General features: G+C 40.5%; 2 protein-coding genes across 3 annotated transcripts; one reads left to right on the top strand and one right to left on the bottom strand.

Annotated features, from left to right (window-relative positions):
• Positions 1–525: 525 nt before the first annotated feature.
• sppl3 (signal peptide peptidase 3) lies at positions 526–23,156 on the top strand. Of its 2 annotated transcripts, none has more exons than XM_068574687.1 (11): positions 526–985; positions 12,934–13,011; positions 13,936–14,021; positions 14,116–14,235; positions 14,458–14,536; positions 15,697–15,809; positions 17,275–17,381; positions 18,796–18,959; positions 19,225–19,403; positions 19,564–19,673; positions 20,163–23,156. In XM_068574687.1, the coding sequence occupies exons 1-11, from the start codon at positions 960–962 to the stop codon at positions 20,232–20,234; spliced, it is 1,134 nt and encodes a 377-aa protein (XP_068430788.1). In that variant the 5' UTR covers positions 526–959; the 3' UTR covers positions 20,235–23,156. The 2 variants fall into 2 exon arrangements, with proteins under 2 accessions (XP_068430788.1, XP_068430787.1); XM_068574686.1 differs by having other exon boundaries at positions 13,936–14,027.
• Positions 23,157–37,435: 14,279 nt separating this feature from the next.
• On the bottom strand, positions 37,436–44,022 carry nt5c2l1 (5'-nucleotidase, cytosolic II, like 1). Its single transcript, XM_068574691.1, has 19 exons — positions 43,631–44,022; positions 43,442–43,546; positions 42,428–42,501; positions 42,044–42,161; positions 41,379–41,474; positions 40,975–41,066; positions 40,789–40,846; positions 40,580–40,673; positions 40,435–40,488; positions 40,269–40,352; positions 40,137–40,172; positions 39,961–40,068; positions 39,806–39,872; positions 39,432–39,602; positions 39,295–39,346; positions 38,798–38,858; positions 37,767–37,943; positions 37,593–37,664; positions 37,436–37,506 (listed from the first exon to the last, which is right to left on the bottom strand). Exons 2-19 carry the CDS (start codon positions 43,501–43,503, stop codon positions 37,501–37,503), a joined length of 1,482 nt encoding a protein of 493 aa, XP_068430792.1. The 5' UTR covers positions 43,504–43,546; positions 43,631–44,022; the 3' UTR covers positions 37,436–37,500.
• Between the last annotated feature and the right edge of the window lie 10,165 nt (positions 44,023–54,187).

Below are 54,187 nucleotides of genomic sequence, written 5' to 3'. Positions count from 1 at the left end.
AATAAAACTGATGGAAATAATAATAATAATAATAATAATAATAATAATAATAAACAGATTCAGATAATTCTGTAAATAATTTATGTGACAGAAGCCAATGGGCGAGTTTTTCTTCCCAAAAAATAACATTAAAATGCCTAATGCACATTTGGGCTAATGCATACCAGATCTTCTTTGAATATACAAACACTTGTAATTTGTTCACAAAACGTGTTTTGTGTAACCTTTGTTTAGTCATTTATATGAGTCAAATACCGAGAGGCTGTCCGTCATGAGTAACCACGTTTATGATTATATTATATTATTCGTCAATAATTGAATTATGAATAACAAAATATGAAATGTTCTTCTCGATTTAATGCTCGCAGCTACAGTTGTAGGTGTATATAATAAACTGCAATGCTGCCACCTGAAAGGAAACCATTGCCAGCGTTTCCAGTGCACGAAAGCGTTTCAGTGCACGTCCTACTTGTGTAGCTCTACAGCAGGGCGATTTTGCGCGTTCCCGCGACTCGCCATAGAAAACAAAGCTGAGCGTCTCCCATAACAGCTAGGGGTGCAGACTTGAGGAATATCTGAATTTTATTCTGGATACATCATGCTGAATATGGATTTACACTGGGTGTAGCATCGTTGGAGACCGAGCCTTCGCGGCTGGGGTGACGGCAGGACATTAGCGAAACTGACGAAAATAACATCAGTGTTTTTTTTTCTCGGGGTGCTTTGTCTTGTCCACCTAACGATAGCAAACCATCATTCCCATTTCAATTTGCAAGAGATCCAGCTAGTGACTGCTAGCTGCCTGCCGGGATGTATCGTCATGTTGTCACCTAAAAGTAACTGCTAGGACGTTGGATTGTGAAAGGATCCGCAGAAAACCTCTCCGAGGTCCCATCGGGTTGTCACCGGGACCTGAATCTGTGTTAGCCACAGTCGCGGAACCCACTGTTTTCGGCGATATGGCGGAGCAGGGCTACTCATCCTGGTGAGTGCGCACAGGCACCGCGCTACCGATTAGTAGTAACGTTAGTAGCTACCGTGCGCTAGCCGCCGCCTCTACGTGATATAGGTCACTAAACCAATAAACTGTATTTATCACAATTCACGGAAATGCTCTTCACACAGACTCATTCTGGTGCATTTATCACCGTGTGGCGTGTAAAATGTCACTAATCCCATTTCCCCCTGCAGCTGTGATGTCGCTAACGGCTAACTGGTTAGCTAGCTGCGGCTAATCAGCTTCACCAGCTGACGCTAAGCTAGCTCCACTTCTATTGTGAGCTAGCTGCCCAGCTAACGGCTTGACAAGCTTTTTCACCAGTCGGTGAATGACCAGTTCACTGACATAGTCAGTGTAATGCCACCGCATGCCGGCGTCAAGCCTACTTTTAAACACTAGCTGTGCCAGCGGATTGGCGTTAGCCGCTTTAGATGGCTAGCATTCGTCGTCGATCCGCTGCACACAATAACAAAGGTTCCGCCGTGGAGCTAAGCTAGCTCACTCGCATCGCAGTCCTGTCCAACAAATGCCAGTTTTAAGCGTGAGGTTGACATTTGTGACACACGCCAGGGTAACACATGATTTGCCGAAATATCAGGTGCACTGACTTGAAACAAGGTGAACGTTGTAGTTGAATTGTACTGCTTGTTAAGGAATGGATGAAAGGAAGCCAGACAGAGATGATGGGATCACTGAAATGCGTTGCCCACATGAATGAATATGTCATGACTTTAGTGAGGCCTAGTTAATAAAATGGGATAAATTATACTTGTTTGATCCCAGCAACACGGGGTGAATGTTGGCACAACGCTTAGAGCAGCGCCGTCTTATGTATGAATAGTCCAAACCAATAGCAGACGAGCTCCATTGAATGGTGGAGGTCCACAGAAATGCTGTGTTTTGATCTTACGGTTTTACCGAAATCTCGTTTAATGTCACATTGTAACTATATCCTGGAAATGCCAGTGTTCTTCCTAGTCTTTAATTTACTATTAGTTTCATATCAAGTAACCAAAGCTTTTTTTGCTATTGAGGTGAACATCATCCCTTTATATTTAGGCTGGCTTTTATCATTATAGGTTTCATAAAAATCTTAAAGCTGCACCGTTGGGTGAATTGCTTACAGGAGAAAAAGACCAACCACTGCTGATTTTCACGCTAATAATATTAATATTACAAGTTCTAGTTAACACAGACTATTCACATTTTGTAAAGCCATAAAAATCCTGAACACATTTAAATTGAAACAGAAAAGCAATTTACAGGTCTGAAGAAGTTTTGGAAAAATAAACTAACCCGAAATGTCATGGTAATTAACTTTGGTAAAACCTGTGTAATGGAGTGTTTGTGCTTCAGTTAAGATCACCTGAGAAAAATCTATACTGGTTGAACTAATATGTAAATGTTTGGGCAGATTGTAAGATGTTACGTTGTTTTGTGTGGGCTAACATTTTATTCTTGTTTTTCCGCAGACGTTTCAGAGAATATATTGACATTAATTAGCCTTTAAGGCAATCGGAAATTCTTCGTAAAAGGTATTGGTAAAGATTAGTATGAACCTTGTACAATGAGTAAAAGTTGCATAACAGCTTAAGCTTCTATTCATGCTTCAATTTAGTTTTTGCTGTGCAACCAAACTGATAAGTCACACTTGCTTTCACCAATGCAGTGTGCAAAGCCTCAAGACAGTTAATGTGGTAAAATAGACTCCCAACTTTGTGCACTTTGACCAGATGCAATCTTTGAGCAGTGGCGCGTGATGGGTTGCATTAATTACTTAAGTCCTTCAATTTATTTCAAAGGTATTCGGATCTGAGCAAGTATGTGTATGTAAAGGAACAATATGCAACATTCAGAGCAATAATGTAAAACAACTATTGCTATGTGAATATAATGGAGTAATGTCCACCTGAGCAGAGAATGAAGTCACTCTGCGTGTTTTGTTATTTTAGCTTCTTTTGGCTCTGTTGACATGGCCGGGCCGGACGCACACACTTTGGGTGCACGTTCATGCATGTAAGCGTGCCCCTCTGGCTAGCTTCTCACTGCTCTCTTTCGGCAGTTACAGCTAATAATAACGCTGTCTAGTCGTTGTAAAAGTGTAGTACCCACCCTCCGGTTCCCCCTCAGGTAAACACTGGTAGCTCTGTCAGCACTTTTGTGGTAGTTAGCTACGCGCTGCCGGCTCATGCGTTGCGATGTTGGGAGCCGCTGATTGGCAATGGAAACGCTCCCAGTCTTGAATTATGTTCCTTCAAGACTGCAATGCTGCACATTTTCAAACGTTATCGTTCTGATATCTATCAGTATGCAGGAGTGTAAAAATCTTGAAACGCAGCATTTGGCAAGGTTATGATTGTGGTGGAAAAATGTTTCACCACTTTCATATTAGATGACTTGCTCAGTAGGTTATCTCTTTTTTTCATACCAACATCAGCAAGGTAAACTAACTTAAAGTTACTTGATGCTCTGCTTTACTTTTCCTATTTTTAAATGAACGGATGGCGGTTGTATATCCTCAGCAAACATAAGTTGTTTGAAAATGTCTCTGCCTGTTGTGTCTGTTTTTGTTCCACATATTGAGCCATTAAAAGCAACCCGATGCTCTCATCAATTTGGAAGCAGAATAGGTACAAACACCCAGGAAGTTGTGCCGTACCGCTCGCTTAAGTTCTGCTTTACAAGCATAAAAAACAATCAAGCATTTTGAAGACCAATACGTTAACTGATCATGGACATTAATAATATCATTTGTTTTACGAGTGATACTTTACTAAAGCAGGTTTTAGAAGACACAGACCTAATGACACTGCATGTGCAGATATTTGAATTGGATGCTGCTTGGCAGCGTTTTCATCTTCCCTTTGCAAGTTTTATATTTATCAATTACCCGCCTGGATGATAAGTGGTTTTGTAGGTGTCTTTTTGTAGAGATTGCAAGCTACAGTTTGATATGTTCAACAGCCTTCATGCTGCATGTGGCTTTATTGCAGCTTGCTTGAATCCCAACCATCAGTTGGTGGATTTATGTTATCATCACACTACTACAGCTATTTGTTAATTGAGTTGTTTTCTCCGAGTCTCGCTTCCTCATTTTCAGTTGTGTAGAACGTCGGGTACCTCGTCTAAGAGCAGACGTATGCAGTTTGATTATACTAATAAAAGTATTAGTGTGCCACTCTTCTTTGTATTTATATCTGGGAGACATTCTGCACTTGTTGGTGCCGTCACATGAAAGGAGAGCCTGTACATTTATTCAATCAACAACTTTTGCTGCAGCCATGGTTTTTGGCCAATTGTGCCTTCGCTTTCCTGATGCGACATGTTTGTTGGTAAAGTAGCAGACAACACTTCTTTGCGACACAAAGGCATCATCTTTTTTCATGACTGAGCTTTCACTCTTGATTTAAAAACTGAGACCAAAGGGGTTAAAAAAAAACCCATCACATAGTGAAACCACTCTGCCCACACTGCCAGCTAAAGTCTCCTGTATGAACAGCCACATCAATCAAACTGAAAGTTTGAATTTTTGACTTGAAATATGTGTTTCCCACACATCATGGAGCTTAATAATGGCTGAATATAGTTCTGATGTCAAAAATAAAGACAAATACTCACATGAAGACGGTTTAACAGGCATTGTTACTTTTACTTGATAAAGGGCATGCATGGCCGATTGTTTATCAGCAAATTGGTAAATTGATTGTGTTAGCACTCGTGTTTCACAGTTAATTTTGTGGATTGCACAGTGGAATGATTTTACAAGCACTGGTGTCCATGTGTGGAGAAACTTTTTTGAAGTACATTAACACGTGATCTTTTCTTTCTCGTATCACAAGCAGAAACCGAGCATGTTACCTGCCAAACTCATCCCTGCAGCTGGTTTTTACCGGCATGCAAATGTTTTATAAGCTAATCAGGGTTCTTGCAAGTGTCCTAGGTTATTAGCGGATATGTCAATATTTTTTCTTCATCTGCAATTCCACACAGTCCTGCATTCGAGATGGGGAGTTTAATAGAGAGATAGTTTGTGTTTTTTGCTGCCTGACATTAGTCATTACTGTTATTACCTCCGACTAGGTACAAACCAACAACTTGGTGTCGTCCCAATCTGTGGAGCCACTTCATTAATGTCAAGAATGTATTATCACACTGATTTGATAAATGTTTGTCAAAAAGATAATCTGAAATCATCTTGTTTATTATTGGTAAATAATAATATAAACATGCTATCACTCTGCATGGTACAATCTAGTTCAAGCTCTGCCTTTCTAGACAAAGGAGGTGATAATGAAGGTGAAAATATTGCCTTCAGCACATTTACTATAGACTAAAAAATATACATGTAATTAACAGAAATATCTAGTGTAAATGAATCTGCAGTCTTTTTCAATAAGAACGATTTGTACGCCAAAAGAAGACAAATGGCAGCAAGCGCTGTCACATCCTCACTTTTAGTTCTTCTTGACAGTATATTTTAACTATATTGACACAACTAATGCCGTTGTGTTCTGCTAAGAGCTCTTATGGCTTTGTTTGAATCTGACAGATTACTGAACACCTGTTGCCTGCATCTTGAACAGAAGATCCACTTAAGATTAGCTGCCAGAATTTCAAAGCCTAAATAGTTTTGATTTGGACATATATGGGTCTCATGCATATTGAGCCTTTCCCTCATAGTGTCCATGTGTTTCGAAAAAATAATGAGAAATAATAATGAGAATCTGAAATCTTTACATTTTGTCCTAATTTAAATATATATATTCTCCCTAAATTGTTGAGAGCCATCATTCTGCAGGGCGTAGTTATGCGCCTGAGATGATGTGGCCAACCCTTGCATGCCATTATGGTATTCTTTTATGTTCATTTCTGTCTTATCAACACTCTTTCAAACAAGGGAAAATGCCACAGTAGGGCGTAAACACACAGCAGAGCAGCAATGCGGGGGAGGTGTACTTATCTTTAGAAAGGCAAAATGGTAATTGTTGATCACAAATTTCATTCTTGTACCTGTAGGATGTAACCCATTACATCCATAATTGGATGAGAAAGTGGAGGCAGATAAATGTTAATTCCCTACAGGAGGTCCAGTGGCCACTTCAACCAGTGGCTACTGTAAACTGGAGTGACTAATAGTGCTTGTTAAGTCAATATAGATTCATGATCTTTCCCTTTTTTTCCTCCATGTGTATGATCTGGTGAGACCTGAGTAAGACATTGTTTTTTTTTAAATACACACAGGGCAGCATTTGTAAAAGTCTTCATTGCAGCCTGGTGACCTGGCCCTTAATGGTCAAGTCATGCATGCAACTGGCTTGATGGAGGACGGTATTGTAATTGTGTTATTGAAAACCTAGTCTGTCAGTGAACAAGGACGTCTTATGGCACTTTGGGCTGCCATCCAGCCCTCAACAGTCCGGGATTGTATTTTGTTTTTAAATGTTCCATTCATCTATCTCACCCATGTTCTACAGGCGGCTGTGCGCAGAATTCAGAGGAACCAGTTCGATGCTAGAATATGAATTAGGTCTGTGGTAGATTAAACTAGCTGTCTATCTGCTGGCTGTGTTGACAGTGAGGCAGTGACATCATTAGGGTCTGTGTAGACAGAACAAGGCCAGTTTCTTAATCACTGCCTTAATGCTTGAGGCCAAACTGTTGGCAAAACATTTAACCTGTGTAGTTTAGTAATTACAGAAAAGAAACGCACGCATGGTTTCGTGATTGGTCCGGCTTTATTTGGGGTATAACGACCTTGTTGTATGTATGTCGAATCTATTAAGTGTGCTGCTGAGTGTGTGTATTAGTCATTTCGTAGAGGCCTGTATTGGATAAAACAAGACCACGGCATGATGCAGTATTGTCCCAGTGTCCCTTTTCCATAGTGAACTAGAAGTTACCCCTCCCCTCTTAAAAACCCGGTAGTCATTCCTGTACTCCTGAATGAATGAAAGGAGACAGGAGATTTTTGTTTTTTCCCCCCTCAGCATCACAATGAAACCTGTGAATTCCTGCGTCACATGCGCACCAGAATGAAAAACGATTTAGAGCAGAGAGTCTTGTTATGCGAGGGCTGTTGTCTCTGTCAGTACTTGAATGAAAACTAGTATTGCAGCTCAGCGATACTTATTACTGAAATAGTTTTCATTGTATGCCAGCAGAAAATGGCAGGTCTTGGTATTCCTACACATGAGAAATAGTGCCCATTTATTACCCTGTTAAATAGTTTATTACCCAGCTTATATTATCCAAATGAAGAAACTTTTACTGACTAAAACAAAATACATGTACTCATGAGTCCTGTTCAGACCATGATGGTTTACCCCTGTTTCATAACCAGCGTTTTCTTCATGGATTTTATACTTTTCCTCGTAGGTATTTTGTGCATTTCCATCTTCCCTGCACCGATGATTAGGTAGACATTTATATCCGTTCTTATGAATGTAATGTAATCAACATTTCACCATGCTACATTCATTCGACTTTTGCTGGCAGTGCACAATATCGTATGTTGTGGATGAAAACCATTTATATTCACTGTGTGGTGCTGCACTTCAACCGAGTTGAGTAGTAGAGTGGGAGATTTTTTTGCCTTCAAAAATATGACCCAGTGCTCACTAAATCATACTTTAATAAAACAAAAATGGCAGTATTGTGGGGGAAAGTAGCAGGAACTCTTCAAAATGTCAATTCAACTCAATGTTTTTTTTTTTTGTATTTAAAAAAAAAACAAAAAAACTTTATCACAGAGTGTAGAAAATGTCCTGTTAAGCTCATTCAGTCATGAATGGCAGGGGTCAACTTGCGCCTGTTGTTCCTTTTTGCTAATGTGGTTTCCTGTGCGGTGCATCTGTCATGATGATTTGAAAGACTTTCCCTCTGCCACTTTGCACCCTCTGTAGCTTTAGCTCTCTTTGTTTCATTTATTATTCTCAATATAATAAATACTCAATTATTTATTATATAGTGAGCAGGAAATTTTGCAATCCAACATTCACTCATATAACCCAAACTGCAGCATTTATATGCGACTCACAGATGTAATGAGAGCTTCTAAAATCTGCTTAGGATCCCTAAAATTAGTATGGGGTTTGTAGGGAGCGTAACATTTTACAATTGAAAAATATCTTTTTCCTCTGTGAAGGACAAACTATTTAATTGTGACACTATTTAGGACCTCAAACATATATTAGGCTATACTATGCTTCGATTACTTGTACAAAGACATTTTGTTTAAAATGTAATGCATTGCATTTGGGGATTGTTAGAAAATGTTAAACTAACATCTCTTGGCCACAGTTGTATTTTCTATTATTATTATTATTATTATTATTATTATTATTACGCCATTGGGGGTTGTTTTACAATAAGCATGCTCCAACCATGATTTTTGGGGACAATCGTTTGAAGCTGTATCGGCTGATACCAAACAGCAATCATTGGATCCATTTGAAGCCTTCTACTGTATTTAATGTGAGGCTTTATTTATTTATTTATTTCTTCATCTACTCTTAAAAACATGGTACATGACATAGTACATTTAAATGATAAGAAAGTATCATGAGTTGACAACATTTCATTTATTGTCAGTCATATATTTTTCTTTCTCTCTCTCACATACACACACACACACACACACACACACACACAAATATATGTAAGCATTGTATGTATATAAAGAAGACCCCTCATTACATCTGTGTTGCTTTTTTACACTGACCCATACAAAGCCGGCATAACACTTTCGTAGTTGTGGTTTTAGATAGCACGCCGACATAATGGGTAACACAACAGCATGTAGTGTGTGTGCGTGGAGTCCCACCATGCCGGCTCTCCCTTTTACCCAGAAGGCGATTCAGCTCTGTGACTTCTTACGGTGCCGGCTTAGTGGCGGAGCAACAATGCCCTCTCCATTCCCCCCCATTCCTGCCTTGAACATGCCGTGTGAAAAATAAAAAAGAGGGAATTTTAGAAAACTTGTCTTGGTTGTATTTCATCATCCGATTCATTCTTTTGATCAGGCTTTCTAAAGACCACGGATCAAACTGATAACAGTTGGTGGCCGATCAATAGGAGCACCCCTTAATTTTTTGGACCAATGATTAATTAAGCTGTGATATCAAACAGCTTTTGCGGCTCCAGATAACGAGTCAGCCAATGATTACTTAGTCTAAAAAATAGACCGGTATCAATGCTTGAGCCAGCCATGTGGATCTGCTGATAGCTAATACATTTTAGCGTTTGATCTATTGGTGCTTTTTAAGTCCCTGATGAAATTTGGGGAAAGCTAAGATGGTGATAACATTATGAGGGGTCACTGGTTGTTTTCCTTAACTCCAGACTGCATTCCTCACCCATATCCAGAGAGTCTGACAGGAGACAGACGGGTCAGGATCGGGGTCAAATCTGCACCTCTCGCATGAAGCCACTTCACAATGCCAGCCTTGTCTTTGCCCCCAGAAAAGGCTGCATTATAAGGTTGCATGTCAAGTCTCCGCTATGTCAAGGCCCCAGATCATTGACACGGGAACAGTTTGGTGCTTAAATGCAGTATCAGTCTGCAAACTAGAAGCCTGATTACACTTGGAAATAATACCATATTGGGTCTAATTAGATGTGTAATCTTTACAACCTTTTATTTCGGAAAGCTCGGAAAATCTGTTTGTTTGACTGATTAACAGATGTGTGTGGAGATATAAGCTGTAGAAATAGGAAGTTTTAAAGCTGTATTCATCTAGAAAGTGCACTTTGTCTCTCCTGGACCAGAATGAAGATGCCACCTTCTTCGTTCTGAAGTGATACTTATTTGTAACAGCATCCCTTGGCTAAAGACTTGCATTATGATGTCCTTCATCAGCTCCTGTTTGTTTTGTCTAGTCTTTCTCACAACACACAATAACAGATTGCAAGGGGATGATGTAGGTCAAGAGGAATTTAGATTATGTTTGACTGGACCGCGGCAAGGCGAGGCCAGCTCAATAAACGCATAAGTCTGTCGCTGACTGGCTGAGTCACTCGGTGACAAAGTTCCACCATTGGTTAAGACGAGTGTGCCATTGCTCTTTCAGAATGAATGGCTTGAACTGCTATGAACTGGCAACGTCTTTACGTCAGCTTTTTTATCATAGAATAAACTTCTTTAATAAATACACGCTTGTCGTAGCTGTGCAACACTTTTGTTTCCAGGGTTTCCAACTCTCACGCACAGACTGTGGCACTCAGGCTATTTCCATTTTTGCACTCTGAATAAGTACGTACGTACGTATCAGTGTGCTGTAAAAAACTGGAACTGATTAGCCTACCGTTAGGTGTGTGGCAATTTCATGGCCAGGCTCGCTTAGCGCACCTGGAATCAGTAAGAGCACATGTTCAGCTGGTGCATTAGAGGCTGTTACAATCATGGCCAATCACATTCATTGCTTTTACTCCCGTTCATCACAGAGCTCTCCAGGAGATGACACACTGACAGTTGCAGGGAATCCTGTAGAGTTTTCCTGGGGGGAACTTATTGTTTTTTGGGACACCATTACCTTTAAAGTTTACTTTTGAACCTGAATGATCTCTGCCTTCAGATGGCTGTAAAGACAGACTGTGTAAAGGAAAAGCCTTCAGTGTAGTACAGGGGTCAGCAACCTTTCCTCTCTAAAGAGCCATTTTGCCCTTTTTTGTGAGTCCTATCTATATTTGTGGCTCATGTGGTAGGGTGTTCGTCCTGTAATCGCAAGGTAGCAGGTTTGATCTCTATCCTCACCTGAGGTTTCCATTTTAAACGCATATCTTTTGCTACGTTTACACTGAGTTTCCACGCTACGCCGGACTTTAGAGCACTTTAGAGCACTGCAAAAGAGGAGGAAGAGGAGAGGAGCAGCAGTAGTGGAGTTGGGAGATGTGATCCACTTCCTGAAAGTATATTTAATTTACTTTTGTAGCAGTTGAGAAATCACTCTTCGCTCTTGTGTAGCTGGATATTTTCAGCAAATGCTGTGTGCTTGTTCTGGAAGAGTCTTTCAACATTAAATCTTTTGTTCTTTGATAATTTCTCGCAACATATTAAGCGTACAACATTGTTGACAATAAAAGCAAATCAATACGTCCATGCAGAATTAAACCCCCTACTTTTCACTGGGATTTTTTCAATTTATCCGCTGATATTATTATATTAAAACAATAGTTTGACAAATAGTTTAATTTAGTGACACGTGTAAGCAGAATTCTTGGGTGTAGGCATGCAGGAGTTGGAAGAATGAAGCTGAATGAAAAGAGAATCCTGCACACTGTTGTTGTAAAAACTACTTTCAAATGAATGTAGCAAACATTTGGGTTCCAAGTGGACCATTACACATTAATCTCCACCATTATTAGGCGGAGACGACCCTGTCCTGAGCTGGATTTACCATTGTATTCAGAGGTAATTGAGCTTAAAGGGACAGTTCACTCCAAAATAATAATTTAAAAAATGCATATTTTTCCTCTTCCCTATAGCGCTATGTATCAATCTTAATTGTTTTGGTGTGAGTTGTCTAGTTTTGGTGGTTTCGGCGGTAGAGATGTCCGCTATCTCTCTGAGTCTGAGGAGCTGAACCAGTAGGAGCCGATTGGCCAGTCTGCGTTCAAGGGGGCGGGACTTTGCAATGGGTCAATGGATTATGTGTTACTTTCTATCTGTGTGATATTTTAGGACAGGGTCTTGTGTGTTTTTCATTAAATTCCATAAAAACCTAAACATACTGATGTATAATGTTTAATACTGATTCAAATTGAACTGTGAATAATGGCTACACTTTATGAAGTACCTTTTAAAAACCCAAGGTGCTGTACGATACCACACATACAACAATATTTGAATATAAGAATGTATTTCTTTTTGCAATATTAAGAAGTAGACTTCTTTTCTTCTATGCTGTTGTCAAACGATTTAAATTGCATGTTTTGCAATGTTCGTTTTTTACATTGTTGAAAACATACCGTACTTAGTCATTATCCACATGCACCAGTTGTAGTTGTTGGAAAGGCTATTTCTGGCTGCTTTGAAAGGGTTTATGTGGCTTGTGTACCTGCAGAGATTCAAAGTGGAGATTGTAAAATTGCTAAAGCTGACGTGAGATTGTCAAAGAAATGATTGAAAAAATTACCGTTGACATGCTGGTCTCCATTTTTCTTATTTTCCGCAGCATGATATAAAAAGAAAATATGGAGGGAACTGCAACCATGGTTTTGAACTAATGGTCTGAACTTATGATAAAGTATCTGGAAAACCCGCCTTATTCAACGAGAGAGGGGTACCTGTGTAATTTAGCCGCTCTATGCAATAACTTGACTTTGTTTAAGGCTCTATTTTTCTGGTGTGCCGCAGTTGAAATGTAGGTGCATTGTCACGATTGATGTTTATGCTAATGTTTATGTTAACGTATGCAACAGGAAGTCTGGTTGCATGAAATGGGGACTGAGCTCAAATAAGACATGCGTTTTCACTCACTTGAGCTTACAATAAATCATCAATATGGTCGACATTTAAAAGTGTCAAACTCTGATGATTATAATCATCAATATCAAGTCAGCTGTCAACTCAATGGTTGAATGCAACATGCAGTGTGTAAACAATTCCAGTTCAGACTAACAAAAAAGAGGAAGCAGCAGACTAAAGGACTTTAAGTCTTTCAGTCCTTTCACAATAACATTTGTGTATTTAAGGCTTCTTTAATTTAATTTTCTGTTCATCTGATGTTGAAGAAAATAAATTAATGTCTTTTCAGTTCATCAATGGAATGTCAATAAATATACTTACAAGAGGATAAATGATTTACTATACATTTTTTGTTTAAGGGTTTACCAGCAAAAACACAGTTTTTGTCTCCTGTATTGCATCAAAGGTGATGGTGATGTTTATTTGACCAGTTTCATAACATTAGTGTCGTTCTCTCTGTCCTCTGTAGGGCGTACTCCCTAGTTGACTCCAGCCAGGTGTCCACCTTCCTCATCTCCATCCTTCTCATCGTCTATGGCAGCTTCAGGTGAGTGTCTCTAAATAAACAATCACTTCAGCTGTCAACAATGATGTCTTGTTTGTCACACAGGCAAGGACCTATACTCTCAATTATCATTTTATCCTATGAGACATTTGTGTGATATTAAGTCATAATTCGCATTTAAAAGGTGTTTTGTGAGGTTACAGTGCCTTTGACCACCAAATTAAAATCAGATGTGAGTGAAACCCGAAAACATAAAGCCTTCAAGCACAGCTCATATCATCTCACTTGCATAATATGTGTGGACGAAAAGTTGCTTTAGTTTGCTTTTGTTGCGCTGCATTTGAATAGAAATGTGACCAAAGGGATGTTTAAGGAGTCTACTGTTCACTGTGAGATGTTTCCAACATTATGCAGTTTTAGCAACAGATTATTTTACTTGTCTTAGTGGAAAAAGTAAAGGTTTTACTAACCTCTATTCTCTATTCCTCTAAACATTAATGTTCTATTCAAGTGTCTCTGTGAGCCTTTACAGTGAGCCAGCATGCACGATACCAGGACCCTGAAACTGAAGCAGCTGTACAATTCAGCCATCACTCATTTCATAATGGACTCTTGTGTTTTTCCTACTGTAACATGTCTGCAGTAAAATCCATGTAAGAGGGGAATACACAAGGAGAGTGAAGACATAACTTACATTTGTGTGCATATATAGGGATTTTCATAAGCATATTTGATTTGTACAACTATTGGTATGACTGTGTTCTGGACTGTTAATGTCAGATATGAAAAGAGGAAAAAAATCAAAGGAATAGAAACATTTCGTGGGCGACACGTTCAGAGCCACAGTTCAGCTTGAGCTTTCGGGTCTCCAACATATTTCTAACATTTCACCCTTACTTATTCTGCGCTGAACGAATCCATGTAAGTATTTTTTAAACACTTTCTTTCTTTCCCTCCCTCCTGCAGATCATTAAACATGGATTGTGAGAACCAGGAGAAGGACAAAGACGGTAACCCCATGCCGGGGGCTTTCAATAACGGCTCAAACAACAGTGAGTGTCTGTATCTTTTCTATTTTGCCACACACAACCAATTTTTTTCTTTAAAAATACAAGTGGTCGCTTATAGTTTTGGTTTGTGTTGCAGGTATTCAGACTATAGACTCCACACAGGCCCTGTTCCTGCCCATAGGAGCCTCGGTGTCTCTGCTAGTCATGTTCTTCTTCTTTGACTCGGTACAGGTGGTCTTCACAATCTGCACTGCAGGTGAGAACCGCTCGTAACACAAAACAGCAGTAGAAATACTTTAATAAAGCTTTCACTTTTCTGTTCAATAGTTAGTAACTGGGGCAGTCCTCTTACCGGTGACGTTGCAGCTGTAACGACCGTTAACTGCCCCGTGGAACTGACAGGAACCGACCGGGCGGAGCAGTCGAGTTGTGTTCGGCCTTTGGTTTCACTGCTGTGGTGTGTTCTTCTCCTCCTCAGTTCTTGCAACAATTGCATTTGCATTCCTCTTGTTGCCAATGTGCCAGTATCTGACCAGACCCTGCTCCCCACAGAACAAGTAAGGAAATCGTGCAAAGTCTGTGTGTCTTTAAATCGCGTCTTTTGGCGCTCAAACCGCCTCAAGCCGTTTCGTATGTCTTTTACAAATACTTGTAACGGTCTGTGCTTCAGCATAAATCAGCTTCCTGTCAATTACAACTAAAAACTTTCTACAAGGCTTAACAGCCCCTTAAACGGGGGCTGAGTTCTTCATCAGGAGCTCTTCCTCACTCTCCGAGTCCTTGGACTCCCAATGAATCAATGCCAGAGCCAGTGAAAAACTGCACAGTCTGGCAAGAGCTTATAAGTCCATTTAAATACCACAAAATGTTGTTATTTGAGCCTTACAAGCCCCTTGTCAGTTCATTTTTTTAACTTATACAAAACATTTTAATAGCTGCTGGTGTCTGGACATTTAAAGTACAAGAAATCCCCAACAACACGACCCAGCCACTCAATAACCAAAATGATCGCCGTCTCTCTGTTACAGATCCAGAGCGATCTTGTTTCACTAAATAGTTTGTCTGCTTTATAGAATCAGTAAAAACCCTCCAACCCAAAACCTCTTTTCTACTTGGTGCTGAGGTTGTTGTTATTTTGTGTATCTTAATATGTTCATAAATTAATGTTGCTCTGCACATTTAATTAATTGCTATGCACATTTAATAATTACTCATCTTCATCCCCTTGTCATGTATTTTACACTTAGCCCTTTGTCTCTGGCCACATGCCAATCGGGCTCAGTGCCACTTGAGTTGGCCACGAGGTGGTAATGCACCTGAAGCAGTTCTGTCACCAAACAAAAACATGAAGAAGAAGAACAACTTCTGCACTTCCGCTGTTAAGATACGACTATAACAGTTTAGCCATCATTAGCTGACAAGGATCCATAAACTACTGGATGAATCCGTGTTATGAATTATGAACGTTGTACGGTCTTCCCGTGCTCCCCTGCCTCACTTAAAGAGATGGTTGTTCCCTCCTTGTCGTTAAATATGCTAATACTATGCACGTGTGAAAGTAATCCGCCTGTAAATGTTTGCCTCCATATTTCTTACGCTGAAAATCCCATCAATGTTCCGTCCACCCGTCTCTCCTCACCTTTCAGGTGTCTTCTCATCTTGGCTCTGTATGATTTAGACTGATTGAGAGAGTTGTCTCCTATTTGTCTGATTGCAGGATTTCCTTCGGCTGCTGTGGGCGTTTCACTCTGGCTGAGCTCCTGTCCTTCTCCCTCTCCGTATTGTTGGTGCTCATCTGGGTGCTGACTGGACACTGGCTCCTCATGGACGGTGCGTTTCTCCGGCGCAACTCTTTTGCCAGTGTTGCCAGCCACCTGAATTTAGGACACATCGGAACGTTTTTTGAATTGATGGTTCCCACAAAGCGATTATTTCAAAGATTAGTCACTTTACTCTGAACTGCAGGGTGGCTTGTGGTTCCCATTAGTTGCATTGTCAATTGTTAGACGATGATTTGAAGGGTGGAGGGAGCCGTCTCAATCTTCAATAGAGGCTGGAGTCTGGACAAAATGCACTTTATCATCTTCAGTTGAAGAAGGAACTTGCTGTCATGACTCATACAATAAGAAGTTTTTCGCAGCACTATTTTAAGGCTCTTGTTGCAGCGTGAGGCATCCTAACACTGTGAGTCAGCTCCTAACTGGCATTTAAACTATCTGACCTCTCAAAGTTGGAAACGTAAATGTGTGTGTACTTCATTTATTTAACTTTAGTAATTCTAAACATATTACTGGAAGTTTTCATTATTAATGCAAACTCAGCTGCCTTGACACAAAAGTCAGCGTTTCATCATTAAAAATAAAAGCACTTGCGGAGATCAAACAATTTGAATTGGAAAACGATCCGAAGAATCAAAATCTGATTATGAAGTTGACTAAATGTGTAGAAGAGTTGGAAGCAACCTTGTCGGGCTGTACTTAAGCTTTGAAGCGTCATTCATAAACGTGACATTCAATTTCTAAATTGATATTTGAGTGCTGCACAGCTGCTTCTTTTTTTAACATCTGTTCATTCACTTTCAACCCAGTGTTTCAGGCTTCACTAATAGTATTAGTTTTAGACTATTTTTAACATGTGATCCAAACATTTCCAATGACTACAGAGTGTTGTCGAGTCCAAAAGTCAACATTTATTGGAAAAACGTCATAACTTTCATGTTTTTATCTCACACAAAATTCTGCTTAAAATCATGTGCGTGACTTTTGAACCTTTCATAATACAATATTTTAATTCTGATCAAAAGTCAGTTTGTTCTCCCCACCTGCCGCACATTGAGAGAGGCACGCACCTGTATGAATGCAGCAATCTAACATCAGTATAACACAATAACAGATATATGTAATGACAATAGATTTTTTTTTAATAAAGCAACCTGCGAGCATGATAAGTGAGTCTTTGCACTGCAACCCATGAAGTAATGTTTCACTTTATATACACTTCTACTGGAGTAAACATTTACTTTAGATGAGGCAATGCTTCCATGCATGAAAACCTTACATGGTCCCATGTTTCACCTCAACACCATCTTGTGTCTCGTCAGATCATTCCATGTGCTCCCAAAAATAAATTTAAAACAGAATTTTATCAGAATAGTCTGACTAATTAATTAGGCCTGTGTGCACAGTAATTAATGTTTCTTAAATAAACTTGCCAGAATCAGTGTCTGTGTTGCTAGTTCAGCTCATTCAAGACGTGGAACTATGTGTTTTTAATATCTCGTGTTTTTCCTCTGCAGCTTTAGCCATGGGCTTGTGTGTGGCCATGATCGCCTTCGTGCGGCTTCCCAGTCTGAAGGTGTCTTGCCTGCTGCTGTCAGGACTGCTCATTTATGATGTATTCTGGGTAAGTCATGCTCCCATCCAAAACTTCACCCCTATCACAGCTGACATACACGATCACTCAAAGAATATCTACACATCATAGTTTTCTATCAAACCTAAAACAGATGATTCATCCCACAAAGCGTGTGTTTTTTAAACATACGTGAGCAAATACCTTCTTGCCACCTAGATTATGTGCTGTTAAAAAAAAAAGTGACTCATGTTACATTTTCCAGCCACACTGTTTTGAAAGAAGTGGGTAGTTAGCGATGATGCGGTGACCGTCACCACGGCTGAACTAATACAAGAGACCTTCCTGCAAAACTCAACCTTCATGAATGTAAATGAACAAGATAAATGATGAAGAGGAAGGCGAGCATGCTACAAGCCATAATTAGGACGGTCATCACAATTTCCTCTGAGAAATTATCAAACATTTATGTCCAGCTGTCTTTTTCTGGCATTGGTAGATTCAGGTTCGATTTATCATTCATATCTGGCATCGTCCCTATTTTGGATCCGCTCTGCACTGAGCACAAGACACAAAAGCAACGGCCACTTAGCAGCTAAAGTGGCCCCAAAGTCCCGGAGAACCGGTATCATAGATGTTGATTTTATTATGAGGATGTGCATCAGTGGATTAGTGGTTGACAGAGGTAGGAAGTTATGTTTTTTGCAAGCATAATTATTATTTTCTTTCACCACAATTTCGTTAAACCACTGAACAAAGTCATAAGTGAAGATTTTAATCTGAGGAAAACTAGAAGCACCTTGCGCTTTAGATGTATTATCAGTTTCATTCACATGCTTATACGTTTGTTTGAATCGTTTCCCTTACTTGTTATAAAGGATAAAACATGATAAACATTGCCATTTGGCTCCAGAAAACTGTATCTCTCAGATTTGCCAGACAGAGCGAAACTATGTTCTGCACACAAATACAAACTGATCTCAGACAGAAATAATCATGACTGAGCTGCACAACAAACTGCTTCTTCTGAGGCTCTACCGGTGAACACATGGACTTCACACAGCGGCCTTCAGTGTTATTTCCCCGCTGACCTTTTACGCTCACAGTAATAATGTTAGACAAACATCAGATAAATTGGATAAATTATCTCCTTGAGAAGTTGAAGCAGCGACTGAATCTGATTAAGATGTAAAACGGATACAACAGTTGCATAAACTGGAGCTGAACTATCAATAGCAAAATATATTGATCAACTAATAAAGTTATTAAAATGCCAAACTGGCAACGTCTTCTCAAAAACGTGTTTTCTGGCTCATCTTTATAAGATTATGAATTGAATACTTTTGCGTTTCATGACGGTTTGTTTGACAGAATAATGAATGATAAGACATCATTGGTACCTGGAAAAGTGAGACGAGATCGCGTCGACATGAGCGGCTAAATTCCTCCCCTCTCCCTCCCGCAGGTGTTCTTCTCAGCCTACATCTTTAATAGTAATGTGATGGTCAAAGTTGCCACCCAACCTGCTGAAAATCCCATAGACGTTCTCTCCCGGAAGCTCCACTTGGGGCCGGGGATGGGCCGCGACGTCCCCCGTCTCTCCTTACCTGGAAAACTGGTCTTCCCCAGGTAAGACTGGTGAAACCACGTGGGGAAAACAATCCAACACTTTTATTTTCTGCTGTAGTTTTAGCATTATAACCTCACTCGGCTGCTAGCACAGCTGTAACGCTTTGGTTCAAGATCTACATTTGTGTGCGGGAGCAAATCATGAAATATACATAGTAGTTATATTGCACATGACTGTGTCATGTGCTTACATGAAACAAGTTTCTAGTGCTTCTGTATTGTGCCATCCCAAATGTTTCTCTACTTCTATTTCCTATCCGTGCAGCTCCACAGGAAGTCACTTCTCGATGCTAGGAATAGGAGACATCGTGATGCCGGGGCTGCTGTTATGCTTCGTATTGCGCTACGACAATTACAAGAAGCAAGCGAATGGGGAAGTCCCTTTGTCCGGACGCATGCAGCGCGTCTCCTATTTCCACTGCACTCTCATCGGATACTTTGTGGGTAAGAAAAGCAATCGATGGACAGATGGGTGTGAAAGCGCGATGGTTTTACTGTGGCAGTGGCTGGCATGTTTTGAGACGTTATGTTGGTGCTTTCCAAAAACACATGTTGAAGTATAATCTTTCTTTTTATACTATGTGTGTTGTGACTCTGTCTTCAGGTCTGCTGACTGCCACTGTGGCCTCCAGGATCCATCGTGCTGCACAGCCAGCGCTGCTCTACCTGGTGCCCTTCACCCTGCTGCCTCTGCTCACTATGGCCTACCTGAAGGTACGAGCCAGAGATGGAGAGAGAAATGTGAAGCGGTCGCAGTTTTGCAGAATTCAGTCGTTTGCTTGAATCCTTTACTATTCCTTGCCAGAACGGAGAGCGCATTGAATATTACTGTTGTTGTTTTTTTGCTGTGCAGCATATTTTGTTAACTTTTTAGACTGAAATAATGAACGATTATTCTATTTATGGAATCTTATTTTAGTCTAAACTGATGGACATGTTTAATTTAGTGAAGTGGCTGTAATTAAGATTGTCAAATTCAAAACAGCAGATGAACTATCGGGTTGACGGTACGCCTCCGCTTATGATATTCCTCTAACTTTCGGAGAATTCTTTGAAAGTTCAGCGTGTAGAATGAAGGAAGCACAAATGAGAGAGAGCTCGTGTTTCTTTACTCAGATGAAAAGTGAAACGGACGTTTTCTCGGCCGGTCAGTGAGGGTGTGCTTCACGACTCGTGTCCAAACTTTGTGTTTGTGGTCCGCAGGGCGATTTGCGGCGCATGTGGTCCGAGCCCTTCCACACCAAGACCAGCAGCTCCCGCTTCCTGGAGGTATGATGCATCCTGGGATAAACGACCAGAGGACTGCTGATCCTTTACCTTAATTAGAGGGAAGGAGAGAGGGCGCACTCACAGTGAGGCCATGTTGTCATCACTTGTTCATGCTTTCCGCCAATCTTCTGTGAAAACCCTCAGAAGGACACCAGTGTGTGGATCACAACGCCCCAACACGATTCATTGTTGGTCCCTACATCCTCCCTGTTTCATCGCCACTTCCTCTTTTCTGTTTATTTCCTCTTCATTATAGCACATCCTGCCTACGCTGTGTTTGTTCTCTCCCCCCCCTCTCTCTCTCTCTCTCTCCTTTTTCCTTTTTCTCTGCTCTATAGTTAGTCTCATTTGCCACTTCCCTCTCAAGGCTCGTTCCATTCGTCAGGCCTCTTCTCGCTGCGTTTTCCTTCTTTCCTTGTTCCTTTAATTTTCTCCGCATCTCTGTTTGTCACCGACTCAGATGAACTCGAGGGCCAGGCCTCGCCCCCTTTTTGTGGACTTAGGGTTGTGAGACATGGCTGGGATTTCCTTTTTTTTTAATTTTTTTTTTTTTTTTTAGCATTTTCGTGGTCATTATTATTAGTATTATTATTATAGAATGATTTAAACAAACTGAGAAGAGGCGGAGTGTTGCGGGGGCACAGGACAGTGCTCGGGAGCTGCGACTGCCTCTTCCGCCCCGTGCTTTCTTCATCTGTCCCTTCGTCCCGCCGCGATGGCTTTTTCCCGGCGCTCCCGCCCTCTGACACGCCCTACGAGCCCCGCCCTCCTCTCTCTTCATCTGCTGTCCCCATTCCCCGCCCTCACAGATAACTATGTATTTTATTTAGAAAAGTTTTATTCTTGGCATATACAGAAATGCATTATAAATTGTTAAGCTGCCCCCAGCATTTTAGGGGCCGCTTCTATTTGTATATATGTGTATTTGCGGTATCTTGAGTTTGTATTTGTGTTCGGGAGCATGTTGAATAGGGTGGGAAACTGACACCAGCCAACAGATGAATTTTGGTGAATTTCGGCTGCCGGTTTTGTAGAGTCACCTGGTGAGCATCCATCACTTAGAGGTTGTTTTCTAAAGTTTGTTGGCTTGTGTGATAGAAACGTAGCTGATGGACCTTTGAGAAGAAAAAAAAACATCTGGACCGGTGGCTGGTTGATAAAACGGCTCGTTTCCTGCTCTAGTGTCTCGTGTGTTGGATCAAACGGTGTCATAAACACATGACACGCCTAATGGAAACTGTTTGTGTCTAACTTGTAAAAAGTTACAGAAAACTCAACAGGGGGGCAATTTTGTTTTTATCAGTCTTTCTTCGGACAGGTGGAAATGTAAACAGTGTTTTTTTTTTTTTTTTTTCTAATAAATGAATGTTGAATTCATTTTAAGGTATGATATGTTACTTTTCATCATGAAACCACATCATACATCATGCTGGGTAATTTCTCTTGTGCACATCCTCAATGTACATGTATTTATGGCCATGGAGACACTTAAAGCATCTAATTTTCGACATTATACATGTCTGAGCATGGTGACTTCTGATCAGTTTGTATACATTTTGACATGAGAGAAGTCAGTAGAACAGCACAATAGCACATGTCATCTGAACTTCACCTCTATCGATGAACACCTGACTACTCTGAAAGGTTAGACTCAAAGCATGGAGATAAGGGAAGGTGTGTGTGTGTGTGTGCGTGTGTGTGTGTGTGTGTGTGCGTGTGTGTGTGTGTGTGTGTGTGTTCATCATCGCATCATAAAATCTGTTTGGACCTAGGGATGGGATCAGATCAGTTATGCCCTTCAGAAATCAAAAACAGAAATTGGAACTAAAGGTTCACCCACAGGGTGTTTTTACTGTCAACACTTGGTCCCTGACAGTCTTTCTTTTCTTTGTTATGGTCCTTCCACTTTTTTTGTGGTGCTTGTCAGTTAATATCTAATGTATACTGGAAAAAGAGTGAGTGATTGCGCAGCAAGAAGTCGGAGAGTCGTATGGACGATGCAGTTTGCTGGCTTTTTGTTTTTGTTTTTTACTTTTCTATGCTATCTGGCCGTGCATGTTAAGTGTACAGTGTATAATTTCTCAGACTGCATCGATGGGGCCGTTGCAGTTTGGAGTCTCTGCTGGCCGACACCGAGGCACTGGACCTATGAGCTCGCCTACAAAGAGCAGTGGGAGTGGGTGGGACAAAGGCTGCAGGTCAGAAAGACTGCGATTGGTCAGCTCTGACCTCCTGTGACTGATTCACAAAGGCTGAATATTATGACCTGGGTGCTGTCAGGTTGGGACCCCCGGCCTGCCGCTCAGTGCAGCGGCCTAAACTCGGACATCATGGAACAACAAAGCCCCGTCACCTCTTCATGGACTTGGAAAGAAAATATATAGATTTATATACATATTTATGTGTGTGTGTGTATGTAGATATACACACGCACATATATATGTGTGTATATGTACATACATAAATAATTGATGACGATCATGGTGATGACGACAAAAATGTTTTGGTTTTTTTTATATCAAAATGAATTCCTTTTTACCCCGTTGTTAGTATATATATTTTTTTTCTTTTAGTGTTTTTTTTTCTTTACACCTCTTCTCCCCTCCAGCAGAGGACTCCAGCTCTGTTGGTGCATTGATATTACCGCTGAATGGATTCTGTATAGAAAAATGGTGAATAAATAAATTAAGAACTGTGTAGTGAAACATGAATCCTGAAGCGTTTGATCTAAAACACGTTGTCTCCTTTTAACCCTTCCCTCGGCCCTCTCTTCTTCTTTCCCTCCTCGTTCAGGATTCTGCTGTAAATAAACATGACTCTAACTGTAACACCAGTGTGTCTTTTTCTTCGGCTCACCGGTTTATAAAAGACTTATTTGCTTTGCATCCACTTTTTTTATTTCACAACCTTATCCACTGGTTACTTTTCAGATTAAAATGTTACATCAAAACATGTGATATGCTTATAAAATACAAGTAATTGTTAAGTCGTTCCCAACTTCTCCAAAAAAAAAAAAAATCTTTTGTATGAATTTTTGTGATTTCAATAAAGACAGATTTTCCCTTTTATTAACTTCTTAGTTGGTTTCATTTAAACTGTTTGATGGCCAAAGAAAAAACAATATATAACCCAATTTGTTTAGCAGAACAATTTTTTTATTCTTTCCTACCTTTAATCATTTTATAATTCCCCAGGTTAATTTTTACGGTAGCTGCACCTCGACCAGTAAAATGCTGCTCAAACATTGTTGAACACACATATGTGTGTAAAAACAACATGACACACAATTGTAATGAAGTTCCTGCCTGAACAAAAAGATCCTGTTAACTGCACAATGAAAACTCACCAGCCGTCTTCTCCTCAAATTCATTCTCATCTCATTAATGTCTTTGAGATATCAAGTATGTATAAATGATTTAGCATTATAGTACAAACACAGTGTACTAGCCAGACCGTTTCCTTGAAGTACTGTGAAGTATATCTAGTACACGTTGTGCATGAGACTTACTCAAACCAATAAACTGATGAAAACAATTGTGTCAACGAATAATCATTTCTAGACGGCATCACAATGTGCGAGATGTTATTCTGACTCTGATCAGGTGTGGCTTGAATTGCATTAAGCATTTCGAAAACAAAGCGTTCCTGACACTAAATGTAGCTGGAATAGTTTTAAATCTATGTTTACCAATCAAACGTGAGCGTGATCACATCTCAGTTGGGCCAGCCGGCAGCCGACTGTGTGCATTTGAATCAGGCGCCCGTGTCTGAAACAGCTTTTCAAGAATGTGTAGAAGCCATACAGCATCAGCACCTTCCAGCCTTGGTTGAAAGCATCGCTGTAAACTGGCAGTTTATGTACATCAGTGTTGATTCAACTTTGTCCAGCAGATGGCAACACAGTACAAATATCTGAAAGCACCGTCGGAGCAGTCCGAATCCTGAAAAGCCTGATGTAGTGGCTTTGCCCAAACACACAACACTCACCATGTCTGTATGTAAGGAAATCTAAGCCAAGATTATGGGCTCATTTTTCCAGAATAGCGATCTTTGAGCGGCGGTTTCTTTAAAGCTAAATGTACAATCGTGCAGACAAACCACAGCATTGTACAATTCCTGTTTCCACAGCCAGCCTCCTGACATGAGAGATTACACAATCAGAACAATAAAAGAAATAAATCATCCATAGAACAGGCAGTTAACTGAAATGAAAGGCATGCGCTCATCAAAGAAAGGTAATTGGTTCCTGCAGTGCACTGGGGAGGGATCTTGTGAGCCTTCGCGGGAAAATGGCTGCCTCAATGACGCTGACTCAAGAGTTTGCTGCTGCAGAGTGGGGAAAACCTTCAGAAATGCTGCTCTTGGTTCATATCTATAGCGGATATGAAGCCTTTTGTCTGTTTGACTCACTGTAGCTGCTCGGTGATAACACGTCTGTGGACAATCCCATGACAAGTAGAGGATATACATGCTCGCGCATGAGTAGAGTTGTGAATGAAGAGCAGCAGAAGCAATGGCACTTTTCTGGAAAATGTGATTACGCTCATTGAACAAATCCATTTAGTCTCCGGTGAACTTCCAGTTTAATGAAAAGATACCACGAGTGCTTATTCTAGATGGCTGTTGCCGATTGTGAAGTTCAACTGAGGTACAATCTGTGGTTTTTATTCTCAAAGGAGCTGAATCTCAACATTAAAAGGTCTTTGTTGCTGACGGCCGGCCGGCCGGCCTGACCTGGTTGACTGGCTGCTTCACTGGGTGGATGGATGAAGTGGACAATGGGGGGGGGGGGATGAGGAGCAGGACACTGGGTGGGTGGTTGGTGGGTGGTTGGTGGGGGTGTCGGGGCAGGTCGGCGAGGTCAAGGCAGGCAGGGTCCACCCCTCTTCACCTATTGGCCAGACCGACCAACGAGTCCAGGGCAGCTTTGAAGCCCTGAAGTGGACAGAATTCCACCACGGCCATGGGGATTGTAGCATGTCATTTGTAGGAAATTTTGGCGAGATGGTCCTAAAAACAGAGAGGTTTGCCCACGCGTTTATTGCAGGGTTTTGTACTCAGAGGTGCTTGTAGACTCCTCTCCCATTGATCCTGAAGTTAAACAGATGAGCAGGTAATAGGGTCGTCTCAATAAACGGACGCATAGGAACCAGTGTTGGTTTTTAATTTAGAGGGACAGGAAGTCCGTCTTTTGATTTGCAAGTTGATCTTTCTTCTATTAAGTGATGAAAACTGCACAGTAAATATATTTTAAAAACAGTAGGAATCCTCTGTGCAGTTTCTTTTTTTCCTGGTGTGTCAGTCATTTCAATCTCATTGAATATTTTTCAAACCCCAAAGTAGCTGTAAAATCCTCACGTTGCTAAATCTACGAAAAGTGTATAAAATGATGCTAATATTTCAATCTGATAATCAGTGTTCCCTTCAAGGACGAGCTAATAAATAATCTGTGTGATTCTGTCAGACACTGGATTTTTCCAACCTCAAAACCGTACAAAGAAAAAAAAAGAAAAGTGTATTTTCAAGCGGTTCGACTGCATCCCGTACCTGTACAACTCATTGAGTGATGTTTACTTCTTATCACAGACCTCGCTCCCCGGTCTAACTGGTGAAAAGCTCATAAGACATTTCAGAGTCAGTGGCACATGAAGTCAGCCAGTGCAGGTCATTTCAAAAGTGCTGGTATTTATTGCTCATGTTAATGGCAGAGAGGTTCCTTCCCCTTCTTCCTCTCCTTCTTCTTCTCTTCTCTCCCGACCAGGCATTCCTGGCTTGTTTAAATAAGGCCTGCCTGCCTGGGCGCGGGTGGATTCCCCTCTGGCCCTTTGCCCTTTGACCTAAAGTGCATTCCGTATGTAAAGTGAGGAATTCCTCTGAAGTTCAGTTAATGGGGTTGAGTTTTTTCATGCTTTGGACTCTGCTCATGCACTCGCTCGGTGGAAAGGGGAAAAACAAGCTCGGCGTACACTCACCGGGCGGCTGTGACTTATGGATGAGATGGGTTGTTTGTCGGCGAAGAATCAATGTCTCCCACCAGCAGATTTGGAGCTTCAATAAAACTGCGTGTGATAATCCTCTGGGATCATGACTAATTGATTTAATGGAGGGTATTGTGGAGTGGACGTAGAGGGTGTTGTACGCTGCACAGATTGCACAGCACCTTGAGGCAAACATTAAATTGGGGATGTATAAATACAATTGGGTGTGAAATCACAAGGTATTATGTGCAGAAGGTTTCCTACATAGCAGTTCAAAGATTAAACTAATGTTGTTTTTTACCACAGGTCTGCTGTTGAAATGTACTTTGTGGAAACATGTGGTGTTTTTTTTTTTGCTTTGCTGTCTCTTGCTAAAGTTATGTTGTGACCCATTTAAGGATGGAGCGGTTCTTGTTTCAATGTGTTTAATAATCTCCCAAATCACGTGATTAAAAGCAGACGGGTTCAAATTTGAACAATTTACAGAATTTGGGTTTGTAAAAAGAGTTTAACATTTGTGCTTTGTTGAAATCAGCCTAGTTTTCCAAAATATTGAAAATGTATGAACTGTAAATTCAACCTTTTCTTCTGACCTCATGAAAACCAAATATGTAGAAAAGTATTAAAGGCCATTGACGCCCGTAAATGAAATGTATTGCTATTACACCAAACCAAATAGTGCATGTTTTACATGTTACTTCAGCTATATGAGCATATACACTTTCCTTTTATTTGACAAAAAGTCATTCACAGACAAACAAGTCTGCAGCACTGTGTCCTCCATAGTCTCATGAGACGCTTAACAGTTCATGAACACTGTTATACTACTCCAATAACAGAAATCCAAATAGACCTCACACATACAGAGCATAACATCCGTTGTATTTCACCAGGTTTACCAGCGTGTGACCTCATCAGTTATAAAAGCATGTTCATATATAAGCCTATAGAAAAGTCACAGTTTTTTTGAGCTGTTAAAGAAGACTTGGTGGTCTGAAGTGTTGAAGGCAAAGAAGGACATGAATGTAATGTTTATGGAATTATTGTTTTACATGCCCTGCTCTATGAACAGTTGAGCCTTTGGTTAACAACATATCACCATGTCACATGACATTTCCCAGTCTTAAAAGCGTGGGTCATGGACTGGAGAAGTGTATCTGAAGATGGATGCTGGGTGGAGGTTCTTCTGCTGTTGTGCTGTAGGAGCCCTGTATGTTGGAGACGCTGTAAAAAGGCTGTGCCACCCACACAGCTGGAATGTCATGCATGCAGTCCATAGAGTCTGTTTCAAGAGGGAGGCAGAGGGGGAGGAGGGGAGGAGGGCCTCTTTGGAAGAGCCTGGGTGTACCGGGGGCTCTGCGCTCAAGGTGGGGTCTACCACTACTATTACTACTTCATGAAAAACATGAAGCAGAAAGCCCACCCCCCTCAAGAAACCTTCTCCATTAACCTTTTTTTTTTTCTTCTTCTTCTTTTCGTGGTGGGAAATTATCAATGACGATCCATCACGGTTGTTTGGTCTTTGGCCGATGAGAGGAAGGAGGGGAAATGTGGAGAGAGACGTGAGATGGAGGGATGGGGGTTGGGAGAGGTTAAAGGGCAGAGGAAGAAAGGAGGTACATTTTCGGAGGATGGGAGGTTGGAAAAAAAACAGAGGGAACAATAACTCCCATGTTTAAAAGGTTTTTCTCAGCCCCCATGACACCTCACACAGGCAGCAGTTTAAAGTCAGGCTGTTCAGCAGGGAGTGCTGCTTTGTGGCTCTTTCCCCTCAGGCTCATTTTTAGAAGAAAGGCCCTCCAAAACATTTTTTTGTGTGTCTCTTTTCACTGATTATCTCAACTGTTTTAAACCAGGTACATTTTAAAAATACTCATCTCTTCTACATTTATTCTGTAGATCAAACCTGATGAAGCACATCAGAGCTGCTGGAGTCTTTGTTCTGTAAATATATTTCCAAAATCCTTGTAAAAATGCAACCAAACAGGAAGACTTGCGAAGAAAATCTAACGAAACACAACTGTTTAACTTGAAAACACACGGTTTCAATTATTTAAAAATAGATCTAATGAAATGGTCTAATTTATTTGGTCAACATTAGTTCTTTAGGGAAGAAAGCACTTATTTCAGCTCCTTCTAGTGAGGTTGTAGGCCTGTTTTCACTCAAAGTTGTGTTTTCAACAATAGTGAAATACATTTTCTTCCATTACTTTGAATCTACTTCATTCGTAAATAAACATAATTCTTTGATTTAATAATTGTACAGTTGTGTAGGATTATTGAACTCCATAAAAATAAAACACATCTGGCATTTCAATCAGGTGTGAAATAATAATATGAAATTGTTTTAGTGGATCTCTGTGAGAACAAGCACATTTCATAATGAATCATTGGTATTTTACAATCTTTTGCAAACAATTAATTTCTAGTTATTTAGTGGCAGTTTGATTTTCTCTTTTTTTTTAATGAAAAACACAAGATTTCAATGTAATACAATTAAATTTCAAAGTTTAACATATAAGCAATGAAAAGGGGTTTGAAGAAATGTATGAATTAGGAAAAGTGTTTCAATTACCTCATTTATTGGATAATGATTTATTTGAAAGTGTAAATGTATAATTGATTTGACATTTAAATCACACAAATCTGGTTCAAACAAACATGTGTCGATAAAAGGAAAGCAAATTAAATCATTGAACTACTTTAATCCTTTTTAAAATACTAATGAATCACTTCTTAAACATTTTGAAAGTTTAAAAGGAAATATTGAATTATGTTCAATGTTTAAAGGATTCAATTGTATTCTTGATGAAAGCAGATATTAAATCTGTAAGCCAATTAAATAGGTTCACACATTTGAGCACCTTCTGAAATTGTTTTATCTTACAAATTAATATCGGATAATGTGTAAATTATCTACAGTTTGTTTTATTGTCACATAACATGGATTCACTTATTACACAACGTGAACTTCTCCTACTTATTTTGTCTTCTGTGTAAAGATAAATCCTGATAATCAGTGTCTTCAAATGCTCATGATGTAAATTTCAGATCCATTCAATAATCTTATTACAAAGCACTTAAGCAAGAATCTCATAAATGTCTATTTTTTATGAGTTTGTGGGCAAAGGAAAAGGAGTTGTCAGCTGCTCTTATGGAACCAGAAGATATAATAAAACTAAATGTCTGTTTCAGGGGTCTTGACTTTACTTTAGTGTCAACCAAGTGACAGGACTCTTTGACTCCAGTTTGATGAGTCTTTGTGGGAGGCAGAGGGGGCATCGCTGCTCGAAACATTCACCGGATCCATCACGCCCCGCCTTACATCAAACTTTTTTTTTTTCTTCTTTTTTTTTTGCCGACTGGCTGCACAATCAGATCCCTTCTGAGTGGGCTGCAGCCGGGTGGGTGTGAGGGCATTAAAAAAAAAAAAAGTGGGCCCTCTCCCACTGGATAATGCCATTATTTCAGCTCCTCTGGCCAGGAATGCCAAATTTCACAGCCCGCTACTCCTCTCTGTGCGTCAATCAAAGCGTCGCAAGGGGCCGAGGCGCCCAACGGGTCCGCCTCCTGCACCGTGTGATCTGATCCAGCCATTGATCCCTCACAAACCAGATCACACACGCTCATTCTGCGTGCTCCGAGCGGCATCTTTGTCTCACGTCGACAACCATTTCGTATTTTTCGGAGTGACTGTCATTTTTTATTTGAATGAAGTTCGCGTATAATGCGCCTTCAGAGACACATCGATCGGAATCAAAAGCCAACAACGCCTCCATGCATATATTGATATTAAAAAATTAACTCTTTTAAATCGATCCCTATTAAGGCCTGATTCCGCCCGCGCTGCCTGCGTTAGAAGATAAACCGGGTTTAGTTCATATTTTAATAATGAACAGCATTACTGTCCCTCCAGAGGCCAATTACCGGCTAATTCTAATCCCCTTTGTAAATACACAAAAGGGTTTTGCGCCAGAAAGTAAATAAAATAATTAGTGGTGAAGTATCCAGATACAGTGGAGGGGGTAGAGTGGGGGGTGGAGGGGGGGGGGGGGTGAAGAGAAATTTGTGAATGGAACCCAGTTAATCAGGTATTCGTTGTACGGTGTGACGCGTCCGCGCGCGCAGCCAATCCCGCGCGCGCTGGAATAGTTGAACACGCAGAAACCAAACCAATGGCTCATCATATAGCAAAGACTAGCGCAAGAAGAGGCCAATCAGTGGGAGGCATGCAAACGAGGAATTTGCTCCGGCAGGCTCTGAATGTCAACTAGTCAAAGATGGAGTCCGGATCCGAGAGGCCGTGTGCTTGTGCATGAAGACTTGCGATTTTTTTTTTCCTCCTTCCCCCCCTGACTCTTCGAGCTCCGCACATTTGATCTCGAGTGGCTCGCCGCCTTTCAGCGACGACGACGTGAATCCACGAAGCAGAGGACCGCGGCGAGTGGTTTGTGGAGAGGGTTGCTTTTCTTTGTCGTATGGACAACTTTTTCCCTTCTCTTTTCCCCTATAACGGATCGTCCCTCCCTTGGCTAGATACTATTCATGGCTTTGGAGGAGGAGGTGGTTGTGCAGAGGGAGGTGGAGGGGGAGCAGAGGGGGGGGGAGGGAGGGTGTCCGCTGCGAGTAGTAGCCCGATTTCTTTCTCTTTTTTTTTTTTGTTGCGTAAATTGTCGGGAGCCACCAGTGCAAACTTGGAAGTTGCACAGGTCGACATGCAGAGATTGTGTGTTTTATTCATGCGAGCGTAGGGAAGGAAACAGCAATACGAGTTAAGAGTCGATCCCCGCGCGCTGCGCATCTGGAAGCTCGCTCCAAAACTTGACCAAGATACGATTTATCTTCTGCTGGACGGGTAGAAGGGTCCTGCGCCTTTTTGTTGGGGCTGTTATCGTAGTGTAATGGGTCTCTGAGGGGAACATTTGCACGGTGCTGGTGTGTGTGTGTGTGTGTGTGTGTGCGCGCGTGAGGGTGTGTGCGTGTGCATGCGCGTGTTTGCAGCCTATAGGCTGTTGTGCAATCTAACAAGTCGTCAGTATTGTACGGTGGGCTCGTGAGCTGGCAGGAATGGCTCGCAGAGCAGTTCCAGTGCTTCTAACGTGAAGGAGGCGTAAAGGCCACAGTGATGTATGGCGGAGAGCTTTCAAGAACAGGTAAAAAAAGAAAAGAAAAAGAAAAACAAGAACACCGTGGTGTGGTTTACAAGAATAATGGGTCAGATCAGACACGAGGAAGCTGCATGGTGTTCTAGAGATTTCCAGCGTCCCTTTTTTTCTTCTTCTCCCTTTCATGCTATAGATTGTGTATGTTGTGTAACATCGCGTTGATTGTGCAAACTTGCAGGGCCTCCTTTGCTTTTTCGTCGTTGTTGCAGCTCGTTAATAAGTAATTTCACTGTAAAAGGAAAATACAACTTTTTCTGAAGTTTTTTTTTTGTTGTTGTTGTTGCAGGAATTAATTACTTTAGTTCGTCGGAAGTTTGTAGTTTATTTTTAAAATCAATCCGAGGGGGAGGATTGTAAGACTAAAAAAGATCAAATTAACATGTATTTAATAGTTTAGGTGTGAGGGGGCAGCGTATAGTCAGTGTCTCCCCCTCCCTCTTGTCTCCAACCTCCCATTTCTCCCCCCAAATTAGAATGCATGTCATTCACTGGAAAGAATAGTATGGGCCCACATGCTGGGAAATACCCATTCTCCCAGGGAGAGAGTAACCAATGCTGCTTAATTTAGGAAGTTTAACTCCACCTCTGGAAAGTTACATTGTTAAACTGTAATATCCCGTCCTGTTTCACACACATAATTAGTGCAAAAATATGATCTTTATAGCGTGAATTTGTGACAAAAAAAAGGAAAGTCTGCAAACGTAAAAATCCAGTTTGACGACGAGTTGTGCTTCTCTGAAATAAAAGTAGACTACAAGAGTTTATAATTGTTGTAATTCGTGTGTTATTTGTGTTGTTGTAAATGGGGGCTTTTGAGCAGTGGAGTCTGATGGTGTCCATGGTGTTGTCCACTGCCCTTTTTCTGTTGCACTACTGGACATTGAGATGAGCAGTGCAATATTAAAAGGGCATTGGCTGATGAATCAGAGACACACGCCTTCCTTAATGCCTTAACACTTAACCTGCACGTGGAGCTATGAGGGTGTCCTTAAAACTCACGATGGGTGTGTGTTTGTGAGCAACGACGTCTTTCCTGACTGCCATCACAAGGTGGAAAAAGATCTTAACTTTGTCATTGTGCTTAATTTAGGAGTAGTTAAGATTAAAAAAAAAATCAAGTCTCTGAACTATATATTTCCATTATAGCCCATATACATAACCACCTGCATCACCACCACATCAATAAGTTAAATTAAAATGTCAACACCTACCTCTTTCTCTTTTTTAACACCCAACAGTCCATCCAGACAAACAGCATTGTTGCTTATTTAAATGTAATTGGAGTTTGGCAGTGAGGAATGGCTGTCCCCACGTCCACGTGCTGACACTTGCTGAGGTCAGCTGCTTTGACAATGTTGCACTACTGTACCATCCATTCTAGCAGTGCAATAGTATTGTCATAGCATTTGGCCTCAGCTCACACTAAACTGGTGCTAAAGGGCTCGTTTCAAACGAGCTTGTGTAGAAGTGGAGCCGATGACTGATAGCAGGTGGTGGCGCAGAGCGAGCCCCCTAAACTGTTTACCCACTCCTGTATTTACAGAAGAGAGTTTACACACACACATCTGAAGGCCGACAAACACCCCATGACCTACATTTAAGGGATATAAGTGCATTGAACAGATGTGCATTTTAAAGGGAGAAAACGAATTACATAATGCTTTTTGCAGGAGTGCAACATTGATTTGTGTCCATCTTGTGTGATGGTGCGTTAATTGGAAGTCATCATTTACCCATCTTTTTATTTTACACCCCAGCTCGTAAAAAAGAAATGGTGCTAATCATGTGGAGTGACCACCAGAAGGGCAAATCCATAGGTCAGGACAGAACTGAAACTTTTCCATTATCTGAACTGGATTTTCGAGTATTTTATCCCAGAGCAGTTCTTTCGCATGCACTCGCGATTTTTTGTTGTTGTTTTTTTTAATGCAAGCTGGTGTTTATTTCCCTTTTACGTTGTTTTGTCGTCACACCAAACACTGTGACGGTGTGTATCGGTGTGCTGATGGTAAAATAAGCAGTTGGGAGAAAAAAGGAGGAAAAAAAAAAGTGGGCGGGTGAGGTCGATGTGTGTTTTTGAGCATCCTCAGTGGTAGCAGGTCGATGGGGGGAGGGGAGGTTTGGGAGGAATGCAGGGAGCAAGGCCCTCTCTTCCCCCTCGCGTTTTGCCTTCTCTTCTGTCTCTTTCTTTCCGTGTTGAGATTAGGTGTCACTGCTCCTGTGTGTGCCTCACGGTTGAACCATAAAGTAAGCTTGTAAAGAGGTTTGTTTGTTTTGATGACTGTCGGCAGACCCCTCCGGGTGGAGACGTCCCACCCCACAGTCCAGTTGGCTGTTGCAAGCTGCAGCAGAGGGACACAAGTAATTATTAAAAACAGAGACAGGACAAAAAAATATATTCGCTCCTGCTGCAAATGATTGTTTCAGGTGAAAGAGTAATTGTGGGGTATTAAACTCACTTTGTCCGACTGGGTTGAAAAAAAAAAAGAAGTACTTTTTTCATTTTAGGAGATGTAAAAGTGCATTTATGTGATTGCACACCAAAGGGAAGTCAAAAAGGAGACCTCAGTCACTTGACTGTGTGAAATTCTGCCTGAGTAAAGAACGTGACTTGTTTAGGCTTGCTTGCAATGCTTGCTGGGAAATCCTGGAATGTGTGGAATGGGGGACGGTGGTGCTTCTGCAGTTATCTGACTGCATAGAGCAGCAAGTATCCTGCAATGAAACCCAACATGTCAGCGGCGCTTTTCTGAGCAGCTTTTTCATGTGCAGATAAAACCACCGAGAACACAAGCTCGTGAGATAATGGCATCGGCATTTTATTAAATACATAAAAGAAACGGCTACGCATGACATGTTTTTGTTTCTTCCCTTTCGTGGCTTGTCATTGACCCTGCTGTTCATTAGTGGATGTGTTGGTCTTACACTGGAGTTAATGAAGCTTTTTAAAAGACAATGTGTTGGAAAGAAAAGCCAAACTATCATTCAAACATGATTATAATATGGAATCAATAAAGTTATTGTATGAATACACAAGTTTTTAATTTTTTTGTGAGTTTTATGTAACATTTCTCTTGAAATAAATCTGTTAATGTTCTGATACCTTCTGTCTGAATAAAGATGATTTTATTAAAGACTTCAATTTCAACTTGTTTTTCTGCAAAAAAAAAACCTCATTAAAATAGCAGAAGTTAATGTTTGAAACAAATCAATTGTTCGGTTATTTGATGTACAAAAACAAACAGATATAGAGTAGAAATGGCCAATCTGAGGCCTTTATATGTCTCACTGACTTTTGTATTGAAGAATTAGAAACTAAAGAAAACAAACAGTATTCTTCCATAAACATGTTAGTATGTCTTATCATATTGTTGAAACATTGAGATTTGAGGCCTAATAACAGCCTGCTCACTTAAGAAATAATTGTACAAATGTATCATCAGTCTGAATGATGGCATCTTTACTGTCTGATCAGTTTTTACACTTTTTTCATCCGATGGCCCCCAATATTAGTCTGATTTTAAACCTCAACACACTGAACTTTATTTTTCCCCCCTGGGGGAATTTAAAACGTTTCCAAAGACACCAAATAAAATACATTTTTGTAAAAGTACCGAAAAACAAAAGAAAAAATAGTTACATTCATATAGAATATGTCTGTTTGATATAAAAGCGGAGAATATAAGTTGTAAAGGTTTACAAAGCCGAATGTTTGCTGCTTCTGTGAAAATGAATAGCATACAAATGTCGCATTGTAAATAAAAAGCCACAACATGAAATGTTTTTTTAATATATATACAGTATATTTCAATGGAATATGAAGCCATAACTAACTCAGTTTCTCCTTCGTGAACGCTAATATTTACTCTCATATGATCACTATGATGTCCAAAGTGTTTTCCCAGGTCTCGTCATACAACAACTTGAAGTCGTGTTCAGGGATATCATCAACGCTGCAAATGGCCTCCTCTTGCTCCTCCATAGTATCATTATCAGAAGTGTGATCATATGCTATTATTTTTAAAGGAAGCACATATTTCTGCAGAGTGACTTGGAGGTGAAACTCTAAACAACAGAGAACCTGACACCTGGAACGCCTCTTCAGTACAGGTACGCTGTGCGAGAGAAGACAGCTCTTATATCACAGTGCATGTTGTCTCAGGGAGAGGAAGGCGGGGTTATACACTCTGTGTGTGTGTGTCTGTGTGTGTGTGTGTGTGTCAGGAGAGGTTTTACAACTTGAAAAGCAAGACTTGATTACAGACAAGTATTTCCAGGAGGAAGGATATTTTGAGTTGTATCCATACGGTTTCTCGCAACAATTTAGTGATTAAATACAAGATACGAAGCCTCAGTTGAAATGTCCTGAATATCTAGTCGTTAGTCTGGTGTCAGGCTGATCCTTTAGCTTCACAGTGGAGAGGCTCAATGCATCTAAAGGACAGGACATGGAGCACAGAATCAAAGGTCTGATTGCATTTTGAATCAATAGCTGCATCAAAGAAAAGATGGGGAATCCTTTTTGTTTTACTATCTTTCCTGAACCATCTGAGGTCAGATGACTCTGAGTTAGTTTACGTACATTGTGACAGAACACAGGCGAGAAGCCATCAGACAAAGTAGAGATGAAAGGCTGAGGATTCTAGCAGGCGAGAAGATATTACATGACAACTTGAAGACAACATATGTGTGTGTGTATGTGTTCGTGTGCGCCTGTGTGTGTGTGTGTGTGTGTGTGTGTGTAAGTGGGAGGTGCCAATCCAGGCAGTGGGTGGCTCCTTATTTAGACTTGCCTGTAATGTTTGATTTGAAAGAATAATAGATTCTCACACATTTATATGAATCACGTCAAGATGTCCATAAAAATGTTCAAACGGTCCAAATTTGAAAACTGTTTCTTAATTTCCCCTTTTCATACAGTCATGAACAGACGGAGAGCGATTCCTCTCAGCTCTCTCTTGATGAAGGTCCGGCTCTGGTGAGAGAAGGACTGTCGGACCCACAGAGAGAACAAGAATAGTACTTCACAGGTGTGTGTGTGTGTGTGTGTGTGTGTGTGTGTGTGTGTGTGTGTGTGTGTGTGTGTGTGTGTGTGTGACAAAATAAGATTAGATTTATTCATGAAGCAGTTTAACCTGCTGTATTTACTGTTTTGGAGCACACATTTTAATGTAAACTGTTTCTTTTTTGTTATCTTGTGTTAAGAGACACATCTTTGTTTTGTCAGATAAAACTATTTTCACTTCATGGTTTTCAGCCCTCTCTCTCTCTCTCTCTCTCTCTCTCTCTCTCTCTCTCTCTCTCTCTCTCTCTCTCTCTCTCTCTCTCTCTCTCTCGCTCTCTCTCTCTCTCTCTCTCTCAGAGGTAATTATCTGCCATCCAGTGGACAACAGATGTAGTACAAGAGGAAAATCTCAAACGATTCAGTACAAAATAAGGATATGAACTTGCTTTTAGAGCCTCGTATTAGCACAGGTTTTTCATTATGTGTCCTTGAGATTTGTGGCTGTTAAAATGAAGAGTAAAGAAATGTCGTGCTGCTGAAACAGTGTCATGGTCACTCTGAATAATCCACAGACCTCTGCATGACCAATTTTCATTGGAATTCCTTACAAAATAAATGGCGCCCATGATTAAATGCATTGTGTGTCTCAAAGTCCACTAACACAGTGACAAAATGATTGTGTGAAGATGTCTTTTAATATTAGCTGACATCCACTAATAGCAAAAAAAAAAACAGCATGTTTTGTCAAAGTTGTTGTACTTCAATGAAAACCATAGTATGATGTGTTGAAATGATTCAGAGGTTTTGCTACATAACGAACAATAGAAGTAACTTCTGATAAAAAACAAACACATTTGAACATCAAAAGTGCACCACTACATATAACAACAGATCAACACATACAGTAACCCTGAATCTGCTTTTGCTTTCAATTCCAAAATCTTGTTGCATGGCATAGCATTTAATATCCACTAGGTGGAGCAATAGGTTAGTTGTTTTTGTAAAAGAGGCACGTCATGGCTGCAACAACCCCTTTAAACAAGCACGAGTTCAAACAAGCCATATCATCAGTTTAATATTCCTCTTCCTACGCTCTTCTTATGAAACCTGTCGGCCATCTGTGTTCAGCACTGTGAGAGAGAAACGATAATAAACCATTAACAAAATTCAGTCAAGATCAATAGCAATTATGCTGCTGCAACGTCGTGATCAAAACCTTGTTGTTGGTGCGAGCGAGCTCGGATGCGGCAAAGTCAGCTGCGTGTTGTGCCGCTGATTCGTGGGGCATCTGAAAGAGTCCACGAGTGAGAGGACCAATGAGCTTCGTGATAAATTATGATAGGACACAGATTTGTTTTCTGTGCAGGCGCATGTGTGGGAGAGGGCTAACCAGGACTGGGGGAGCCATGAAGAGGTAGTTAAAGGGGTAGTGCAGCAGGTTGATGCAGGTGGAGGAGTATAGATCTGCGTAACGCAGCAGCTGGCTGGCGAACAGCGTCTGTCTGGCGCCGCTGCGCAGGAGGCTGCCCATCTGGCCGTAAGACATGTCCATCCTGTAGGTCAGCACCTGCACACACAAACAACAACCTGTGTTTCACTGTTTTTTTTTAATTGCAATTGCCCAGACGCAAAGACACCAACCCTGACTGATCCAGCCTCACGTATCTATTGGCTAAGTCGGCTAAACTACGAGCATGTTACTTTACTCTTAGTTTTAACTTCCAAAACACTGTTTGCAAATTACTACACATAGCTATGTACATTAGACACACTCAACAATGTAAGCCTGGGTGTGTTGTTTGCTAAACACTGCCATTGAAATACCTCTCAGTTATGGATCACCTGCACCGAGAATGGACCTGTGAGAGCATCTGAAATCAATGAGCATTTAGAAATCATCCCTTGGAGGCGATAGAGAGGACTCAGGTTTGCTCTTTGGTGTCGTAGTGCAGATGGAGCCGGCGGTACTGTATTCAGTTCACAGTACAATGACTATGTTTGAGTTCACCTATGTTGTGAGAACTTTGCAAACACGGAGGCAGCGAGAAGAAGAGCCGGAGGGAGAGGACGACAACAACCAGGGATGATTGCCCGTGAGGTGGAGGAGGTGATGTCGCTGGATCCAAAACCATTCACCGTCAAGTTTGGCATCATACCAAAATCCTGCTCGGCAACAAATGTCCTATTGTTTCATGCATTGATAAAAAATGATCTAATCCACTGCTGTAAACCAAGTTATCCTGCACTGATTTGGGCTGTTGATGAAAGGAAGGAGGAAGAATTTGAAGCCTTATCCTTCACCCGAGTGAAGTTTAGATGTGCTGTAATATTTATAGTGACTGAAGGTGTGTGGGGGTCTCTCTGAACAAACCGCTGTGTCTGACCCCCGTGTGAAGTTGTGTTTTGATACGCGGAGCTCACCTGCATTCTCGACTGAATGGACCGGATGTCAGGAACCTCCTGACTGCCGCTGTCCAGGTGCCTTCAGACGACAAAAACCATTCAGTCGTTGCGTCATGTAAACTTTGGTGGAAAGTTAAATCTTGATTTTCATGTCAATAACTTTAGTAAAACATTGTTAATGGTAATTGTGACATGGTGAAACTAATAAACCTCAACAAATAGAAAATAGTTTTGAAAGAATTAATTCTGCTCATCACTAATGCGTAAGGATTTTTGTTTTCCTGAACATTTTTACATGCACTACGGCAAATGCTGATTTACGAATGATGAATTAATAAAATGATACTTAACTAATGGCTTTACATAATGATCAAAGGTTTTATATTATTCGACAATTCATTTTTAGGTCATCACTGATAAATAATAGTGTATGAACTCATCACTAATTCATGAGTTCAGGTGTCGTTTCTAAACCTTACATACGTTGTTTATGTGACAAGACCAGAATAACTCACTTGTAAAGTTCCGCGAGGAAGATGTCGAGACGCTTCAGCTCCTCAAACAGATCTGCAAAACCAAGAATGTTACCGTCGTTGGAGGTGATCCAAATAAGTAGACAACCACAACAACAACGTTGTCCACTTGTTCCTACTTTTCTTCTCGTCCCACACTTGCAGCTCCTTGGTGAGCTCCGGTATGATAAGGAAAGTCCTCCAGCCCTGGCGCTTCTTGGATTTGAGGATGTCGCCAAAGATGTGGTCGCCGACGTAGAGGATGTCTTTACCTCGGACGTCCAGCAGATCACAGATGACGTCAGAAGATCCTGCACACACACACGCTCACATTCAGGATAAGGTTGGATCTGTGTCAATGTGTGTGTGTGTGTGTGTGTGTGTGTGTTATGAGCACCGCGGAGATGATGCTTTTGTCCAGTGTGTGCTGTTTTGTGTCGTGTGTGTCTAAAAGTGGAAAATAAACTGTGAAATAGCAAAACAATTCATATGTAACGGTATAGTTGAATCTCACCTCCGGAGTAAACAGTTCCATGCTGGAGGTCGCCTGTGTACGTCCCCATCCGAAGCTTTCCTGTGTTCTGCGTCCCATAATGCAACATTATTACAACCTGCTGTGGTTCAAACATTGACATGTACATTCGTCTACAGTGGGAGTCTTTTTCACACCGTGTCCACTTGTCTCAGCACGGTCCCCTCGGCAAAGAACTGAGGCTTTTTGGTGTCCACCACGATGAGGTCGAAGAAGCAGCGCCAGGGCTTTATCGGACTTCCAGACTAGAGATGAAGACGCTTGTTAAATTTTTGGATTATAAAAAAAAAGAAAGGTGATGAAATTGTCTTACCTTCTGATTACTTTCAAGCAGGTATTTCATAATGGTCTTGATGAGGAAGGAGGAAACACATTTTGGATTATTTTCATATATGTGGGTGAGAGTCATGCGTGGTCGTGGTTCTCCTTAAGTTTAGAGGCTCACCTCCGTGTAGTTGTAGTCACTGTTGGTAGCGAGGAAGACCTTGGCCACCACTTTAATCCGCGTCAAGAGTACAGGAAGATTTGGCTGTTAAAAAAACACATTCATTTGTTTATTTATACTCTTTTTTTGTTGTTATTTTGGTGCAAAATGTTGTCCGTTTACTCACATCTTTGATCACGTATTTTTCCAAATTCTTGACAGTTCTATCCTTCAGGACTCCCTGTACAGCACACAGTTAGAGACAAAGTCTGATGCCAAAAATGGGGAGGGGGAAAAACTTTTAAAGGGTAATTTGTTATAATTGAATTCACCGAGTCGTGAATGAAGTCCATTGTGTCTCGAACATCTTGGAACATGGTTCGGTAGGACATAAACAAGTCGCCATGCTGGAAACCTTTCAGGAGGCTGAGAGAAATTCAACAGCAGATAAAAGAGAGATGACGTTTGATAACTAATTCATGAATCATAAATCATTTTTAAAAAAGAAATGAACAGTCAAGCTTTCATGAGCTAAACAAACTTTGTGTATCTGGTGCATCTGGTGAAGAAGTCCACAAGGCAGGAGTAGAAGTATGTCTCTGCAGGGTGCATGAGAAAACAGGTTAGTGACACTTTTAAGTGGCTTATGTCATGTACAAACAAAGGGGAGGGACACAAAATATGAATATTGTGTTGAATTCCACATTTCGTCAGGTGCATTGTGTACCTGAAAGATTGAAGAGAGTGTTAAGAACATAGAAACGGTCGGTGTCATCTCTTTGAATGAACTTGTTGGGGTAGTATTTGTGAACGTCTTCTCTGTGGAACACAAATGTAAAAACAGATCAGTAATGCAAACATAAGCTAACTGTAAAGAAATGTGTTCCTTTTCGGTTTCAGGGTTGTGAAAACCCGATGGTAAACAATTAAAAAAACAGCATATTAGTCACACTCATGTTCATCCAAAAACCACACTGAGTCATCACAAGATTTAGAGTTTTCAATTGACTTCATCTGCATGTCTTTGAACTACTTATCTCAAGTCACCTCTACTATTTTTTTTCCATTTTATAATTTTTCAACCACGTTTCAACATTTCTGTGCTATTTTCTGTCAACATTTTGACTTTACCCTTTGAGGAAATGGAAGCCATGACTGCAGACTAAAATATTCCCATTTGAATCCACCTTCAGGAGGTTCCCGAATGTCGTGTCGATCACCAAACCGCTGAGGGTGCAGAAAAAAAAGAATACAAAGGGGGTTAACGAGACGTGACATGAACTGGTAAGCCATATTTATTTCAGTGCTATTGCTAGTGACAACCAACATGATGATTATTCTTTGGGAGAATTCATTGATCTATGCAATATTTAGAAATTTACCATCACAATTTCCTAAAGCACCACCCCCCCCCCACCCAAAAAAGCCAGAAAAGTTAACAATTTATTCTCACAGTAGTAGAAGATTATTATTTTCATCAAAAGACTAATTAATTAACTGACAAATAGATTCAGTTGTAGTTTATTTTTAAAATTCTGAACTATATTGTTTTAAGTGATTGTAAATAAGTTTGAGGAAGACACGATAATATTTAAAACGCTTTATCTGGAAACGTAATAATCATCTTGGAGAAAAACATTTTTCATTCAATATATAAACTTATGTTTTTCTGAAATTGTGTTCCCTGGACCAGAGACAATGAAACATTGTTCTTTATTAATTTCATCTTCTATTTCTGCAATGCCCCAAAATGAATTCATTACTCGTTGCTTCTCATATGTAGATTTACAACTGACCGTGTGGGAAAGCTGGGGTCGTATGTGTAGCGTAGCAGCTCATGAGGGTATCCAACAGACACCATTCTGTCTCTTATCAGCTCAAAGCCCAAGCTCTCGTAGTCAGGAGACTTATACACTGCCACACACACACACACACACACACACACACACACACACACACACACACACACACACACACACACACACACACACACAGTGAATCTTGTGCAGCCAGATAAAGAGAAAATCCTGAAGCCATGGTAAAGAGTCAAATATGAGTTCTCATCTATAACGTCAACATAGTATCACCGAACTTCACACGCAAATACACACACACATACATGCATACATACATGCGCCCACACACGCGTGCACACACACACAGGCCTTTCTGTTACATACCTGCCATCGTGTAGTCCATGTCAAATCCATAGCACTGGATGTTTTCCAGGGTCACAGTTCGGTTGACGAACACCCTGTGATGAAACACAACACACAGCTGGAGTCAGCAGACACATTATCAAACGTGTTGAAGCAATAGACCTAAGAGCTGTTGGTTTATTACACATGCACGCCTCATGAGGATTAATGAGGAAGGTATGTTGTAGTACTTGTTTGCATCAGGTGTGTTCTGTCTGCCTGAGAAGGAAAAGGTGAAGAGAGCTTGTTGTTGTTGTTGTCGTTTTAAAGTCAAGATGTGTTGCCCTCTCTGTGACATTATTAGGTTTCCTCACATTGCTTTCATGGATCTTTCCCATCATGATGAAATCCAGATATTTCAATTTCAATTATCTTGTTGTTTTAGTTGCTGTGCTCCTGCTCCAACAGCAAGGGTGGAGCCGGGTGGAGGTTAGCGACGTTATCATTGCCCCAGGCCAGCTATCTCCACCACTGTTTCAAAGAATGTATACACACAAGGATCCAGGATGTGTTTTCTAAATATGTTGTGTTAACTCGTGCAACTGTCCATAATTTCCTGTGACACTTGCTCCCAGATGCTTTCTTCATCAGTGACACCCGGACAGACAGAGAGAGAGGCCAGTGTGTAGCACCTCCAGTCTGCATGGCCCCTGTCCTCCTCTAACAGTTCATAGACATATGGTAGCTGTCAATACCTCACCTGCCAACTTTTGCTTTAAGGTGTGTTGCTGCTGAGACATTGAGGAGTGTTCTGTGGGGCTTCAGTGTCTACTGATTAAAATAGTCAACCATGGGGGTGCAACCCCTTGGAGAGGGTTAAATAAAATAGTCAAAATAGTAATAACCTTCATATAATGGCTTGTTAATAAAGTACCTGATTGTGTGACCAATGAGACACAGAAATGACAACACATGGACGGACATTATTCAAAGCAGTAGTGCTGTTGTTAACTTCAGAGTATAATGTATTCCACTGATAAAAACTAATGAACTCACATTTGGCCAAAGCTTCTCTTCACCTTGGGCTCTTCAGAGGAGATGCTGGTATCTGAGTCCATCGCGTCCTTCAAATTGTAAGCAACTGTTGCCGGTGTGCAACTCCTGCGCGTTACATTCACATGCAACTGTGGCACTTTTCGCTGCAAGTCGCCTAAGTTAACCTAACTTTTGAAGGCGTGAACATACGTGTTTGTCTCTATTTCATACGCACACGGACTCCTCCCTGCAGCTTTTCGCTAGTTTGATGATGTAAACGGAGTCTCCTTCAGCGTGTGTCACGCACTCGTCCTGCAAGACATTTAGCTTTGAATGTGCAGATTGTGTTATCAGGGTCGCGCACATGTGCCGGCGCTGCTCGCCTGCGTAACAGCGAGAAGTTCCCCGATGAAAATCTGTCCCGCCGGGATCCAAACAGCCTACATGGGCTCATGCAGAAAAGATCATGTCAGATAACTGAATCATTAATGTGTCTGTAGTTTCCTAAAGCTGCAACGCACGAGAAGGGGAGCCCGCAACGTGACCATTAGCATCAACCCCCCCTTAAAACATATTGTTTACACTCGCAGAACCAAACAAACCAAAAGCCGAGGGTCTACTGTATCCATAGCAACACGCAGGATCTTAAGGATCTTCCGAGACACTTTAGGAGAGATTGAAGAATATTGTGTTTTATTGTTAACCGGATGATTTAAAGGCTTCACATGCATATTCATGTCCGATGAGCACTTCTTTATAACGTTTTGGAAACATTGTTCTTTCTTTACAGTGTAATGATTTATGTTTTTTTTCATAACTGTTGTTTCATCACTGCACATGCTTTCATATATATATGCCTGAGGGCTGGGACTCGCATGTGCATGATACCAAGCGTGTAGGTTTGGTCCCCTGAACAACCCACCCCTCCTGCTGTATATATATAAAAAAAATTGCTTGATATTATGTTGAACAAGCACACTTTATTAAAATAAATAACATTTGTGTAAGTTGGAACTGATTTAAACATAATAACAAAAATATAACCTTAGTTTAAATACAAAACAGTATTTTGCATCAAATAAATAATAATAATAATAATACATGGATAAAAAAACGTTCTGTTAAAATGCCAATATACAGTATAATGTAGTATATATCTAAAACATATATAAAATTCTTTTCCCAGAGCTGCAGTGAAAAAAGACAAAATAAATTAAAAGATGTAAAGTAAATCTATTCTACTTAATAAGCTATAAATAAAGTGCTTTCCTCCTTTATGCAATTATTAGCTACTTGTATTTTCTTGTCTCTTAATGTCGTATTTAAATACACCAAAAATATACCTCTGTCTATCATTCACAGAGATGAACCTTGTCCAGAACAACAATAACTTCTTGTGCTGAAGTTGCTGTATTTTGGTGAATTTGGGATCAGGCTGGTGTGTTCACTCCCTATATCAGGACTCTGCTACACTGACTTCATTGATGGTGACTGTCGCTCAAATTGACTGTTCTGAAACTTAGCCTAGTCTGCACATGCACATGCACGTTAAACATAGTAATAATAATTCACTTAAAACAGATAGACAATGTTTACACTCAGCCATGATAATACACCTCAACACATAATCAATGTAAGACCTGATGGTCCAGCTGCTGCTTCCTCAACCTGCACTACATCTGCACTGTTTCCTGAATGCATTTCAAAAATAAATGTAGACCTTATGAGTAGTATATGTATTTATTTTGAAAGCAATTTAGAATATTTAGGTAATAGGTTCAGGTTATATGGAACAGCCTCGTTTTTTTTTTATTCAACATCACATAATTCACAATCCACAAGTGCTGGTAAAGCGCCCGGAAGTATGTTGTTTCCTATTTTGTATTGATTTAATACGACTGTGTCTATTTCTAATATTTTACTTTGAATGTGTGTTTAGGTTCATTCATATGTTGTTGTTCCATTGTTTGAGAACATTGATGACTGTACACATACTGACTGTGAAGGGAACAGAGTAGTGTATTGAGCCTGTGGAAGAGAGCGCTGTCTCTTTAAGAGGAGCAGGAAGACGTGCATGCAGACTGGAGACCAAAACGTGTGCTTGTGTTTCACTTGGGACTTGTTTTAATAAAAGTTGCAAACCGAAGAAGGACGTGTTTGTGGACAGTTTGTTTTAAGGGTGCAACACTGACATAAGGTCAGATTCCTCATCCTGCACTACATCTTCACTGGATTTCTGATTTTCCTGAATGCATTTCAAAATAATGCAGGTTAGCACTGTGTGGGTAGTTAGCCTACTACTAGCTAACTAACGACCTGGGCTTCTTGATAGCTACTTGCGTTGTGAAAAAAACGTCAGATATCTCTTTTATTTTATTTTGGGAGCATTTTCCTATCTGCAAATCACAAAAGGGGCAACAATATCAATGCTGAGACCAAACAAAATACTAACATGAGTCTTTGTTATTTCCTGGCGTATTTTAACTGCGGTCAAGTGAGCCACACGCCTGAAAATAAATGACCGTCTATTGGTGTTACGGTATAGTGTTCTACGGTGGCTTAGATAGCACAAAAAGCATTCAAACGTAATGTCCCAATATGCCAATATTCAAACAACTATAAAAACAGATCCTTACATTTGTAAAGTACAATTACAACGCAGTCTTGTTCAGGGGGACCTCTGCTATGCACATGTACATGGCCATGAGACTTTACTCTACAGTTTTGGAGAGAATTGACTTCAAATTCAGCTTACATGTAATAATGATATGCATAACTTCACAATTTCCAATATTCAAAGGGCTATAAAAACAGATCCTTACATTTGTAAAGTAATGGAAGAGGAGCTGTCACACTGTCTGAGGGTCAGGTACAAGGGAGAGATATACACGAGAGTAAGATGCAATCATTGTTGAATACTGAAATGCAAATCCTTGATAAATATTGAGAGACAAACATACCTGTTCCACCAGAGAAAACGAAGATGAAAATATGGACCATGCTGCAGTACGACATCAAGGAGACCTGGCTCTGAGGAAAATAGAAATATCTATTTTGATCTGCTTGAGTTTATGGGTAATTTGAGTTGGTGTCAGTCATCACTCGTCATCTTTTCACTATCAAAATATGCAGAATATGCTGCTAGTAGTGTCTTGTTTGTTGACTCACTTGCAGGTTCAGAGTGACAGTAAGGAGGATCAGTGTTGCAGACATTCCCATGTATCCTCTTAACAGCGGGACCTTTTTGCCTGTAATCTCAACAATCATGAACTGCAATATCAAAACACATTTACAGCGTTTAACCACAGAGGGGAGCTCTAACTATAGGACAGGCATCACAGACCATATGTGAGAGAAGAGGAATGTTTTTGGAATTTTTTCATAATTGTTTTCCCAAAATCACAAAAAGAAATGGTTGAAAAACAAAACATGTTAACATGTTGAATGGATATCATAATCAACATTCACGGATGGGAATGATCCATCATTGAAATGAGACTTTAAAGCTGCAGAGGTGGCACACCTCTGGAGAGAAGTATTTGAGTAAGAACCAAAATCCCACATCTACTTGGAAGCCCCTTTAGTATTCAAATGTATACATGTTTACATTCCTAGTTGGTTTTGTTTAACATGTAGGAATAAGTACAGTAAGGTTTGGATTGGATTGGGAAAAAATATATATATTTTTGTGTATACTTACTTGTGTGTGCTATTTTTTTCTGCGTGTTATAGTGGTTTATGTGGAAAATTGTCCTTTTTACATTTTAGTTTTGGCTGAGTGAGCTTTAGAGGTGTTGGCTGGTGGATTTAGTTACATTGAAAAGGAGCCAAGCAAACTGTTTCCCTGTGTTTCCAGTCATTGTGCTGAACTAAACAGCTCTTTGGTCCCGCTTCACATTTAAGTGACTGACATGATGGTTATTTGTTTCATCCCATATAGCTCGCTCTTGAAATGTCAACCTTCCTGTCAAATCTTTTTGCTGAATGTGTACAAATCCTTATAAAGAATCAGTTAGGTTTAAGCCTCAACATGTCTCATTCAGTGCCACATGTACAGTACATTGTGAGCACAGCTGTGTACCAACACAAACTGAAAGCATCAACTTTATTCAACATGTGAACGATGCAAGTAATAGCTCCCGTGTTTGGGAAATGCAGGGAATATGCGGATCATTAATTCTGCAGCCTCCATTACCCAAAACAAGGTGAAATGTCAGATTATGCAAAGGAATGTACTGTATCCCAAAGTGCAGTTTATTTTACATTTAACTCACGCTGCTGATGCCACAGAGAACGATGATGGTGAGGAGCTGCCAGCGGAGTGTTCAGAATCAGCTCCATCACCGAGTGGCTGCAATTGCTTCTCCTCCAACATCTCCTCCACAGCCCCGTTGTGGTCCTTGTTGCCCCATAGCCTCCTCAGAGCTACGGGGGACAGCAAAGATTAAGGTGATAATGACTCTACAGACCATTTTTTTGTCGAACATGCCGTCTCAGACCTTTCTCGCAGGCCTGCCGGTCTTCTTTGTGCTGCAGCAGGACAGGAAGCCGGGAGACTCTGGCAGGAAGGGCAGGATGGAAAGATGAAATAACGCTGTAAACCCATTGAATCCAAGCAGCCGGGGCTACCTCTCCCATGTACCAAGCAAGTGCAACGTTATCATGCAACAATTGAGCTTTCACAGTGCAATATAATGACAAGCGCACACAAACCCAAACTGACGGTTTGAATTAGTCTCACTCAAAGCTATAGCCGACTGCGGAAAACATTAAAAATATTGCTTTAACTTGTGTTTTAATCTGGGTTAGGGTGCCAAGTAGTGTTGTATTGTGTAAGCAGGCAAGCGATATGGTGAATAACAATATAACTTTAACTTATATTTTTATTGTTAACATGGAACGCTTTTTTAAAAAATTTTTAAAGGACGTTCTTTAAGCGTTTTCTTAAAAAGTATCACAACATCCACATAATAAACAAATACAAATTAAGATTTCATCCATGTTGCCCCCTACAGAGAGGACACAGTAGGTCTTTCTGAGACATGTGAGCTGTCATTTGAACCGACCACTCAACCCCTTACTTGACTCAAAGTATCCATGACGCCGGCCACCTCACCTGATCCCCAGCAGCTGACCACTGAACTTCCCCAAGGAGAGGAAGGTCGCGGTGGTCACGCCCACCATCCCTCGCAAGCTCCTCGGCGCGCATTCTCTTACGTGGAGCTGCAAAATTGATTCCTGGAGCCGAACAATAGAGAAACATACATTTTGGGAAGAGTCAATAATAAACTGTGACAAATGATCAAGTGAATCTGGTAATATAAAATGTATGAATTCAAACGTATTGCTTGATCAATAGATTGTGTTGGTGCAGATATCTTTAAAGTGAAAGTAGACCTTAGGGGTCAGGATGGTTCACACGATAGCAGCAGATCACAAACGGATTTAGGCCCTCGACCATTCAGTGCTTTATAAACCAGCAGCAGGATTTTTTCTAAGCGAACCAGCTGTTGGCGTTTAGTCGTGGTTGTTAAACTAACTCTTTGCAGAATAGCGTATCACCATAAATGTTTAACTATTTATTTTGAAGGTACGTGATTTCACAGTTGTACTAAATTTCATGGCAAGCTATCCAGTGTAAAATGGGAGATTACTCTCAAAACTGCGAATGTCAACCTCATGGCAGGTAGAAGAAAAGTCAAGGGATCCTTAAAGTCTTGAGGATTCATTCTCTGGGCACTCTTAGTATATCTACTGGGTTTCAAGGCAATTAATCTATTAGTTTAAAACGTCTTTTTATCCATATAGAAAGATTGAACTAAAAAAAGTAAAACTCATGGTATTTTAAAAAGGTCAGGGGATCACTAAAGTCTGTGGGGTTTGTCCTCACTTGTGATTATGTGTTCAAAATTGAATGTTAATCCATCCAATACTTGTTGAGATATTGCAGGCATGGCTAAAACATGCGAAAGAAAAAAACATAATTTCTATAATGGTTTATTTGTGAAGGGAGAAGAAGGAAAGGCACATCTGATAAAAGAGTGAGAGAAACAACCAAATAGGAAGAGAACTATCAGGGCACTGAGATGAGAGTGAGACATATAGAGATGTGCTTTATTGTGTTTTGAGGAGGGTAAAGTGAGAATAGACACTGATATTGGGAAACTGAAATGGGAACTGGGGTAAGTGCTGCACCCGCCAAAGGCAGGGGAGAAGGATGACTGGTTTTATAGCCACTGAAAACAGCTGGAAAGGCCGGAAATTGGATCAGGAAAGAGCCAAGCGAAATCCTTAGTTGTAAAACTGTTACATCATATTAAAATGAACCTCCCACAAGTTACGCTGTCCTATTTTTGAAAGGCAAAACAGCCCCTAGAGGAGGTAGACAGTGTTTTATAGCCACCTGCTAATGTCAGAAAAAATTACATCACAAGTATAAAACTCCTTACGCTGCACATTTTACAGAGGTCTGGATCTCTTCAGTAACAACAATGTTCACAAAGACCAGCTGTTCAACTGCAAGTCAGCTGAACATCGTGAACTTTATTGTTGGATAGATGTTCTTTGGAGCAGCTGGGACTCTCTTTGTCAAGCATCACACTGAGCAAAACACAGACGTGTGTGTTTTTTTTTTCCATCAACCAGGCAGTGACTGAAACTGTATCCCACAATCAGAACATTACCTGTGCACAGACTGACGAAGTGAAGCAGAGCAAAGTTAGTATTTGGGAAGGCATGTCAAGGTGGTATCTTAAAATTGGCCATTTGTGCACATTTGGGTAGCGTCTGTGCCGTTTGAAATTGTCTCAGGTCAGGTGTATTTAATATCTGTTACATGTCACAATAGGTGTTGATACTTGCACCAAGCTGTGAGGTGAGAAACTTGGTGTTTTTGTGCTAATTGATGAGCTGATTGGCCATGGTAAATAGTATACCTGTTGAATATCAGTGTGTTAACAATATCATTATGAGCATGTTACGAGTAGTAATTTTGGCACAGTGCTGCATGTGCGGCCTTACCGAGCAGCCAGCAAATAGCTTCAGTGAAATCTGTTTGTTTTAATCCATTTGTTGCAAGCCTCCCATCTTAATGGGAATGCAGCATGAATCACTGGCGTCAGCATTTATTGAAGTCAGCCTGCTACACTCTTCCATAACCCTCCTGGAGACAGACAAGATTTTCATGGGAGCTGTTATGATATTTTCCATTACATTCTCAAAATGGCATTTGTTGTTAGCAGTTATAGTCTTGCCTTATACATCGTGTCTGCACACTTTTTTTTTTAGCTGTAAAATGTTCACCTTTTTGTATTATGGAATAACTACTGGTTCAAGGTCCATCAAGCCATATTTGATATGTCAAAGTTTAATAAAATAACTTTTCCCTATAAAAATCTGCACACTGGATGAACGACCCCCAAATGCTTGCAATGACAAATCTCAGTTAAGTACATTATCAAAGCGTGCCTAAAAACGTCATCCCTCTTGTATTGACATTCATTTTGCCATGCGATAGCGGACCGATTGTTCTTTGCGTGGCCTCTTTTTTTTCAGGCCATCACACAAACACTTGGCAGCAGAAACAGATGCTCACAAGGAGTCGTGCCAAACTCGTAAGGTCCTCCCAAGTAGACAGAGAGTCATGGCAACGCTTGATCATGATGAATAATGAAAGGCTCACAGGTTCACTTTACAAGGAGCTTTTCAAGTTCAGACATACGCTCAATATATTCTCATTATCTGAGGGTGGACTGCAGTCCAGGCAGTGTGACTATGAACTGATGCTTGTCCGACTCCTTTACCTCCACTGAATATGTAAGAAACAGTGAGTGTGACCTGCGTGACAAATATCAATACCTTTCAAACATAGTAGTTTAAGTTAAGCTAAAATTAAATGAATGCCGCAAATCATGACATCCTCCAGCTTCCATTACACTTACTGTGTGATAACCACAGCAATCAGAGTTCAAGCAATTTGTCCTGAAATGTTCTTTTAACTTTCAGAGATGCAGTAAAACGGTGTCAAGTAAAGCACTTAAGCCCAATTATCTGCAACAATAATCATAAACTATAAGCTGATGATGCCCTATGACTATCTGGACCTGTAGAAATGTAATTCATAATTAGTAATTCACTCTTTGTGCATGTATCAAGAGACAATCATCGTCGTTTAGCATAAATTACAGAGGCGCGGGGGAAAGCTGTAACTCCTCAACATGTTTTATCTAGTTTGTTCAATCGATACACAAAATAATCAAGTTGTTGTTGTGTAACTTGGTTAAGTGTTGGGCTGTTTCTTGACTAATGAAAATGACAAAACAAAAAGCATTAAGTCCAAGGGTTACACAAATCTGCCACCAAACACAAAGGTTATATATCTGGAGTTACGTGTATGATACAATTTATTCCACTGTAACACAAACCCCCTGTCTAACCTCTTGTCGTTTTTACATTTGGTTTGACATTTTAAGAAGAAAGCTGTCGAGGCTATAGGTGTTTTCACCTGTTTCCATTCTTTATGCTAAGCTAACTGCCTGCTGGCTGTGAGCTGAAGTCTAGTTGTCTTACTGTCAGGCTTAAAACTCAACAACACCGCTCTATTTATGTGACTTTTGACAGATGTGCAGACAAACTCTTTTCACCAAACATCATCCAGCTGCCAGAGTCTGCTGAAGTGTTGTTTTCTCATCTGAGAGGATGATGGGACGGACTAATAATAGGTTGTACACCAGGGAAGATGAAAGAGCAATAAAGATAGAAAAGAACGTATGTCAGAAGTTGGGATGAACCCTCAATGGGGCAGCTGTGCTCAACGCATGTAGATTGAAGCTGAGTAATGCCATTGGGAACTCTAATTTGTACCTTCAGGTCTTCTTTGTCAAATGCAAACACAAACTCCAAAGATAAAACGTGCAGAGCTTGTCAAAGCTGTCCTCTGAGTCACGTTGGATGCATTTTCTAATCTCCAGTGGCAAACAAAGCAGGTTTAATAAAAGGATTTTGCAGGTATTGATGGTAATAATAATAACGTTCAGTTCTGTCAAATATGTTTGTTTTTTTAGGAACCAGACTTGTCAGTTTGTCAGCAGTCAGTAAACACACTTTCTCGCTTCATACATTCATCCTCAGTTGGCCATCAAACACACTTGTGCTCGGAGTAACAAGACTGACATAGCAATTAAACTGTGAATATATGCCCATGCATGCAGGCTTATTGCCCATTCTTTATGTTACAAATGACACATTTACAAACAAACCAGCACAACAGGAATTTATCCCGCTGCTCATTGAAATAGATAGGAAACCTGAGAGTCAAAATCCCATGTCGTATTCCTGGTCATCATGCCCTTGAGTGTGGCACTTAAACCAGATTGCCAGTAAATCTCCAGCTCAACACAAACGGCTCTTCTGTCAGGTGTGTCGCGCCTTAAAGCCCTCTGGATTCAGGTGTCAGGGACATTAGAGGAGTAATCTGAGTGAAAACAGGTGCAGAATGCTGCTGGATAGTTTCTCACTCAAGTCAGGTATCAAGTGTCCATATGACTCAAAGCTAAATAAATCATGTTCAATTCATTTCGTGGACTTCCTCCATGTACGTTCAAATCATATGAAGTACAGTTTAGATACACAGCTTTGCAAGAAACAGGCAGGTGACTGAGAAAGTTGCACTGAATGGTACTTTATAAAATATTTAAAACAAATAACTGATCATATAGATTCTCTGTATTTGGATATCAATATATTTTGTTAAGTATTACGTCCCATACTCATGAATGTGAGACACAGTACATACAAATGGTAACATTGTTACGTACTGAAGTTGAAGTTAAAAAGTGTTTTCTTTTGTATGAAAGAGACTTGCCGTAAAACAAAGTTGATAAAAAAAATGGCCTAACTCTGAGGAAGAAGCTATATTGAGGTCAAGGGTGTTTGTGATGTTCTCGGTCTTAATGGACCAGGACCAAGGAAACTGAAGATGACTGCTGAATGCCTGCGAGGCTGTTTGTGTCAACCTATGAGGCACTTTGCTACGTGCCTCACTCCACATTATTCTACCGACTTGTCAGATTGATCAAAACACAGTCCAGTAGGTAAACACGTGGGGGTGGAGAGTAAAGTGGTGCTGACACTGTAATTATGTGAGGCAGCATTATGTTTGCCTTTCAAGGTACACGAGAAGGGTGGCAGAGAGAGAGCTGCACAGAGCGAGAGAGGTTTGTAGACTCACGACTCTAAAACAAACCTTTTATTTATGAGCCTAAGAATCGTTTCATCATCTGCAGGATTAAAACCATCTGAAAGACATTTCAACAGAAGTTAAATCAGTTCGTTCAATTAGTCATTTTTAATCAAGAAAGGCATCTAACATCTAGGTACAGGTATATTAGATATCCAATAGGAATTAGCAAACAGAGTAAAGATTAATAAATATGAACCTATATCTCAAAAGGGATTATCATACCATATGATTCACATGTATATATTGTATGAGGGATTAAACATATCATATGGATGGTTTTATCATGGAAACAGCCGCGGGAAAAAAAGTATCCCATAGTCACATGCAGGCCAAAAGGCCCGCTGCTGTGCAAACACAATACAAAAAAATGCAAAATGTCAGGTTGTAGATTATTGAATGAAAGTTCTCATTGTCGACCCTTTGTGAGCTAGCGCCTCATGTTTTTACCCATCTCTTGTGAGACATGGAAGTCTCCACAGTCCCTTCTCCCACTAGGGGGAGCAACAAGCAGATCCACACGCACTTAC

The sequence above is a fragment of the Clinocottus analis genome, unplaced genomic scaffold (genome assembly GCF_023055335.1).
Source record: "Clinocottus analis isolate CAN_PGR_092001 unplaced genomic scaffold, fCliAna1.0.p SCAF_13, whole genome shotgun sequence".
Classification (NCBI taxonomy): Eukaryota; Metazoa; Chordata; class Actinopteri; order Perciformes; family Cottidae; genus Clinocottus; species Clinocottus analis.
The sequence above is the reverse complement of the archived record's forward strand: the minus strand, read 5'-3'. Positions and strand labels throughout refer to the sequence as shown.

Excerpts from the sequence above, each read along its gene's own strand:
- sppl3 (XM_068574686.1), top strand. The coding sequence starts at position 960 with ATGGCGGAGCAGGGCTACTCATCCTG. Across the intron at positions 13,012-13,935 it reads ATCGTCTATGGCAGCTTCAG|ATCATTAAACATGGATTGTG; the intron begins GTGAGTGTCTCT and ends TCCCTCCTGCAG. Across the intron at positions 17,382-18,795 it reads TCATTTATGATGTATTCTGG|GTGTTCTTCTCAGCCTACAT; the intron begins GTAAGTCATGCT and ends TCCCTCCCGCAG.
- nt5c2l1 (XM_068574691.1), bottom strand. The coding sequence starts at position 43,503 with ATGGACTCAGATACCAGCATCTCCTCTGAAGAGCCCAAGGTGAAGAGA. Across the intron at positions 40,489-40,579 it reads TGGACTTCATTCACGACTCG|GGAGTCCTGAAGGATAGAAC; the intron begins GTGAATTCAATT and ends TGTGCTGTACAG. Across the intron at positions 40,069-40,136 it reads TGCTTGAAAGTAATCAGAAG|TCTGGAAGTCCGATAAAGCC; the intron begins GTAAGACAATTT and ends CTTCATCTCTAG.